The sequence below is a fragment of the Trifolium pratense genome, linkage group LG4 (assembly GCF_020283565.1).
Source record: "Trifolium pratense cultivar HEN17-A07 linkage group LG4, ARS_RC_1.1, whole genome shotgun sequence".
Taxonomy (NCBI): Eukaryota; Viridiplantae; Streptophyta; class Magnoliopsida; order Fabales; family Fabaceae; genus Trifolium; species Trifolium pratense.
The window spans coordinates 54,944,470-55,016,558 of record NC_060062.1 but is presented as its reverse complement, the minus strand read 5'-3'; the positions used below and the strand labels follow the sequence as shown (position 1 = coordinate 55,016,558).

At 33.6% G+C, this 72,089-nt stretch overlaps 4 protein-coding genes and 1 pseudogene across 4 annotated transcripts; 1 reads left to right on the top strand and 4 right to left on the bottom strand.

Annotated features, from left to right (window-relative positions):
• The first annotated feature begins 26,304 nt into the window (after positions 1-26,304).
• LOC123882016 (uncharacterized protein At5g65660-like) lies at positions 26,305-27,770 on the top strand. The gene is made up of 2 exons (XM_045930795.1): positions 26,305-26,689; positions 27,252-27,770. Exons 1-2 carry the CDS (start codon positions 26,471-26,473, stop codon positions 27,432-27,434), a joined length of 402 nt encoding a protein of 133 aa, XP_045786751.1. The 5' UTR covers positions 26,305-26,470; the 3' UTR covers positions 27,435-27,770.
• Positions 27,771-31,652: 3,882 nt separating this feature from the next.
• On the bottom strand, positions 31,653-33,952 carry LOC123922946. Its single transcript, XM_045975603.1, has 3 exons — positions 32,006-33,952; positions 31,715-31,906; positions 31,653-31,682 (listed from the first exon to the last, which is right to left on the bottom strand). Exons 1-3 carry the CDS (start codon positions 33,950-33,952, stop codon positions 31,653-31,655), a joined length of 2,169 nt encoding a protein of 722 aa, XP_045831559.1.
• A 19,677-nt stretch (positions 33,953-53,629) lies between these two features.
• LOC123920349 lies at positions 53,630-54,173 on the bottom strand (annotated as a pseudogene).
• Positions 54,174-60,513: 6,340 nt separating this feature from the next.
• On the bottom strand, positions 60,514-61,498 carry LOC123923704 (DEAD-box ATP-dependent RNA helicase 7-like). The gene is made up of 3 exons (XM_045976422.1): positions 61,148-61,498; positions 60,893-61,054; positions 60,514-60,799 (listed from the first exon to the last, which is right to left on the bottom strand). The coding sequence occupies exons 1-3, from the start codon at positions 61,204-61,206 to the stop codon at positions 60,625-60,627; spliced, it is 396 nt and encodes a 131-aa protein (XP_045832378.1). The 5' UTR covers positions 61,207-61,498; the 3' UTR covers positions 60,514-60,624.
• A 2,658-nt stretch (positions 61,499-64,156) lies between these two features.
• Positions 64,157-65,579, bottom strand: LOC123922945. The gene is made up of 3 exons (XM_045975602.1): positions 65,199-65,579; positions 65,077-65,098; positions 64,157-64,692 (listed from the first exon to the last, which is right to left on the bottom strand). The coding sequence occupies exons 1-3, from the start codon at positions 65,577-65,579 to the stop codon at positions 64,157-64,159; spliced, it is 939 nt and encodes a 312-aa protein (XP_045831558.1).
• Between the last annotated feature and the right edge of the window lie 6,510 nt (positions 65,580-72,089).

The following is a 72,089-nucleotide window of genomic DNA, read 5'->3' as shown; positions in this document are numbered from 1 at the left end:
TGTTTGATGTCAAATTGTGTGTCCGCAAAATATATCAATAGTTGTGTTATTCATAGAGCTAGTTAGGTGTTTTTGAATGGAATTGAGAGATTAAGGTATGTTATTCATATGTGATACAAATGCATACATATGCTCTAGGAAATGTGAAAGTGAGCAAAATAGAGAAATATTGATTTATGAGCATTGTGCAGCTCCGGTTAGCCTTATTTTTCATGTCGATTTATTGGGGATTTTGACTCCAAGATTTAACAGTGCTGTTAGCAGGTCGGGGGTAAAACTTTTAAACTTTAATTAATAATAATAATAATAATAATAATAATAATAATAATTATTATTATTATTATTATTATTATAATTATAATATACACACACATACTGTACTATACAATTTTTCTTCTACTTGTACAAAAAAAAAATACTGTACTATACAATTTGTTCTTTATGGGGTTTCATATTTTGAAATCATTGAATAATCAATTCATTATAAATATTGTCAATCACATTTTTATCAATATAAGTCGCAAGACAATTTAAAATTACAGTAAATGAGAGAGAGAGGTATTTTTTATTTTATTTTATTTTAAATTACAGTAAGTGGGTTCAAATGATCCTCCTAATTTGGCTCAACCTCTATTTTTGGATCGGCTCGTTGTATTCCCAAAATAGTTATAAAAAAAATTCTAGTAGGGTACAAATTATTTTTTATCATAATTTTTATTGACGTCTATAGAAAGTATAATTAGAGATATTTTGATTAAAAAAATTAATTAATTTAACCTCCTTAATTTATACTATATATCTATACTATATCTTCTATACTATATATAAAGAAAATACATGAGTTTTTGGTGTGGAAAATAATAGTAATACTCAATTAAAAATTACTCCCTTAAGTTCCAATATAGTAAACAACATAATCTCAAGTGATATGGCGACGAAAAATATAAAGGAAAATGATATATATCGCGAAAGACGGTTTCACGAAGCTTTCACGAATGAGTGTATTTTCAATAAATCTTCAGTGCATTAACAACACATGCATTTTAATTGGTTTTTCTTCCTCTCTCCAAATAACACATGTCTCATCTCTCGTGTGTAATCTCAAGAAGTGATTGTTTTCCTTTTCCCTATCCTCTTCCAATAAATATTAGTCTTTCCGGTTAGTATTATAGACGAATTCTTTAGTAGACATGTTATATGGATATACACCGATATATTTGTTGAAGTAAATGATTTTGGGTCTGTTTTGGTAAAAATAAGTTATAAGCTAGCTGATAGCTGAAAAGCTAGCTTATAGCTGATAGCTGAAAAGCTAGCTTATTGAAATTAAAGTGTTTGGTAAAATTAGCTTTTAAAGTGGTTATTAAATATAAAATTACATAATTGATAGTGGGTAGTTTATTTTTTAGAGTGGGTAGTTATTAAATTAAAGGGTAAAAATGGAATAAAGTGTAAAAAGCTATAAGCTATAAGCTCAAATGCTACTTGAAATAGCATCTGAAAAAAAGCTATAAGCTAGTACAAAAAGCTTGTTACCAAACACCTCTAATTTTTTGAAACAAGCTTATAAGCTCATATAATAAGCTATAAGTTAGCTTATTTGTTTTACCAAACAGAGCCTTTGACGGGTTTCTAAATAATATTTATTAATTTTTTTATATTAAATATTATTTGTGAACAATCACAATCAACCACATAAGCCGTGTACCAGTACATATCCACATAATATGTGCACTAGAATGTTCATCTCCAAATTTGATTTTTTGGTGTATTAGAAAAATGAGATATTTTGTTTATAATATAGACCATATACATATTTTTTAAATGTATCAAAAAAATCAAATTTACTTATAATAATAATAATAATCAAAGGGAATACCATTTATGTTCAAACAAAAAACATTTATGCATTTTGCTTTTTCTGGAGTTTAGCATAGTAGTTGGGCAAAACAATTAAATAAGTGGAGTTTATCAATTGTGAATGATTTGCCAAAAGTAAGAAGCGAAATGAAAAAAGGCAAACAATTGAAAACATTTAATAAGCCATTCGTGATGTTTGGCGAGGTATTGGTTCGCACTATAACTATAACAATATATAAAAAGGATAGGTGAGTTTGGGATGGATTTTTCAATATACCTATTTTACCCTTGACTTGGTTTCATAACTTCCATTAACTAATGGGTTATTTTTTTAAAAAAAAAATAAATTCAAATCATAAAAATGTGAATAAGTGGCAAATGGGTTGCCTATACATGAACAGTTACCAACTTAATACTACATCTATATTATATAGAGAATACAAATATTTTTGGTGTCGACTTTTCATAATACCAACAATACCCTTATTTTTTTAGTAATAAAAATCTTTCATTAACAAATTCACGATAACATAAAACATGTTTTATTTTTTTACATAAGTTAGACACAGGCAGGCGCGGAACGCGCCTGTCTGGCCCTCTAGTATAGCATAACTCAAATATAAATTGAAGAAGGAAAATGCTAAATTAAAGAAAAATAATTTCAATGGAGGGGATTGGGTGTATTGAATGTGAAAATCAATCTCAGAAGACAATAAAACAGGCAATGAATGAATGGCACTGCAAAGGAGGAAATGATGGCCGCAGGCAATGTTTATATCATGACTCGTCTAATCAAATTATGGAGATACAATTGAAAAGAGACTAAACTAGAGTTAATATGTCTGGTGATTTTGTTGCATAATAGATCCTATATAATATGGGGGAGGTTAGTTTAATCAACACCTTATAGGGCATTTAATTAAATGGGAAGTGGCTTGAAATAAAGTAGTAATTTTTTTTTGAAAATTTAGATTTGTTTTTTGCATGATTAATTTAAAGAATTTTTAAAATGATGATAATTTATGAAATGTTTTGTTCAAATTAAATTTAAGAAATTATAAATATACTTAAAAACTATGAATTTGAAATTCTTTTCTGTCGTATGTTTCAAAAAAATTAAATGAAAATAATGCCTAAATTTTTTCAAAATCTTGAAGAGCATGGGAGACAACGTTGTTAGAAAACCCACAATGCACTCTAAGCCACTGTCGGACACCACACCTTCTTAGAGGTACCACATTGAAAGAAAAGATGTAATAATCTCCACGATAACAAAGACTTTTCCTATTATTTTTATAAAATCACATCGAGATGTTGATGATGGACCGACCATAAATCCAATGCGCTAATTTGACACAATTTTTTATATAGATTAAATGGGTTAAAAAAATGATTTATTTTTAGTTTACATTTTTACCGCTCAACCCATATTAAAATATGGGCTAATAAACCGGCTCATTATTTTCGACCACATTTGACAGTTCTAGCTAAAAATGGTTTCAATTTTCTTAAAATATTACAAATTTTAGTAATTTTTTTAAAGATCTTGATGACTTGTTCTATTTTTTTTTAATCAATGTTAACTTGTGTTTTGTCCCCATGTGAGTATAATACAATTGGTAGGAATATCAAATTTTATATACAAGGTAGGATTTCGAACCCGGAATTCCCATTTATTCATCTCAAGAGGTGAATTTCTAACATTTAGATACTCGATAAATAAAAAAAATTGTGCTCCAAAAAAATTGATTACACCATTTTTTAGGCAAATTACATGCTATAGTTCTTTAATATGTTTTGGTTTTGTGAAGATGTATTGGTTTTGTATAGTTCTTTCTTTAATATTATAATTATAATTATTACATATGAATAAAAGGTAGACGGACAACAAGTTGCGTCGCTAAATCTATTTGGATAGCAAAATCCAATTTTTGAAAAACTACATTCATCGACCTAGGCGACACAACATTACTATGCATGACCTTTTGAATTCTGTTTAAAATGTTTACAACATCTGGTGCTAGAAAGCCAAAAGTGTCAAATGCAAACGGTATAAAAAACATGTTGATTTTCAGAACATGTTTTCTCATGTTTGACCATTTTGCTTGAAACAACTTTGAGGGCTACCTGTCCTACAGTAAAATCTCCGACCCCTAATCATACAAGTGGGGAAACTCCAGTCTAATCCGCACAAACATGTTTTCCACCTACCCATCTAAACACTAGAACATCCGCTGGGCGAAGTGTCGATCTCGTTTCTTTGATATGTGTTCTTAGAATCCATCTTAACATTTTTCATTTTTTAAATCATGCAATGCAATGAATGGCTAATGCTACGGTTGACCATGTAACACCCAAACCCATTATTTATATATTTCTACCTTAGTAAAAATCTTTTTCAAAATACGCAACGGAAAATCACATTTAATTTATTGAATATCGGTTCGAGTATTACACTCCTCTATCAAAACAATACTAATGTAATTAATTAGTAAAAATAGTGTTTATACAAATCTTTGAATCGAATAATGTATTTATTGATTATACAAAACAACCTAGACAATAGACTTTATATACAATATAAAACCCTTTCCCGTGTCACAATCAGAGCAGAGCTTCACCGACGACTCGACATCGAATACCACAAAACCTGTAAATCTGGACCCCCAACGGTCCAGCACATAACACATAAAAGAGAGTTAGACAACATACTCAAAATATAAGTGTAAGTAAATGGTACTTAAACACTTCTTCATAAAAACATGCATAATCATACATTATACATATACATCACTATCATTCATGCATATTCATATATCATGCATATACTTCATTTATCACCTAATCAATCATTCACAAAATACATCAAACATATAGTTTCACGTCGTCTCGGACAATACCAAAACATCAACACATACATTGTTCAGATTATGGTCATGACGGACCCTGCGTTGTTCATTTTATAGTCATGACGGACTCTGCTCCTTACATACAGATTAACAATCAACATTTACCAAGTATGTGTCAAACATCATTTATTATAAAATGCACACATAATCCCTAAATGCAATCTAATGCTTCACATTCATGTTATGTCCTCTAGACACCTCTAATGCATGTGGTACCATCGTCTTTATCAGAGTATCTCACCTCCGATATCCTTCTTTATCAAACAAATATAGTTCGATATCCTTCTTTATTGGACAAGCCAATATCCCTAAATATTCATGATGCATGTACTCAAAACTCATGAATATATCCATCAACAATTATGGCATATAGCCCATCAACAATAACGTGGAACACTATCCAACGTTCGTCTTTATTAAGATAATCAATACCTTAATATCCGTCTTTATCGAATAACATAATTCGATATACTTCTTTATTAGAATAACATACTCTAATATCCTTCTTTATTAAGTTGATTAACACCTTAATATACTTCTTTGACAATTAAACAAATATCATCAACACAATCAACAACAATTATATTCCACACATATAATCAACAACTATCATCACCATACAATTAATCATGGTTATAAACACCTAATTGCATGTTAGGATACCTTAAATCCATGTTACAAGTGCCTAATTGCACTTAAAACAACTATCAAAAAGTTGCTGTCACAGAGCTGTTCGCTGTAGCGAACAGGTAGCGAACACGTAGCGAACACGTTCGCTGTAGCGAACAGGTAGCGAACAGACACAGAGCCAAAATCCAATTAGCGAGCAGGTAGCGAACACGTAGCGAACTATTCGCTAAGCGAACCCGTAGCGAAGGCCTCCTGTCAGGACAGTTCAAACCTTGCGATTTTCATCTCAAATCACCCAAAAATCCCATTTTTCATGTTATAAATCCCAAAAGAGTTCACATACAAGTGCAACAAACATGTTTAAGTATAAAAGGACGGCTAGTTTTCCCGATCTACATCGTTATCATCGAAAAAGTAAGGATTTGTCACTTTTATACAAAACTCTCATAAAACACAAGTTCTTGAGTAAAACACTCACAAATTCGTTTTTACTCATTTAAATTGTTCATACATCATGGTAAAAGCATATACAACATGTTATGAACCTTAGAATCGATTTCCATTAAGAAAATCCATTCACAACTAAAACGAAAATGGGGTGGAGGAAGTTCGGGTGAGGAGAAATCGACATTCTCCCCTTCCTCGAGTCACCCACGAATATGAAATCTACTCTCTTACCTTAGATCGACGAACTCACGAAGATTGCTCCTCGAATCCCTCCTCCAAGCTCTTGCCCTAGCTCCTTGAGCTCTCCCTTCTCTCTAAACTCTCACAAGAACAAGAAAAATGAAATGTTCTCTCTCCCTCTTGGGCTATATGGCGCCCCCTCACAAGTCCACAAGGCCCGTTGGGCCTCAAGCCCAATTGGCTTGGCCCAATAACACGCTAACTCGCTCTACTCGCGCGTTAACTAAAACTCTCGATAAATAACTTAAAGTTACTATCTTACTTAAAAACCACATCACCAAATAATTAAACACTTAAATAGTGAATAATAAATTTGGGTCGTTACAACTCTCCCTCACTTAAAAGATTTTCGCCCTCGAAAATTACGCAACTAAAACAACTCCGGATAACTCCTGTATCCGATCCTCCAACGAAACGCTCAAAACGCTACACATTACCAAGTTTGACAAAATTAGTTTATCCCATCCAACACAATTTTTGTCCATTTATCAACAAGAGATCAAGGACGGCCAGTTCCTCAATTTGTCGATAGATAGTCAACAATCATGATATCGGCATAAACCATTCTTATCAAACCGCTAAAACGTCAACTTCGCACGAAACATCCACAGACTCACATTCTACGGTACTCACAACTCTGCCCCAAAACAGGTACAACCAATCGAACACTCTCCGAAGATACTTCCACAACTCCATAATTCTCATAAATCTTTGATTCCCTCATGAATCACTTAACTGTGCTACACCACCTATTCATATCGTATCTCATTCCAAACATATCACTCGATAATTCAATTCCAACGATCACTTGATGACCCACATTCTCAAACTTCATTGACACATGCTAAAAACTACCGTCTCTAACCGTCAAATTCCTTTTCTCACATTGAGTCGAATCCAATACGACTACTCTGTTTCCAAGTAATCTCTCAACCGATAATTGCATTCCTTAACGCAAACATTTTCCAATACCACTTCTCCTTAATCCCTTAGCAATTCGCTACTTCAAACTTAGGCTACCGCCTAAAATTGGTTCTCCAAACAATCATAACCTCTATCTCGTTGATTCCAAACGACATCTTCAATTTGCCCATAATCCATCTATCGATGTTCCTCATCATCTTGCATTGCAATAAGCATAATCTTCTCCGTTTATTCACTCATCGAATTCTTATTCACTTACGACCTCTGACAATCATCATCTCTCTTTGGATAGCTATCTTTAAACTCCCCCTTAGTACATTCGATACCAAAATCAAACTCTTGAATTAAATCCACAAGGCTTCAAATACTCGTCATACGATCTAATCCCATCCATTAAATTCTAATCAACCCTTGTCTTAGTATTCTTACTCATGACTCCTTGTCTAATCTCAATATGACATCTAGAAAATTTCCAAAATTCTCCGTCCAAAATACATCTTAAGTTTATTCCTCGAATCACTATCATTCCGTCGTCCACGATGAGACCATACTACATCAACATCCACGATGCGTCTAACAAAACTAGTCTCTACCGACTCTTCCATTCCATGAATCCAAATTCGTTAGCAAATACTTACTCACTCTTATCTTGTGGGCACTACCAAATGCTCTCCGATACTTACCTTAGGCATTGCCTTCAACTTCTCACTACATGTGTTCAAACACAACATCTACTTACATGTGCGGTAATCCTTTTCACAAACTCTCACCTAACACAAGTCACTTCCAACATGACCTCCTACTACTCATTCTCAACACGTTCTCCAACGGCTAACTTTCTTATTCTTCATCATTCAAAAATGATACCTCTCTTTTAGCTTCGTCTCAACCTCTAAGACTCTACGTTCTCGTTCAACATGTGACACCAATTGTCCGGTCATTATCCAAATCCAATCACTCTTCGACAAGCCTCTTACAAAATCCTTTGAATCGTTATCCTACTTCCATCTTCGAATAAATTCGACTACTCATACAATCCTTACTTCCAACGATTCAACAAACATACCAATCCTATTATGATATTTCTCAATTCCATCCTCATTTACTTTAAAACCTACTTCCCTTCATCGATTAATTAACACCAACGGTTCACTAATCTCCACATCTCTTTCTCTAAGCTTCTCAAATCTCCTCCGAAAGTCACTTCACACACTAGACTTAGAACTCCAAATTGTTCAACCAATCCAACATACTACCATATGCACGACTTACGTAAAACTTCTTACTCCAACATCCGGTACAACATTTGATCCACTTGGATGACATCTTACTTCAAAATCATCACCTCCTCAAGAATCTTAATCACTACCTCTTCTTCATATTCAACTTCTTCTAATCGAATAGGTACTTCAACTTTGGTCCACAAAACACGCCTCCATACATTTAGTGCAACACACGATCTCCAACCATTCTGAATACTCTTCATTTGACTTAACCAATCTCACTAACGCCCCACGGCGAAACACTTGGTCTGACAACTTCTCTTCTAGTAGTTTCTCACAACTTGTTGCGCCCATTCATTCCACTTCGAACAACGTCGCCAATTCCTGAATATTCCGCTTCAAGAGCATCTCTACTCATCTCATCTTCTCACGTTCGAAACATCTCGGAGGGATATAACCTTCTCCCCCACTTATCTCAAACCCACCTACACTCTTCCACTAGAACTTCCGGTGCTCACACCTAACGGTTCTATCGTCTCTAAACATATTCTTCCCAAAAGAAGAAACTAGTATCGACATCGTTTACACGCATGTCGCATACAAGGGACAAAACCTAACCCACGATACCTAAACACTTACACAAAATCATGCAAGCATTCAAGTAACCTATACTTCCCTCACTTCTCAAAGTTAGGAAATCAAAACAACACAAGAAAAATGAACATTGCATAGCAATAATTCATACTCACATTCAATCAACTCAGAACAAGACATCAACAAAATAAGTTTCTTGTCTGGCTCCCTCGCTTAGCAAAAGCTAGCGAGCTCCCGGCGAGACAAGTCACAAACATTCACAGGACTTAGCAAGACTTAGCGAGACTTAGCGAGGTTCATTCTTCGCCTAGCGAGCACATCCAAAAATCTGGGTGCTCTGCTACGGTTTTGAACTTACGCTCACTAAACTCTCGTTTTCTCGACTCACTAATCCACAAAATCCTAAACATCAAGCATATAACATCATTATAGACTTGAAAGCACAATTTGAATCATGTATCAACAATCACAACATAGAATTATGAGATCTTCATGTTTTTACTCATAAAACGCATGGCAATTCAAATGCCTAGTAATCATCTAGCACATGTTATAAACAAACATATAACAAACACATACCAGGACACATTAATATCCTACTCTTCTCACCATTTTGAAAATTAATTTTCACTTATTCAAAAGAAAATAACTCTTTATTTTCACCAAAATCTTCAAGAAATAATATTAGTTTTTAAAATTATTTCAAATCATTACCACATGCAGTTTTATATCATGCCGGATCGTCACATGCAGTTTTACATCATGCCGGATCATCAACCATTAGCAAATAAGCATCAATCAACCAAGTTTAAACTACACAAAGGTTAAACACTAAGCATATACAACTATTATAAACATAGAAGTATAATACTCACACATCTACTCACAAGAAGAATGGATAATCTAATCCAATTCACATCACTCATAGTCCCTAAACGAACAACATGAATGATTTCACAAAACAAACAACACAAAATTGTTAGACAAACACGACTGACACACTACACTCACTTGGTCTGACTGCACAGACCTGCTCTGATCGACACATAACCCACACAGTCCGAAGACAACGGGGCTCTGATACCAATTGTAACACCTAAACCCATTATTTATATATTTCTACCTTAGTAAAAATCTTTTTCAAAATACGCAACGGAAAATCACATTTAATTTATTGAATATCGGTTCGAGTATTACACTCCTCTATCAAAACAATACTAATGTAATTAATTAGTAAAAATAGTGTTTATACAAATCTTTGAATCGAATAATGTATTTATTGATTATACAAAACAACCTAGACAATAGACTTTATATACAATATAAAACCCTTTCCCGTGTCACAATCAGAGCAGAGCTTCACCGACGACTCGACATCGAATACCACAAAACCTGTAAATCTGGACCCCCAACGGTCCAGCACATAACACATAAAAGAGAGTTAGACAACATACTCAAAATATAAGTGTAAGTAAATGGTACTTAAACACTTCTTCATAAAAACATGCATAATCATACATTATACATATACATCACTATCATTCATGCATATTCATATATCATGCATATACTTCATTTATCACCTAATCAATCATTCACAAAATACATCAAACATATAGTTTCACGTCGTCTCGGACAATACCAAAACATCAACACATACATTGTTCAGATTATGGTCATGACGGACCCTGCGTTGTTCATTTTATAGTCATGACGGACTCTGCTCCTTACATACAGATTAACAATCAACATTTACCAAGTATGTGTCAAACATCATTTATTATAAAATGCACACATAATCCCTAAATGCAATCTAATGCTTCACATTCATGTTATGTCCTCTAGACACCTCTAATGTATGTGGTACCATCGTCTTTATCAGAGTATCTCACCTCCGATATCCTTCTTTATCAAACAAATATAGTTCGATATCCTTCTTTATTGGACAAGCCAATATCCCTAAATATTCATGATGCATGTACTCAAAACTCATGAATATATCCATCAACAATTATGGCATATAGCCCATCAACAATAACGTGGAACACTATCCAACGTTCGTCTTTATTAAGATAATCAATACCTTAATATCCGTCTTTATCGAATAACATAATTCGATATACTTCTTTATTAGAATAACATACTCTAATATCCTTCTTTATTAAGTTGATTAACACCTTAATATACTTCTTTGACAATTAAACAAATATCATCAACACAATCAACAACAATTATATTCCACACATATAATCAACAACTATCATCACCATACAATTAATCATGGTTATAAACACCTAATTGCATGTTAGGATACCTTAAATCCATGTTACAAGTGCCTAATTGCACTTAAAACAACTATCAAAAAGTTGCTGTCACAGAGCTGTTCGCTGTAGCGAACAGGTAGCGAACACGTAGCGAACACGTAGCGAACACGTTCGCTGTAGCGAACAGGTAGCGAACAGACACAGAGCCAAAATCCAATTAGCGAGCAGGTAGCGAACACGTAGCGAACTATTCGCTAAGCGAACCCGTAGCGAAGGCCTCCTGTCAGGACAGTTCAAACCTTGCGATTTTCATCTCAAATCACCCAAAAATCCCATTTTTCATGTTATAAATCCCAAAAGAGTTCACATACAAGTGCAACAAACATGTTTAAGTATAAAAGGACGGCTAGTTTTCCCGATCTACATCGTTATCATCGAAAAAGTAAGGATTTGTCACTTTTATACAAAACTCTCATAAAACACAAGTTCTTGAGTAAAACACTCACAAATTCGTTTTTACTCATTTAAATTGTTCATACATCATGGTAAAAGCATATACAACATGTTATGAACCTTAGAATCGATTTCCATTAAGAAAATCCATTCACAACTAAAACGAAAATGGGGTGGAGGAAGTTCGGGTGAGGAGAAATCGACATTCTCCCCTTCCTCGAGTCACCCACGAATATGAAATCTACTCTCTTACCTTAGATCGACGAACTCACGAAGATTGCTCCTCGAATCCCTCCTCCAAGCTCTTGCCCTAGCTCCTTGAGCTCTCCCTTCTCTCTAAACTCTCACAAGAACAAGAAAAATGAAATGTTCTCTCTCCCTCTTGGGCTATATGGCGCCCCCTCACAAGTCCACAAGGCCCGTTGGGCCTCAAGCCCAATTGGCTTGGCCCAATAACACGCTAACTCGCTCTACTCGCGCGTTAACTAAAACTCTCGATAAATAACTTAAAGTTACTATCTTACTTAAAAACCACATCACCAAATAATTAAACACTTAAATAGTGAATAATAAATTTGGGTCGTTACAGACCACCTTCACAAGTGGTCCACCGTGGAAAAGTGATCTACCGAATATGAATTTTACGAAATTCATTGTTGGATTGAAAGTTTATATCGTATAGATCATCCATAAATTTTTTAAAATTTTTTGAAAATCATTTGATAGGTTATTGAGACCCATCAAGATTTATGTTATTTAATAAACCGTTAATCTTGATGTGTCTCAATAACATATCAAATAATTTTCAATTTTTCTAAATTTTTTTATGGATAATCTATATGATATAAACTTTCAATCCAACGGTGAATTTTGTAAAATTCATATTTATTATAATATTATTCATGACTGGTTCATCGTAGACCACTTGATAAAGTGGTCCATATTAGAATTTACCTAAATATAAAGGTTGATTCTAACAAACGTGAAATTTTTTGACATCAAAATTTAGTGATAAAAAGTACTAGTACTATGCGTTACAACAAATTTTACGTTTGGTAGCTGGTACAGTATATATGATGATTCTTCGTACTGTACTGTTAGGTTAGGAGTATTCAGAAAAATGTATGATTAAGTTAGTCAAACATTATTATATGAAGTTAATGAAATGGGGAGGCAGGGGCGTGAAGGAAAAAAGTGATGTGTGAGAGAGAGAGAGAGAGAGAGAGAGAGAGAGAGAGAGAGAGAGAGAGAGAGAGAGAGAGAGAGAGAGAGAGAGAGAGAGAGAGAGAGAGAGAGAGAGAGAGAGAGAGAGAGAGAGAGAGAGAGAGAGAGAGGAGTGGGTAAGTAAGGAAGGAAGGAATAAATATAAATAGAGAGAAAAAGAGGGAGACAGAGGAAAACAGGGAGAGTAAGTGTGATTGGGGGACAAGAAAGTGCCAATAAAACTGCTTTTGCCGGGTGGTGGCCTATACAAGGGACCTCCTCTCTCCCACTCTCTTTCATTCATTATCTCTATAATCATAATCATTACGTCTTTTTTCTTTTTTATTTTAATAATAACAACCTCCCTTTAATTTCTTTAAAACATTGTCTCTAAAAGACATTATTTATAAATAAAATTCTAATGTTATTATTTTATTAAATTATTTCTTATTTTCTTCGGACATAAATATAAGTAAAAAAATTATTTACACAGTGTTTATGAAATTTAGTTAAATGTAGTTAATTTTTTTGATTTAATGTAAAATATGAGTTAAATTTACTATATTACCCATTTTAAAAAGTGTAAAAGTAAAATAAATTACTAAAATAAAATAGAATTAAATAAGGGTATATTAAGAATAATAATATTAATTAGTTTAAAAATAGTTAACTTTTGCTTATAACAGTGACCAAAATTTAAAGTATTTTTTTGCTTAAATTTATGTTCGGAGGGAGTATAATAACGAATAAGTAGTCATGTCAAAAAATAAAACAATTAATAAGAGTAAATCGGAAAATTTAGAATGTTGAGAATTAGAAAATAAAACAGTCAATAAGAAAGAATGAAAGAAAAAAAAGATTACGACCGACTCATCCAACAAACAACAATTTAGATAAATTTGATTAATCCATTAAACTTGTTAAATTAGCAATCTCTCATCTAAATATAACATTATTCATTAACGGTCAAATATACCATATAGTAGCCAGACATCTTTCTTTTTTTAAATATTGGTATTTGGTCCTAGATTAATCCAAATGGACCAATTCAACACCGTCTACTTGCAAGGGTCTCACTTAAAGCTAGAGTTTTTTTTATTAAATATGGACTATAGTTCACTGAAATTGGCATCAACGAGATTCGAACATGAAATCTTGAGAGGAGCATACTTCAAAGACTCAAGCTAATATCACTAGACCAACCCAAGTGGGTTAGACAAAAACCTTTCTTAAACTTTTTTTTTTGTACAAAAGAGGGTCGATGTAGCTAGACACCTTTCTTTTTTTAAAACTTGGTATTTGGTCCTAGATTAATCCAAATGGATCAATCCAACACCGTCCACTTGCGAGAGCTCACTTAAAGCCAGAGTTTTTTTTATTAAATATGGACTAGCCCACTGAAATTGGCATCAACGGGATTCGAACCTGGAATCTTGAGAGGAACATACTTCAAGGATTCAAGCCAACATCACTAGATCAACCCAAGTGGGTTAGACAAAAACCTTTCTTAAACTTTTTTTTTTTCTGTTACAAAAAAGGGCCGAAGCCCAAAACCTTTCATAAACTTTACTACCTCCGAAAACAAATATAAGCAAAAAAATACTTCAAATTTTGGTCACTATTATAAGCAAAAGTTAACTAATTTTAAACTAATTAATACTACTATTCCTAATATACCCTTATTTAATTCTATTTTATTTTAGGCATTTATTTCACTTTTACACTTTTCAAAATAGGTAATATAGTAAACTTAACTTATGTTTTGCATTAAATCAAGAAAATTAACTACATTTAACAAAATTTCTTAAATACCTCGTAAACAATTTTTTTTGCTTATATTTGTGTCTGGAGTGTTAGAATGTGATATAATTCTCAACTGTTTTGATACTTAGTTAGTTGGAAGTTAGTTTTAGTTTGTTAATAAGTTGGTTACAACAACCCATTAGTTAGTTACAACCAATTGTGAAGTTAGTTACTTTATGTGTAAGTGACTTAGTTCACAAGTTAGTTAGTCTTTAGATAGTATAAATAGTGATCATTTGTACTCTTTGAAAACACACTTTTTAAATAGATTTAATGGTCCATTAGTAGAAGAATAAATTTTTTCTTTTCTCTTCATTAGCAATCTTGAGTATTCTCTCCTTCCTCATTCGAGGTTCACTCAACTCTTTCGAAGCACATTTGCTCGAAACAGAGTTCATGCTCATAGGCTTGCCTTGAGCCTATACAAATTGTGCAGTGTGTGTGTGTTTGATGCTTCTTGCTGCACCAACACAGAGGGAGTATCAAATGGTCAAAGGGGATGAAATGCCTCCAAGACTTATCATATGTAATGAAACTCAACTCCAAGTGAATATACATCTCCACACTTTGTTGGACAAAAACGCAAATGAAGAACAAATGGTGTACATACTCCACTACTCCAGTGCCAAAATATAGGGTGTAAAAAAAATATGAACCAATGAATGCACATCAATATAGTTTGATTTGTACTATTTTTCAGAAGAAAAACCGAATCAAATTAAATTGGATGATTCAGTACGTTAATCAGTACGTCTGAAACATAATTAAGAAAATATCAAAACATTCATATATAACAATCACAATTTTAAATCACGATCACAACAATCTCAATTTTACTATTTGTTTGCCAAGAAGAACCGAAGTAGAAGTTTGTTGTTTTTCCGCATTGGGATTTTAGTGGTATTTTTTTTTTTTTTAATGGAAAATTGTTAGTTGTAAGTATACTATAATATTATGTTAGTTTTTCTCTTTGGCAGGACTTGAACCCTGGACCTCCAACTTTTTTTAGAGTATCCGAGGAATTTAAAAAGAATCCATCGAGTTGTTCAGCAAGTCCCGAATTCCCTTTGGCGCTCAATTTTTGGTCTAATCCATTTGTGGATAAACTGTATTTTCAAAATATTATATTGTTTGTAATTTTTTTTAAAAAAAGAATATCAATAAAATATTTTTGGTGAGAAAGTTTGTAGGTCAACTTTTATTTTGGAGGTCTTTTGTCTTGGGGCTTAAATGAGGATTCTTTATTATTGAAAACTTTTTGGCCCAACAAGTATATAGATTAGAGCCAAATTTTGAGATGCCATATAATTTTTACAGCGATTATCGAACGTAAGAACCACCTTATTAAGAGTGTAATGATATATCGTCTTGGTATTTTTTTTCAATAAATATAACATCCTAGTTAGTGGTAATTCGTTTTTCTCCATAAGTTTTACCTCAACTGATAAAATATTAAAATTGTTAGACTAGACGTCATGATTGGAGTTCGAACCTCGACTTCCCCCACTTATGTGTAAATTTATAATGCTTTTAGCATTTCGTCTATATAAAAAAAAGAAATAATTCATTTTTTATAGTCCTTCTTCACTAATATAAAGATGCCCGTGTAGAATACTAAATATTATTATCTATCTTTTTCCTTGGTCCCTCTTTAATAATTGATAATTGATACTATTATTCTTTTACTTATTTACTTTTTCTTTCTTTTTTTGGTTGATAATCTTTTACTTATTTGCTATGGTTATTATGTTTTTTTTTTAATTGCATACTATTTTTTTCAATCACTATTGACTATAAAATATTATTATATCAAGTTACGTTCTTATAAAAAAAATGTTTTTCTCCTTCAAAAAACAAAATTGTTTTTGTTCTTATAAAAACTTGTTTATCTCATTAAAAAAAAAACTGTTTAAACTTTAAAGGGCTCTGTCTCCAGTGCGCATGACAAATGAGCCTCGCACCGTACGCAGGCAAGAAAAACCGGATATTAATGGTATATTCTCTTCCACGTGTATTTGAAATTTTATTTAATAAATTTAATTATTCCACTATCTGAGGGGCAACATTGGAATTTTATGTAATTAAAATAATTGTATTATTAATTTTTAGTTTCAAGTACACAATCAGATTGCATAAAAAAAAATACAGTCAGATTAGTCTTCACTGGTTCTTCCTTCCTATTCCTAATTCATAACAGATCTGAAGATCTCAAACTCAATGAAATTTGATGAAAACAAAGGAACTGAGATAAACTGAGAGCGGTGGTTACATTTTTTTTTTTACATTAAATTAAATTAAACAGGTGTAGAATTTCACTTGGTCTTATTTTTTATTTTATGTTACTCATTTTGTATTCTTTCGGTTTTATTTCTATTTTATATTTATGGGTTTGTACAAAAAAGAAAGGTAACCGAGAGATTTAAAGTTTTTGGGTTTGATTTTTTGTTTGATTTGATTTGTTATTTTTTGGGTTTAATTTGTGTTTGAAAATGATAAATAAATGTTTAGGACAAGATTTTGGATTTTGGTTTTAATTTAGGGATTTTTTGGGTGGTTTTTGGTTTTCTGATCGGTGGTCCGCCGCCAGTGTACACGATGAACATTCATCATGTTCTTGAACAAGATGAAAAAGCAAGAGAAAGAATGAATGAGAGAATTCAGTGAGAGAGAGTGAAGAGAGGAGAGAGAAGATAATGACAAAAATGAGAGAATTGTGAGTTTGTCGGTATTTCTAGGCTTTTGATCCTGTGTGACGCGAGTCTACCGCGCACCCTCGAACTGTCAATCGTTGGATGCGTTCAACGCCCCAGATGCGTTTTCCAGGATCCAATCAAGGACGTCCGATCAATCAACCAGCCCTGATCGTTCCAGGCTTTTTTTTCTTCTATTTTGCACATGAATGGGCTTGGGTACTGGGCCTTAGTTGTTTTTTTATTTACACCCCTGTCCGTTGTTATTCGGATAGACAAATTGTAATAACACTCACATTAGAAACCTAGTTTTAATGAATTTTGATGTGACTGTTATTACAATGTCCATGTGCATCCGAAGTTCGATCGTAAAAATTCTTATTCCTAATCGTTTGTCGGTCCAATTAGGTGATATTGAACGGTCGGATCGATGAAATTCGAATTCTTCAATCAATGTCGATAGTTTTAGTCGAACTTCACGACACTTTCGTATAAACAATGATTCCTATGAGACTGTTATTGCACTCTGCATGTGCATCCGGAGTCGAATGATCGAGATAATTTTTTTCATTTGTTTGTTTGTCCAATTAGGTGATATTGAACAGTCGGATTGATTAAATTTGCAAGCTACGATCAAAATCGATTGTTTCTGTCAAAGTTCATGGCCCTTTCATGAAAACTAGATTTTCGATATGACTGTTATTACAATCTGTCTATCCATTCGGAGTCCGATCATCAAGATTATTTTTTTCATTTGTTTGTCTGTCCAACTAGGGGATATTGAATGGTCGGATTGATAAAATTCAAAATCTACGATAAAAATTGGTAGTTTCAGTCAAAGTTCATGACTCTTTCATCAAAATTAGGTTTCCGATGTGACTATTATTACAATATGTCTATTCATTTGGATTCCGATCATCGAAATTCTTTTTGTAATTTATTATTTTTAACATTTTTTTTTATTATGATTGAAATAAAATAAATGAAGTAAATAAAATAAAAAGGGTTGCAAAGGGATGCGAATAACAACGGACAGGGGTGTAAATAAAAAAACAACTAAGGCCCAGTACCCGAGCCCATTCATGTGCAAAATAGAAGAAAAAAAAGCCTGGAACGATCAGGGCTGGTTGATTGATCGGACGTCCTTGATTGGATCCTGGAAAACGCATCTGGGGCGTTAAACGCATCCAACGATTGACAGTTCGAGGGTGCACGGTAGACTCGCGTCACACAAGATCAAAAGCCTAGAAATACCGACAACCTCAGAATTCTCTCATTTTTGTCATTATTTTCTCTCTCCTCTCTTCACTCTCTCTCACTGAATTCTCTCATTCATTCTTTCTCTTGCTTTTTCGTCTTGTTCAAGAACATGATGAATGTTCATCGTGTACACTGACGGCGGACCACCGATCAGAAAACCAAAAACCACCCAAAAAATCCCTAAATTAAAACCAAAATCCAAAATCTTGTCCTAAACATTTATTTATCATTTTCAAACACAAATTAAACCCAAAAAATAACAAATCAAAACAAACAAAAAATCAAACCCAAAAACTTTAAATCTCTTGGTTACCTTTCTTTTTTGTACAAACCCATAAATATAAAATAGAAATAAAACCGAAAGAATACAAAATGAGTAACATAAAATAAAAAATAAGACCAAGTGAAATTCTACACCTGTTTAATTTAATTTAATGTAAAAAAAAAAATGTAACCACCGCTCTCAGTTTATCTCAGTTCCTTTGTTTTCATCAAATTTCATTGAGTTTGAGATCTTCAGATCTGTTATGAATTAGGAATAGGAAGGAAGAACCAGTGAAGACGGATCTGACTGTATTTTTTTTTATGCAATCTGATTGTGTACTTGAAACTAAAAATTAATAATACAATTATTTTAATTACATAAAATTCCAATGTTGCCCCTCAGATAGTGGAATAATTAAATTTATTAAATAAAATTTCAAATACACGTGGAAGAGAATATACCATTAATATCCGGTTTTTCTTGCCTGCGTACGGTGCGAGGCTCATTTGTCATGCGCACCGGAGACAGAGCCCTTTAAAGCATTGATATAAAGATTAGATAGCGAACTCAGCAAGTAGGAGATATTGTTGTAGTATAAATAAAGTGGTCTTGAACAAAAAAAAAAAAAATCTCTTCCGACCTCTCGTGTTTCTTTTATACCTCCTGAATTTACAATTTTGCCTTTGCAAAAAGTTTCGGTTTGTAGAATCCGAAGTTTTTTTTTTTGCCTTGAAAACAAATTTCGGTTTCTAAAACGAAATTTACTCTGAATTCGCACTAGAAAAATTCGGTTTTTGCGAACCGAATTTTTTTGCAAAGGTAAAATTGGAATATTGTGGGGTATAAAAGAATCACGGGGGTCGGGAGAGAAAACATCAAAAAATAAAGTAGTGTTTGGTAAGAAAATTATATTTTAGTAATAAGTTGGGTTTAATGCACTGGGCTTTTCTATCTCCAATAAGATTGACTTGTTTCTATTGGACTTTATAAGAGTTTTTTAATTTCAATTTTTTACTCCCACCCTTACATTTAATCATTCACCCCTACAAATCATTTAATATTCCTAACCTGGTTGTTCAAAAATGATTTGTCCTAGCTTTTCGTGATTCAGCTGGAGTGAATACGAACGGTGTTGTTGAGATGTTGGTGAGGTGATTTCTTGGTCTTTGGGGGGAAAGGTACCTGCAAGATTGTTAGCACTTCAACGCTCAAGTCAGTATTTGAATGAGATGATAATGAGTGGGTAAATGGAGGCACAAATATTTCATATTTAGGGATTGATGTATGAATGTTTATATATATAGAGAGAGGAGAATATTAGGGGTTTACAGTATAGTGGGGTCCTCCATGTGTAGAGGATTAGCCAAATATAACACCTGGGTTGTCCTTTGCAAGGGAGCACGTTGGAACGTTGTGGGCGTCTGACCTCTGTCTGTGCTCGTTGCTTTGGTTCCGTGCTCGTTGCGCCACATGATTATTCTTATTCCATTTTGATGGATCTTCATGTCTGTTGGGCTTTTAGCAGATCCGAAACAATTCCTATTTTATCTCTTTTACTGTTTAACTTAATTTTCACACTACTCTATTTGTTTTCACCCTCCATTTCAGCATTTTTGGAAGAGTTGTTCACCCCTCCACTGCAGGTTTTTGGTACGTAAAATGTTTTCAGTTTTGACAAAGTTATTGAATATTTTTTATAAGTGTTCTAGTTTTTACAACTATACAGGAAAACTTTAACAAAGTATCCCGACATGTTAATTTTCCAAAAAATTTAACAATGAATGCTGGAACACTTTGGAAAAGTGCTCTGGTTAGTAACATGTAAAAGTGTTCTGGTTTGTACCGTGTTTCTAGAAAATATGTAAAATTAGGACAGTTTAATCAAGTGTTTCAGTTTGTTTTTGTTTGTTCATCAAACCATTTTTCAAAGCTACTACATTTTTTAACTTTTGCTTTTTGTTTTATATAGATACTGTATGACGAGTTCTCAAACAGGTGATACAGATCCAACATGTGTAGATATATACTACATCTGCATTCACAACTACACAGAAGTTTGATAGACGACAAACTGTAGTAAATTGGGTTCGGGAGTTGGAATTGCAAATAAGGTTATTATTAATATTATCAAATTGGATACAAAGACTGGAAAAAGAGAAAGAAATGAAAAGTTAATTTTCGATTGTTGTTTTAGAGGTGGAAAGTATAATGAAGTTGAAAGTTCAACACAAATTTACTGCTACTAAAAAGTATGGCTATCCATTCTAACGAGATTGGATTCTCTCTATTAGAAAATAAATTGAGGAAATAATGTGTGGATTTTGACATTTGGATCAAAAACATGTGATAATATTTTAATTATAAAAAATGAAGAAAAGTTAATCAATACTTAAGATATAACAGTTGAGAAAAATTGAGAATTTTTTTGAGGATCCTTTCTCTTCAACTGCCTTGAAAGTGCGCAAGATTATCGTTCTAATAAAAAAAAGTATTGATCCATAGAGAGTAAGAAGAAACAAAATAAGAATCCTAAATATATAGATATTATAAAGAAAATAAAAAAATAGAAAAGACATTGTTTGCATTTTTGCAAAATAAACACGTTATATATTTCTAATAAAAATCACCACAGGATCATAGATTTCATCAAAAACACAAAATTCTAACTCAATCTAATAAACTCATGTCATGAGAAAACAATTTATAAATAAGTTAGAGATAATGAGATAGACCACATAGCAAATGTCCCATCTCGCAACAATTAATTGAGCCCTCCACATAAGCATGTTGGAATTTCTCGCATATCCAGAAACACACGGTAAACACATTATGTCCGTTAATAGCCTATAGGTTCTGGACATACATCGACTTCTCAGTTCGGTCATTCTTCTTGTCCTAGAGATGAAACATGAAAGACAATAGAACTATTATAAAACTTGTTAGTAATCTCCATCAATAAAAGCACAAGAGGAAGGATCAAAGAGGATGGTATGAATTACTCTCCATGACCTAAAAATGAAGGTGAACTCCTCACACCTAGCCATGAGCAGCTGCATAAACTAAATAGAAATAGAAAAATAAGCTATACCACAATAGTAAGGTGCTGAGTAATTTACAAGCAAAATACTCGCATGATATGTGTATATTTATGATGGATTATTTGGCAAGTGTACCAAAAGTTGTCAAATAATAATAAAATATTTGTATCCACAATTTTTTTTCTTAATATCGAAATTTATCAGTTACTTAGAGTACTAAAAGATTTAATGCTAATTTCTTATATCACAATAGATAATTCAATATGTCTAAAGTTATTATCTATTGAACAATATCGTAGATCGAGTCACAATAGATAATTCAATATGCTAATTTCTTACATTTACTTGAATTAATGTCAAGACTCTATATGTTACCTTGATTGTTAAGTGAGTGTGAAATGTTTAAGTGTTGCTATTTATTCATTAATTTGTTAGCAGATAGAAAAATGAATATTTGATATCCTATCTTGTTATTTTTTTTATATAATAAAATTTAAAATGATAGGATGGTGTCCCATTTCATACTAGGTAAGACAATTTAATAAGACTCTTAAAGCATTTGCATAAATAAATTATATTTATCTTCCACTCAGAATATTAGTAGGGTGTAAATCCAGGATATTAGTAAGGCTTAAATCCAGGATGTCATATGATAGAGAGCTAGAACTAACCTAAAGAAAATATAAAAAGAAAACAAGTAAAATAAAAGATAAATTCATCGATTGTCCTCAAATGTATTACAAAGGCACCACTTATATTTCTACTAGTTGGTTAATATTCTAATAAAGCCTTATACGACCCAAATGCTTAAAGGCCCAATTAATAATTTAAATAAAAGTCTTACCTAGTAATATAAATAAATTCTACTTCTAACTCTTTAAATTTATAGTATTGTTATAGACCTAGATGCAAGTTGGCATAACCAATAAACTCAACATTCAATTTGAATTTGGCAGTATTTTGCAAAGAGAAATGATATTTGTAGTACATCTAAATTGACACAATTTTTTAGATAACTCTCTCTCATACTCTACTTACGTTGTGTTTTTACTATCTCTTTTCATTTCTCTTTATTATATTTGTCACATAAAAGAAGAAGAAACAAAAAGTTGTCATAAAATTGTCAAATAATGATTGTACATATATCACTACTACTCTTTTGTAAATTGTAAAGCCTCTATTTTCACTTTCAAATTTTAAGATAAATTTGATTTGGAGATGGGCTAAAAATGTTGCTCATTCGATATCTAAAGTATCATTGTCTTTTTCTAGTCACCATGTACTATATACCTAATAGAATTCTGTCACTAATATTTCATTATACAATAATGAGTATTTATATAAGGGTCATGTTAACATGTGCATCAATGACACATGTTAAACTATCTAAAAGTAGAAATATAACATTTAATAATACAAAATATTTAATATTAATATTGAGTATGGCCTAATTGTTTTCTAGCTAAATATAGAAAATATTAATAATAAACATAGAAGATATTAGGTTAGAGACGACCAGACCATTGTCAAAGACGTACTCCTTAGGTTACCTTCTGGTTTAGCCCCTAGAGCTCCTTAGGTTACCTTGAGACGTCCATTGTCCCGTATGTGACATCCATGATTTGCACCTCACTGTCAGAGATGTACTCAACTCTGATAGCCCTCATTCTCAGATTATCTACACCATAGTTTTAAAAACCGGACCGGCCGGTCTGACCGGTCCGGCCGGGAACCGGTAGCATGAGCGGTCCGGATAAGCTGCAGAACAGGTTCTGCAAATGACCCGCGGTAACCCGCATGCAAACCGAACCGGTTTTGGGGAGAGAATAAACATTAATTTCAAAAATATTTCAAATATGTTGCACAAGGGAATCAAACCCAAGCCTTTTACATAGGAAAACATAACTAGAACCACTTGGCCACATGAATTTATGTGATAATTTATATCATTGAATTATATTTAATATTATTTAAGAAACACCATGACATGTATTAATAAATGCATTGATCATTTTTTTCCTTGTTATTTTAAATTTGATTTTCATACATATATATATATTCATCGTTTTATTTTAACCTAATATATTATGTTCTTCTAACAAAATTATGATATAATAATATTTTAATTTAGTCAATAAAATATTTTAATTTATTTAAAATATTATTATAGCATAATCGTGTTTTTTCTTTTAAATACATGAAATTTTATTGAAAACAAGTTTCAAAGGAAATCTTTTTGATTAAATTTTATTTTATGAAATTGAAGTCAATATATTTAAATTTTTATTATAAGCCGAGCCAATAGTCATGCGGTCTGATCAGTGACCCACTGGTCCGATCAGTGAACCAGTGACCCAGTGTCTTGACCGGGTCGATCACCGGTTCGGGTTTTAAAACATTGATCTACACCCATCTTCCTCCGCCAAACTCTGATCTCATCAATAATTTACAGATAAGATTAAACGACTCTATTGAAGACGTTTTTATTTGGCCCAATAACAAGAGTGAGATCTTACACAAGCAAAAGCGGTTATAGTTAGCTCATGTCCCAAAAGGACTTAGCTAGCACCCCATCCCTCTCATACTCTTGGACTTGGATTTAATTTGGAAGCTTCACTTACCCAAGAAGATCAAACTCTTTTTTTGGTTGGTCTGCCACAACTTGTTCCCCACCCACTCGTTAATCCACGTTTGAAGGACGAACCCCTCATTTTCTTGTTCTCGATGTGGTACTCATGAAGAGACTTTTCTCCGGGATTGTGATATCTCTAGACGCATTTGGCACCACTTGGATTTATCACCCCTGGTTTCTTCATCCCTATAGATGCTCACGAGTGGCTCAAACTTGGCTCCACGAGTTCTCAAGCTTTCGCATTCTCCATTGTTGTTTGGTTGGCTTGGAGACACTGAAATATGACGTTTTTACAAAATGATACTTAGTCTATCAATCGTCTCTTTTAATATTCAAAGTATGATTGCCACCTTCACCTCTTATTTCGGTGCTTCCGATCTCGGTTGCTGTATTTTATGTTGTAATAGAACATATAATTATTGACCGCATGAATGTGTCTCTTCATTCACGGCGACAAATATAGATTGAATTCTAATTCTTCTTCAATTGGCAATGAGCAACATGTGCTACAATCGGTTATTCAACAGAACAGACAAATAGTTGCCGCATCAGCTCAGCGATATGCAACATGACTGATCACTGTAATACTAAAGCTTATCTTTATAGTAGTAGTAAGTTCAACGAACCCATACTTTCTAATATTATCTCTTCATTTTTTATACACTACTATTAGTACTAATGTGTGTTTGCTTTTAATGTTAGGTAGGTTAAAGTAAACTAACCCATAACATTTAATCATTAAATCACAAAATTAATGTATACTACTCACCATATCCAATTCTGACAGCACTAAGATAAATAAATGAACAAAAATTAAATAAGAAGCATGTGAGTGAGACTGAGATTTAGGAAGTTGGGAAAGGACAGAAAATGAAGAAAATATTCATAATGCGGCCCAAACCAAAGAAAACAGCTTTTCATGCTTTCCAATAGCCGTATTTGGATTTTTTTCATTCTATCTTCACCGTTCATGTTTCCACTACTTTCTTGCCTGCCACTCCTCTTCAATCTTTCTTTTTTACTTTTGCTTAATTTCAACATAATATTAATATTCTTTGTTACTTATACCACACTAGAATCAAAATCACTTGCACTTCAAGTAAACAATTCTAAAATCAATTTTAACACTGATTTTTTCAAATTGTTTTCTTAAATAATAAGAGTTAAAACATTAGTACGTGTTTACCCTCATAAGTCTTTTTGGTTGCAATTCCAACTTCATAATGTCAAGATTTTATCTTTTTAGTTTTTCATTAAATATATTAACTTATGACTGAATATAAATAATGACATGACATACTTAGCAAAGACGAAAAGGATAACCCAATACAAAAAATTCGGTGTAACAGCTTATATTTATTTGTGCGGAGTGTTCTCGCTGGACTGAACACGTGTTAATTGACCTACATATTTTGCGAGAGATTAAAATATAGACACAGTCTTCACATAAAAAAAACATAATTTTGCTCAATTAAACTCATAAATGACAAAAATACCTGAGCAATAATATCTCAAAATAGACATGAAATAGTACAAGTATTTCATTGAGCTCAACTTCATTGGTACAACTAAAGTCCTAATTTCAATATACATTTGAGCACGTAATTGTGTCAACAACACTAAAGTCCTAATTGCAACAATCAACCGATACAAAATTGAAAATAAAATACCAAAATGGACCCTACAATAATATTTCCTCCGTACTATGGGCAAGACTTCACATGACATAAGAAAGTTAACAACTTAACATTCATCTTTACACGTAACCACTCACTCACTCACTCAATCCCATTTCTATTTATTCTTTTCTTTATTTTTGGTATTAATCTCATTTCTATTCTACCTTCAACATTTCCATTTCCACACTCTATATAAATACCCCACACCACCACAACCCAAGCGCACACACACACACACTATCACCTTCACATTCACATTCCAAAAGTGATTATTTCTTCTTTGTGTTCCTCAAACACATGAGTGTAGGAGGAGCTAGAGAAAACAACATTATTATCAACAACAAAATAATATTACAATGGAGAGCCAAGATCATCTTTCACCATCACACGTGGATGCATCTAGACCGTCCCTTGGTTTCCCTTTGGGCACTGCCCTTCTCTTGATTATAATTTTTAGTTTGAGTGGTATCCTTTCTTGTTGCTATCATTGGGACAAACTCCGTTCTCTTCGTCAATCTTTCTCTGATTCCGACTCTCAAATTCATTCATCAAATAAATCTAAACTTTACTCCACCGTACGTATTTTTTTAAACCCTTTTATTTTTTTATCACACTAATTAACTTTTTTTTTGTTACTTTTACACTTATTTTAATCTTCACTCATTTGCTAGCTGCATTTGTAGAGTATATGTTTAATATTACAGTAAATTTAACAAATTTTCGTTAAGTTACTTTTAATTTTATTTGCAAGAGACATATACATCAATAAAATTTGATATCTCTAATCAGATATATTAACTTTCGTTGATTCATATTTTTTATTTATTGAAACTTAATAAAAATATGAGGAAGTACTGATTATCAAAATATACATAGAATTATTGAATTTCAAAAAATTAATAAATTTATTTTTGAATTTCAAAAAATAAATTTTTTTAAATATAATAACTACATTTATTACAGAGTGTAATATACAGCAGAATTTTAATTTAATTATTCTGCAGTTGTTATTACGCTCTGTAGCTGCTGCAGAGAATCCGAGGAAAGCTTTTGTTACAAATTTGTGACAATTAAATTAAAGTATCGAAGTTTTTTTTTAAGGTATCTAAGTTTTTTTTTTGTCGGTGGAATGAATAGGAATTGAAGCAAAACAGGGGAGAAAGTTTCTCAGTGATGATGCCAGGGGATGATGTGCCAAAGTTTATAGCGATGCCATGTCCGTGTCAACCATCACGGCCAGAGAACATTGTTGTTACTGTCGTGAAGCCGCCTCCGCCACCGCTAAAGCCACCGCAACTAGCAATTCCTTTGTATTTGTAAAAAGTTAGGTAGTCATGTTTTGTTGTTGTGTTGTGTTACAACTCTTTTCATCACATGTTGCCACCGTTTTGTTGTTGTATCAATGTATCTATGGTCTTATGTTTATTATTTACCTAGGACTAGGAAAATTGTTAACGAGTAAAAGGGTGGTAACATGTGATGAGAAATTGAGAATTAGAAGAAAGAAGGTTAATTAGTAGATTTTTATGATTATATATTCTATTTCATTCAATCCTTTGGTGTTTTTTGGTATGTAATTATATTGAAGAGATTTAAATGGTTTATAAATTTTAATTATATCGGAAATAAAAATTCAATTTCTCTTTCTCTTCTTCATCTTGACTTGAAGGGAGTAGCATCTTGATTTTTTATATTGTATTTTTTGTTAGCATATATGGATATTCTTTATATTGTATTTTTAAAAATACAATTTGTATTTTTCTTCTTTATCTTGTCTGTACTATATATAAATTAAAAACACACACATATGTGTGTGTCAGTGTGTGTTTTTTTTAATAAGAAGTGGTCAAAGATAAATTAAAACCATTGATGTTGTATTGAAAACCATGGTTACTAATTGTACTTCAAAGAAAGACATTCATTTTCATATAGAGAGAGCAAGTAATTGAGAAAGTTGAGGGAGTTGAGTGTCTTTCACAAAATAGAAAAAGTTTGTATCATTTAATCATTCCCAGTAGTAGGTGAGTGAAATTATTATTTTTTAAAGATTAGTCAAGTTTATTAACGCTTGCTATTTAAGTTGGGGATATTAAGGTGTTGGATAAATATAATGTATATATAAAAAAACTAAAGAATTTGGCAATGTTTGAGATTATATATATCTCTTTTATAAAAAGCATTGAACTATTTCACGTAACGTAGATTTCTGCCTATCTAATAATTTTTGCAAAATTTAATGTATGAAAATAATTATTTTTTTAATGTATGAAACTGATTTTTGAATTATTTTAATTATTAATTAAAGAAGTATTTTATATCTCAGAGTGGCTAGATATAAAACAAAGTTGTACTTTCACTTTGTCCTTGCAAAACAATAGACAAATCTACCACTATTTCATGGATTTCTTTATTTTGGGGGGGGGTTTGTTTAGATAGAAGCTGGTACTGGAATGGTGGGAGAGAGGTTGGGGAGGGACCGAGAGAAGAATTGGAGAGAGAAGAAACTTATCTTGTTAATTTAGTATTAAATAAACAAGAGAACACAATTTTGATGCGGTCTTTTAATTTATTTTAGAACTTAGTTGTATTTAATCTACTTTTCTTATAATTTTTGTTAGTTAAATTAAAGAGAATAACAGATATCAAATGATCTTTAAGAATATCAGTATAGACATATTCTCATAATAACATAAAGGCTTAATTACTTAATTGGTCCCTTAAAGATATTTATGGTTTCAAATTGGTCCCTTAAAGAAAAAAAGGGTCAAATTGGTCCCTTAAAGACCTTGCCGTTAAACATTTTGGTCCTTTCCATCCAGAAACTGTTAATTTTTACAGGTGGCAAACTGGATGCTTACGTGGCTGCTATGACTAGGCAAAAAATTGATGATTGTGTATTTAACATTCCAATCCTCATCTTCATTTTCATCTTCATAAATTAGGGTTCTTCATTCATCTTCATCCATTCTCTTCTTCTTCTTCTACATTCCAATCCTCTTCTTCTTCTTCTTCTTCTCTTATCGAAACTTGTCTTGTTACCCACAAAAAATGACAAGCACCAGTGATAGCTCGTTTGCACAGCGCAGGAAGGTTGAAACAAGTGGAAGAAGTTCAATTGGGAACACTGGATCTATAAGTTCGGTCATTAGGAGACAACCACAACACTGCAAATGTGATGAAGTTGCTATATTACGAACTGTTAAAGACATTTCAAGTCGTAATTTTGGGAAAAAGTTTTGGGGATGTAGAAATTGGAGACATGATGGTGATGCAGGTTGCAACTTCTTTAAGTGGTTTGATGATGATATTGTTGATGAACGTGATTTGAAGATTGCAAGGCAAAAGAAGAAAAATGGAAAGTTGAAGAATGAAGTTTATGTGCTCAAAAATGAATTGGTCATAACTCAAAAATGGCTAAAGATTTCAACTGGTTTTGGGTGTTTATGTTTTGGAATTATCTTGGTCTTAGTGACCATTATCTTGTTTAGTGGTAGATTCATTTCCAACCCATCTATGTATTCACTTTAGTTTATGTCATTATGTAATGAATGGAGTTTGTGTAATTTATGAAGTAATTTATGCATAATGTAATGAGGTTTATGTATGGAATTCAAATTAAAAAATGGTAGTTTTCAGTATCTTCCTATACTCTTATCCATAGAAGTGCTTAATCTTCAATAAACATTGCTTATATTAAACAAAGTCAGGCCTATGAAAAGCTACTTAATGAAATTTTTCTTTGACAGTTCTACTTAATGAGTGATGTTATGTATGGATTTGTTTTGCTTTATGCACAATTTAATTTGGCATGGTTACTACTTTTGCTTTAAATGAACAAATTTGGGCCTGTAACCAAATGTGCGCAAAATTTTGAGGCCAAAGATTGAGAGCAAAATATTGAGACCAAAGACTTTCAATTACATTAATTTGGTTTCTCAAATACATCATAACAATTAATCAAAAGATTGAGACCATATATATTAAGGTTCTCAGATACATGATAACCATTATACAAAAGATTGAGACCATATATAATAAGGTTCTCAGATACATGATAGCCATTAAACAAAAGATCGAGACCATATATACTAGGTTCTCAATTACATCATATCAGCTGACTAAATATATACTAACATTGAGGGCATATAAACAAAAGATCGAGACCATATATACTAGGTTCTCAATTACATCATATCAGCTAACAAAATATAACAGACACAAAACATCATAAACTTCAAATTCTCCATGTTGGTTGTGTTGAAGTTTGGTCTCTTCTCTTAAAAGGCAATTTCTGTCTGTTGTTGGTTGTGACTTGTGGCTGGGTTGCTGCAGGCCTGGCTTGTTCATTCTTCTTTCTTTTTGTTGAAGAAGGAGCTGCAGGCTTGTCTTGTTGGTTCTTCCTTTTTTTTGAAGCAGTCTTGCCTTGGGCTGATGCAGAAGCTTGTGTTGAGGCAGGTTGTCTTGCAGAAGCAGCAGCAGGCTGTCTTGCAGAAGCAGAAGCAGCAGCAGAAGCAGCAGGTTGTCTTGTTGCAGAAGCAGCAGCAGACTGTCTTGCAGAAGCAGAAGCAGCAGCAGAAGCAGCAGGTTGTCTTGTTGCAGAAGCAGCATCAGCTTGTCTTGTTGCAGAAGCAGCAGCAGCAGTAGGTTGACTTGCAGAAGCAGGAGGTTGTGCAGAAGCAGAAGGTTGTGCAGAAGCAGAAGCAGTAGGTTGTCTTGCAGAAGCAGGAGCTTGTGATGTACTAGGTTGTGTTGAGGCAGGTGGTGCTTGTGGTGGTGGTGGTGGTGGTTGTTTGCAAGTTTGTTTGTTGTGACCAGGTCTTTTACAATTACCACAAACAATTCCATGAAAAGCTCTCTTCATGTTCCCATCATCCTTTTTCAATTCATCAGGTTCCTTGTTCCTCTTTTTTTTAGGTCTGCCAGGTTGCCTTTTTATTGGTGGTGGTTGAAGGTCAGTAAACCGAGTTCTTACCCATAAGTTTTGACCATTTGTTGGGTAGATCATTGGTTGATAGCAAGCTTCATATGTTTCTTTTCTGAAGTAGTCAGGTACATATTGACTTGGATCAATTTCCATTTCTCTCATACAAGCTATTGCATGTCTACAAGGTAATCCTGTCAACATCCATTTTCTGCAAGAGCATTCCTTTGTTCCAAGACTAACAGAAAATTGGTCACCACTAGCTGAAATGTGCCTAACTTCAAACAATTCATAACCAGCAGGCCTAACCAAAAAATGATAAGTAAAATATAAGTCCTCAACAATTATACCTAGTAAACTATAAGAAAATAAGTCATCAACAACTATACCTGACCATCCAATTGTTGCTGAATGATGTCTCTCTTTCAAGCTTCTTTTTTATGTTTGGTAGGATGCTTTCAACATATCTCCCAATTTTTTGTCTATTGGTTTCCCATCTCTCCATCATATACACTCTAATTTCTTCAAGCATTGTCACTATAGGCTTGGCTCTTGCACCAACAATCACTGAGTTGAAAGCTTCAGACATGTTGTTGACCAATGTGTCACATTTTGCCTCAGGTGTGAAATATGATTTGCTCCAATGTCTTGGTGGTATTTTGATTAAGTGCTTGAATGCCTCAATATTTATAGTCTTGATCTCTTGCATCTCCCTATGCCATGCATTAACATAAGTTGCATTTGCAGCCTTCCACATCAATTCCTTTAATTTCTTTCCAGGAAATTTCTTTTTGAAATTGTTGTACAAGTGTCTGACACAAAATCTGTGGGCAACACCTGGAAGTAACTCATCCATTGCTGGAAGTAGTCCCTACAACAAGAAAGCAGTTCAATTGTTTTAAATAGGAATATTATAGTAAATAACATTATAGTAAATAACAGTAAATACAAAAAGTGTTTATGTAATTACCTTTTGTTGGTCACTTATGAAAGTGATTAAAGAACAAGCTCTTGTGCCTCCTAAGTCATTAGTTAACAGCTCCAAAAACCATTTCCAAGTCTCTTTTGTTTCACCCTCAACCACAGCAATTGCAATGGGTAGCATTTGATCATTAGGGTCTCTTCCAATTGCAGCTAGTATCTGACCACCATAATATCCTTTAAGAAATGCCCCATCTAAACCAATTATTGGCCTACAAATTAAAAAACTTTCCTTACATCCCTTGAAACAAATGTAAGCCCTTTGGAAATGTGGACACAAAGGCCTTTCAGGATGTTCCAAGTCAGCCTCATCACCTTGAAATGGTGTAGTAGTGACTATAACTGTTGAACCACGGTTTGATCTTAGTAATTCATGGGAGTAGTCATAAAACCTAGTGTATTGTTCTCTAAATGACCCATCTACTAAATCAAAAGCAATACCCCTGGCTTTAGATGCTTTGCTCTTAGATATCTTTAAATTCCATTTTTGTTGTGTTTTCTCCATAATATTAATCAATTTCAAATTGGGATTCTCTTTAACCTTCTTATGTAATCTTTTTCCCAACCATTTGGCACTAAGCATTTTGACCTTAGGTTCCCTATTACACTTATGCTCATCTTTAACAAACATCAATTGCCAAGTTTCTTGCCCTGGAATATGTGAACAGTAAGCATTCCATACACAACCACTTTTACAAATCAGCCTTATCCTCTTCTTGTCATTCTTCTTATATTTAATAGCTCTTTGAGACTGGATTGCATAACATCTTATTGCTTCTTGAAACTCTTGTTTACAAGCAAAGTACATTCCCGACTCCCACTTATAATCTCTCATTGATGATGGCATCTTAAAGGTTGGCAATTTGTAATTACTAGGCCATTCTGTGTCATGCTCATCTTCATCCTCACTATCCTCAACTTCATTCTCAATGTCACTGTCACTTCCACTATCTAGCTCCTCACTATTATAATCCTCAATATCACTCAATCCTCCAACAAAGGCTTTATATTTACTCTTGTCAATATTCCCAACATCTTCTTCAAATAACTCATCACCTTGTGCAGTTTGTTGTGCACCTTGAACAACAGTATATATATTAGAGTTATTATTCTTCTTTTTTGGTCTTCCCTTCTTGCTTGTTGGTTTGCTAACATTACACTCTTGCCTCACTTTCTTACCTTTCTTTCCCTTTCCCTTGGTCACAGGTTCATCAACAACATTTTCATCCACAACAGTCTCATCCGCAACAGTCTCAAAGTTATCTTCAAGCAAACAATCTTCTTCTGAATCATCAAAGTGTATTCCCAGGGCACTATCTTCACTGTCTTCATCATACTCAACTTCATTTAATAAATCATCAATAACATCATCATCAATTCTCACACCTTTCCCTTTTTCAGCAGTAGGGCCAACCTTATCTCCCTCGGTAGGGCCAGTTGGGCCAGTTTCATTGACTCCCTCACTTGGCCCATTATCATTTAAGTCATCAGTTGGACCATATTCATTTACTCCCTCAACAGGCCTATTTTCTTTTACTCCCTCAGCAGGCCCATTTTCATTTACTCCCTCTGCAGGCCCATTTTCATTTACCCCCTCAATAGGCCCATATTCAATCGCTTCAATGAATTCAGGCTCAGCCATTGGATGCATAAGATACAGGTGGACTCTTCCATCCATTCGTGCTATATTTTTCATTCTATTTGCATCCATATCATCCTCCAACAAAACCAACTCATTTACATCTTGTGGGTCATAAAACCACATTGTGTCTATACTTGGGTATTTCAATTTCTTCTTAATCTCTCCAACAAACTCAAAATACGAAAAATAATCTTCATCAACAAACCAACTTACATCTGCTCCAACATACCCATTGTGATCAAACTCTTCAAACCACCCCCCATGATGTACCACCACCTCCAATCTATCACCCATGAATAATACACACCACACCTAATAAAATAACACCCAAAATAAACGGACGGACCACAACAAGAAAACAACAAAATTCCAAAACATAAGACAACAAAATTCCAAAACATGAGCCAACAAACACAGAACCCTAAATCATAAACAAACACTAAAACCATAAATAAACTAGCAACAAGAAGAAGACAACAAAATTCCAATAACAATCTAAAACAATTCGAAATCTAAAACAGAAAAGAAACAAATACAAAACCCTAAATCGATTCGATTTGTAAACACAGAAACACAAAGTTAAACATAAAAAGGATCGATTTGTAACCTGGTTGTGTAGTGTCTCCTTCGATTCGCCTTCGATTCACCTTCGATTCGTTGTCTCCTTCGATTCGCCTTCGATTCGCCGTTGTTCGTCGTTCGTCGTTCGCACCACAAGGTTCTGAGTTTTCTTTTTTTCTTTGTGTAGTGTCTTTTTTTTTTTATCTCTTTTGTTTTTTTAATTTGCCATTTTTTTTTATTTTAAATTTTAACTTTAAGTTTTTTTTTAAATTAAATGATTTACCTAGTAAGCAGCCATGTAAGCACCCATGTGAGCAGCCACGTAAGCATCCAGTTTGCCACCTGTAAAAATTAACAGTTTCTGGACGGAAAGGACCAAAATGTTTAACGGCAAGGTCTTTAAGGGACCAATTTGGCCCTTTTTTTCTTTAAGGGACCAATTTGAAACCATAAATGTCTTTAAGGGACCAATTAAGTAATTAAGCCTAACATAAAAGTATTCTTTTTGGTGATGTTACAAAGTAAAAAAAAAAAAAACATAATTTAATTTTCAAGTTTATCTTTCAAAATGAGGGATTCCAAGTCAGGGGGTAGGCAATTGTGGGCAGAGCACTTCGAATATGATCCCTCTTTTGTCATATAATCCGCGCATATATTTTATTCCCTAAAAACATACATCAGTGTAGTGCTACTAGTCTCAGGTAGAACATTCCTAAATGAAGGATGTCCCACAAATAATGTTATTATCACATTTGCTGCGACAAAATTCAAGTCCCATCTGGATAGCCCGCACCGCATCACCACCAACTTCATAGTGAGAAAAGCCAACTACCCAATCACCTTCATGATTGCGAATAACCTCAAGAACAAAGAGTGTCTTCTAGAAAACTACCATTCGGATTCAATTTGAGAGTACCTTCCGGATCGAGGAGGGCTCCAATCAGCCAAGAGACATGATGAATGTAAATCTATCCCAACCCTAAGAACATGCATCAATGTAGTGCTACTAGTCTCAGGTAGAGCATTCTTAAATGAAGGATATCTCACAAATAATGTTATTATCACATTTGCTGCGACAAAATTCAAGTCCCATCTGGATAGCCCGCAGCGCATCACCACCAACTTCATAGTGAGAAAAGCCAACTACCCAATCACCTTCATGATTGCAAATAACCCCAAGAACAAAGAGTCTTCTAGAAAACTACCATTCGGATTCAATTTGAGAGTATAGTTTGAGAGTACCTTCTGGATCGAGGAGGGTGAAGTAGCAAAGTTTTTCACAAGAAAGGGGGGTTTGAATTGTGAACCTTTAAAAATTGTCCTTTTAAAAATTAGATATCAAAACATACGTTAGAATGATCTCAGAATAAATAATATAAGTTAGGAGAATGATCTTAGAACGATCTTTGAGCTGCAAACAAAAACAATAAGTAATCTGTGTGTGTTAGTGTTTGCATAAAATTAATATGAGTTTAAGGGAGAGAAGAGACACAATAATTTTATCCTGGTTCACCCCTTAATAGTATGGGCTACTCCAGTCCCCACGCTCCTGTGAGATTGTCCACTAAGAGATTCTACCGATCTCAAGATACACTTCTTCTTTGATCTAATCCAAGATCACAATCTTCCAAGCTTCACTTGCTTGATCTACCTAAGTCTTCCTAGACTTTATGAGGTGTCACTCAATCAATAGTTACGTATTGAATTGAGCCAATCTTTACAATTTTGATAATGGTTTGGATCTAAAGCTTTCTCACTCAAACTAAGTTGAAAAGCTAGTTACAATAAAATCTCTCTTTGTTCACTCAAAATGGATACTGATCCTAGTATGATAATTACAAAATATGGAGTGAAAGAGATCTTTAAAGAAGAGCTTGAAAACTTGTATCACAAAGACAAGTAGATTGATTGTTGTAGATTAAACTCTTGCTCTTCAATGTTGCCAAAGCCTTCCTTTTATAGTTGAACCTTGAGTCTTCAGTTCCTTGGTCCCAAAGGAAGTTTTCCAACGGCTAGTTGATTCAAAATAGACAGCTCATGCTGAATTGTTGAGTGGATAAGATCAGACTGTTCTTTCTCAGAACGTTCTCCCTGCTGTTCTTCATATTTTCAAACAAAAGGGCCATAATGACAGCTTGCAATGGGCTGTAGATAGTTGTTACTTGCTTCCTCACCAAGTATATCCGTTATAGACCATTTAGGCACGTTTTGGCCAGCTGTAGATGAGCTTGCAACTTCAAAAGCAAAGGACAGTCATTCTCAGCATCATTCTGAGAGTGTTCTCCAATCTGGGCGAATTTTACACTTGATCTTCAAATGGAGAATGATGCAGAACTGTGGCCAGCTGTAGTGTGAAGAGAATGCAGCTGTGGTGTCCTTGCATAACTATTCACTTGTCCTTTCCATGTACTTCCTTTTCTTGATTAATAATTAATCTCTTGGAGAATGTTCATTAAATAATGTCTTTGAAGGTACATGACAACTATGAGTTGAATGTGTGTTGTCTCATCCTTATTGGTCTATGTAATCCTTGTCTAAACATTCTTGATCCACATGATGAGATGATGCCTTGAGAATTTTTCATGTTGCACATGCTTGATCATTAACTTTGTCCAAAGAGGAAAGTCACTTTTCTTCCAATTTATTCCTTGCCTTAATTGTTCATGAACTGTTGTGATCTTGTGAGTTAAAGCCAAGATAAAGTGCTTCTTTGTATTGTATATGATTGACTTAATGAAATAAGTGCTTTTGCATTTATTCTTGTTCATGAGGAGAATGTTGCAATTAAACCAGAGATCATTCTCAGACTGATCCTGAAGCTTCTCTTTTTGCCAAAACATAATGAATATCATTGAGATTAGAAGCTTAATTGTTCCTGACTAATTAAAACACTCAAGAACACTTGTTAGATAACAATGAGATCAGAATTACATTTAAAATATAATTAAGATGTTTGTTATCTTTAAAACATCAAATTGGGATTTTGCATTTTGCCTCAACAATCTCCCCCTTTTTGATGATGACAAACTTCTTGAATTATGTTTTAAAAATGGGATTCTGATTTAATCAATTCAGTAAACACAAATAAATTGTTTAGTGTTTTAATTTTCAAGCACCCCCTCAATTCAAGCATTCAATTTTCATAATTGCTTAAGCATAAAGAATTGAGCAAAAACACATAATATGAATCAAAATGGATTTCATTAATCATCAAGCTCACAGAGTGAGAATCCAACATGATTTCTAGTTCATGATTAACACATAATGATTCAAGCAAAAGTTAAAACACAAAACCTAGTTTAGAAAATAACAACATAGTAGGAGAAGTTCTTATAGCAGCAAAAGGAACTTCCCAAAATATCTAATCCTCTAAACAGGTAAATTAAAACATGATTAAGCATTCAAAAAGACAAGTTCAATCTCCCCCTCATTTTCTCAATTCATTCTCCCCCTTTGTCATCATTGAAAAGGGTAGAAAAAGAGGGTTGCAGCAGAAGTTATTCAGGAATGGTGGGGCTGGAATCATCAGAGGATGTGGAGTTTTCAGGTTGTGGGAATGGCTCAACAGGTGGTGGTGGATTTGGAGGTGGTGGAACAATCTGAAGAGGAGTGCAGACACATTCATTTAACCAGTTTCTCATGATCTGAAACTCAAGCATAATGTACATAAGCATGTCATTTTGCATTGACATTCCTCTCATCAGCTGAGTTAGATCCTTTCTCATCTGTGACACTCTCTTTTCAAGCTTGGTACGTTTGGGAGGCCTGGGATCAGTGGAAGTACCAGCCTCATGTTGAAAATTTCCTTCAAAACCAGCAGGCATAGACCAAGTAGCAGCAGCAGCAGCATTTGCAGAGGAGCAAAAGGAGTCCAAAGTTGCAAAAGAATTTGGTAAAGATGGTAGTGTACTAGCAGAAAAGATGGGAACAGGTATTTGTGATGGATTAGGGCTGTTAGAAGTCATTAAATTCCTTACAAAATCAGTACTAAACATGGATTGAAGGCTTCCATGAGAGGATGACATAAGTGGTGAAAACACAGAGGTGTTAAATGGAGCAGTTGTAGAATGAAACCCTTGGAGAATCTTCCCAGCTTGTTGAGATGAAGTTTCTATTTCATGAGAGAAAGTTGGTCCTAAATTCAATGATGTATTCAAATGGATTGGCTGTGTATCAGAGATGGTGTTGTGAATATCCACATTTTCACCAGTTGGGAGAACATTCTCTGATTGTTCTCCAGATGCTTTAGCAAGCATATCCAAGTTGTTATCAAGATCAATTCTCTTCCTTTTGTTTCTAATATCAGTAGAATTGTTTCCAGGAGTAATTTCCTTTTTCATGTGACTCAGATTTTTTGTTCCAAAAGTAAACCATTGATTATCAAAGAGTTGTTTAGACTCATCCACATGGTTATCTCTAAAAATCCTAGTGAGTAACATTCCATAAGGTAAGGCTATCTTTTTGATTCCAGATTTTGCAATTGTCATCATGTGTTGAAGAATCAAATAAGGTAAATCAAGTGGAATACCTTTAGATAGATGATACATGACTAGTAAATCATTATCAGTTACCTTATATTTGCTTCCTGTCCTTGGAAAGAAGGAATGTTGACACATGTTGTGGAAGATTTTAAACTCCTTCTTTAGCATAGATGATGGTGGTTGCTCCTTGTAAGCTCCTTCAGCAGTGAACATTTCAACAATTAAATCATCTTTGCTTATGTTCTGAGCTGCATACCAATCTTTTCCATAAAAAGTTTCTCCATTTCTCTTCACTTCAAGTAAGTTGCTGATTAAGTCTGCTGTAACATGGATTTCAACTCCCTTGATGTTGGAGATGATCAAATCTTTGTCAGGATGTATCTTGGCATTGAAGTAGAAGGCTTGTACTAGCAGAGGCATTATTGTATCTTTCATATGAAAAATTTTTGTCCATCCTAGTGGTTCAACAAATTTGAGCAAGTCTACTCCTCCTTTAGAAATCTCTTCAAAGTCATAAACTCTACCAGAAGCAACAGGTTTGATTTTCCAATATTGATCAAACTTAGCTTCTTCTTCAGGATGAATAAGTGGAACTTCAAGCAGCTCTTCTTGAGGTCTTTTCCTTTTAGGTAAGCTCTTCTTCTTAGGAGCTTTGACAGCAGTAGCAGAACCCTTTTTGATTGAAACAGGTGAATGTTTTGCTGGTACAGATTTTGATGAGGTGAGAGGTTCAAGCATAATTTTTTCAAGTTAAGAATCTGAGATGGTTTTGTCAGAATCTGAATCATGAATGGTGTGTACAGTGTTGTCAACAATAGGTTTCTTTCCTGTACCAATTCAAGACATAATACGAGATGATCTTCTGATTTTTGAAGAATCATAAGATTTGGCTTTCTTAGATTTGAAAATGATTGGTGGAGTTTCAGCTTGACTTGGTACAATAATGGTAGGTTTAGGAGTGGAGGTACCATCAGTTTTAGGGTTAGGTTTCTGGGTAAGTTGGATGGTTTCTTCTTCTGAGGGATCGTTCTCAGAAGGTTCATCAACTGGTTCTGCAGGAGGTTCAACAGCTGATTCTGCAGGAGGTTCAATTAGTTTAGGTGGGAAAATTTGAGAAAGAGGTTGAAGATCTAAGGGTTCAGTTGAATCATAGAAATTTGATTGATCAAAGGTTTGAGAGTTTGAAGAATCAGAAGTTTCTGATGAAGATGAAGAGGTTGATGAGGATAAAGGTAGAGGTGGAAGTGGAACTCTTGTACTTCTTCTTCCTGGATTCTTGGTTCGTGCCATATTTTTGAAGAAGAAGAGAAGATAATTGAATGAAGGTGATGTGATGAAATGATGAGTTTAGGTGAGTATAAAAAGAGGTGGAAGTTTGGGAAGGAGGAAGAGTGTAGTAGGCTAGGTGTACTTGATGGTAGAGATGAATAGTGAGTTATTGTACTTGATTTTCGAAAAGAAAAGGGGAGAAAGAGAAACTGATCGTGGTAAGCCAATGAGGAGAAGGAGAACATATATTCTTTAATGCTTATCATAAATTTAAAAAGCAAAAACCAAGGAAAAAGCCGTTTGAGAGTAAATTCAAAAATTTACTTAAACGCAGATCTGAGAACGTTCTCAGAAGGTTGCAAAAAGACTAAGTAATTTAATATTTCAAGTCTGGTTTGGATTTATGATGATTTTTAACTTTTCCTCGAGAAAAGAATTGAGAGAAGAAACTTATCTTGTTAATTTAGTAGTAAATAAACAAGAGAACACAATTTTGATGCGGTCTTTTAATTTATTTTAGAACTTAGTTGTATTTAATCTACTTTTCTTATAATTTTTGTTAGTTAAGTTAAAGAGAATAACAGATATCAAATGATCTTTAAGAATATCAGTATAGGCATATTCTCATAATAACATAAAAGTATTCTTTTTGGTGACGTTACAAAGTAACAAAAAAAAAACATAATTTAATTTTCAAGTTTATCTTTCAAAATGAGGGATTCCAAGTCAGGGGGTAGGCAATTGTGGGCAGAGCACTTCGAATATGATCCCTCCTTTGTCATATAATCCGCGCATATATTTTATTCCCTAAAAACATACATCAGTGTAGTGCTACTAGCTAGTCTCAGGTAGAACATTCCTAAATGAAGGATGTCCCACAAATAATGTTATTATCACATTTGCTGCGACAAAATTCAAGTCCCATCTGGATAGCCCGCACCGCATCACCACCAACTTCGTAGTGAGAAAAGCCAACTACCCAATCACCTTCATGATTGCAAATAACCCCAAGAACAAAGAGTCTTCTAGAAAACTACCATTCGGATTCAATTTGAGAGTATAGTTTGAGAGTATCTTCTGGATCGAGGAGGGCTCCAAAGAGCCAAGAGACATGATGAATGTAAATCTATCCCATCACTTGGATGGTAAGTGTTGGGTCATCACGAGGGGGCAACCGGGGGATCATTCACATAGGGCTCAAGAACAACTTCACAAGTGAGTTGGACACCACACTTTAACCCAAAACTTTAAGGTGTTAGGTTTATGGGTCCTCTCACTTATAAAGTATTCTACCTCCACTTTTCTAAGCAATATGAGACTTAACTACTCACACTTGCCACAACAATCTTTCCCTCAAGTGTGAGTCCATCCATTCTTGGATATGCTCCCCCTCAAGCGGAAGCTTTCTTCATCCTACACTTATAAGCTTGTTTGAAAAAATAAACGTGTTTGGTAGTAGTATATATATTTTATTTGGCTTCTTGAAGAAAATAAACAAATGATCAAGTTGTGTAAACTTACAAAAAAGAAATAACCAAATTGGCCAATTTTAAAGTTAAAGAGACGAAATTAATCGGTTTAAAATAAGGGACAAAACTAAAATTTAAATTAAAAAACGACGTATTTAATCCTTGATAAATTTGGTTATTACTTTCTTGGAACATTGTCTGTATTTTATAGTACTATTTGACTAGAGGAACATTGTATTTTATGTTTTAAATAAAAATATTACTTGGATGTTTAAATTATTTATGAGAAAACAACTCATTGATAGGGATGTAAGTGCGATCTAAATTTGGAAACTTGCGCGACTATATGAAAGCACGTAAGAGTAAGAAATGGATTCTATAACGATTGATCAAGATGGAACATATTGAGATAACGAGTTTTCAATTTTATCACTAAACTCATGTCTACTAATATAATTGCAAATTGGCAAATGGCAATATGCTCATGCAGACCTGTGTAAAGCATGAAGGAAAATCGTGTTTAAAACAGAGTGTAAAACGCAGCGGAATTTTAAATTTTTCCTTCAATGGATCCTTGCGAATGGTCATGATCAGGGTTAAACGTTATACCTTTTGGTGAACTGAAACAGCAAACTCTTTGCTTCTATTCGTTGATCACAAGCACCACACGACGGCAGCACCTCTAGCTAGTCCACACGAACAGGTCTTCAACTTTCAGTGCTAGCTGCTACAAGATGAAGGCTTAGGAAGTGCGGTTAGGGTTTCAGAGCTTTAAGGTTTCTCTGAAAAACGAATTGTGAAAAAGCAAGCACTCACTGAACTACACAAGCTTCTTATTTATAGAGTTTCTTGTGTGGTCAGTTGGGCCAAACGGTGTTTGGTCTTCTTAAGCCCAAAACCGTTTTTCACTAATCGCACCCTCAAAATAAGTCTTACTCATTTCTTCCATATCGACTGTCCTTATGTGTGTGACCCTGTAGGTTCTTATAACGTTGGCAATAATATTATTCTTAATATTATAAACAGTGAGCGGTATCTAGCAACACATCACTGCTACCCAAGTCACAAGAATGTCATGTGATCTGACAAACCTTTCCGTGATAAAACTCATGTGTATAATTACCCTTTTACCCTTATGTCTATATTGAACACAAGGCATAGTACGTCACCCTTGTTAAGTTCAATATTGGGCCCATAGACATATCTCCTGTTATGTAGGAGGGGTAAATTCCATCTAGGTCACTCATGTCCCTTAGCATGATTCGTGGAATACCCATCAACCAACTTTATAGTCATCCTGTTACGGATAACTTTGAATGGCGACAAAGTACTACACTCCTACATCTAGGGAACATAGTGGTTTCAGGTCGAAGGGTGGAATACACCACTTATCACTATGAGAATATCCTATGACATTTCATAACATACTATGTAGTATTCTCATGGTGGGTCAATCCGATATAAATATTACTCTTAATATTTATATCTATGTGAAGACTTGATAACTCTTTATCTATGATCCGTGAGATGTGATCATCAGTCTACCAACATAATAGTCTCTATGTTTTGATGTTATCCCAATTCACATTAAAGCTCGACTACGGATGTTTTAAGAATAGTGTTCTTATGTGTAATGGACTCTCACGATTAAGTCACACTTAACGTTCCATTCAATGAACTTACTATTCTAGGGACTCTATTATTATTTAACACATAAACATAATAAAGAAAAGCCTTTATTTAATAAGTAAATTATCCAATACAAGTATCATGCAATTATAAATAATTGGCCTCTAGGGCTTACACCAACATTCTCCCACTAGATGAAGGAGACTGTGTCTTTGAAAGACATAGGCCATGTTGCATAGGAATGAATCCTTTCTTGGAATCATGCATATTAAAGTGTCTTAACACTTTATCTATGTATGTACTCTGGCTTAGGCCAAGCAGTTTTTGTGATCTATCTCTATAGATTCTTATTCCTAATATATAGGCTGCTTCACCCAGATCTTTCATAGAAAAGCAATTCCCTAACCAAGCTTTAATTTGTTGCAAGGTAGGGATGTCGTTTCCTATTAGTAATATGTCATCTACATATAATACTAGGAATGCGACTATGCTCCCACTAACCTTCTTGTAAACACAAGGCTCATCTTCATTTTGAATGAATCCGTACTGTTTTACAGTTTCATCAAAACGAAGATTCCAACTTCTGGAAGCTTGCTTCAATCCGTAGATTGATCGCTGTAATTTGCATATCTTTTTGGCTTCTCCTGGAATGCAAAAGCCTTCAGGTTGTGTCATATACACATCCTCAAGGAGACTCCCATTAAGGAAGGCAGTTTTTACATCCATCTGCCAGATTTCATAATCATAGTATGCAGCGATGGCAAGTAAGATCCGAATGGATTTGATCATCACAACTGGTGAAAATGTTTCATCATAGTCTACCCCATGAATTTGTTTGAAACCTTTAGCAACCAATCGCGCTTTGTAGGTTTGTACCTTTCCATCCATGTCAGTCTTCTTCTTGAAGACCCACTTGCATCCTATGGGTTTAATCCCATCAGGAGCTTCCACCAAGTTCCAAACTTGATTTGTGTACATGGAATCCATTTCAGATTTCATGGCTTCAAGCCACTTCTCAGATTCAGGGCCAGTAATGGCCTCTTGGTAAGTCACAGGCTCATCTTGATCCATGAGTAATACATCACCTTGTTCCGATATGAGATATCCATATCTTTCAGGTTCTTGACGTATCCTGTTGGACCTACGTGGTTCTTGTGTTATATGAGCAGGATTCTCTGTCACAACATCTTGTGCATCCCGCTCTTGTTCCTCCATTGGTGTGTCATTACTTTGTGGATCGTGAATTTCTTCAAGATCTACTTTCCTCCCACTGATTCCTTTGGAAACAAAGTCCTTTTCTAGGAATACTCCTGTTCGAGCGACAAACACTTTGCCCTCAGAAGGATTGTAGAAGTGATATCCTTTTGTCTCTTTTGGATATCCCACAAAGAAGCACTTGTCAGATTTAGGTTCAAGTTTAGTAGAAATTTGACGTTTTACATAAACTTCGCAACCCCAAATCTTTAAGTAAGACATATGTGGTTTCTTGCCACTCCACATCTCATATGGTGTCTTTTCAACCGTTTTAGAAGGAACACGGTTAAGTGTATAAGCTGCTGTTAATAGGGCGTGTCCCCAAAAGGAGTTTGGAAGATCAGCGTGACTCATCATAGACCGCACCATGTCCAACAAGGTTCGGTTTCTTCTCTCAGACACACCATTCCATTGTGGTGTTCCAGGAGGAGTGAGTTGGGATAAGATCCCACACTCTTTTAGATGGTCATCAAACTCTAGGCTTAAATACTCACCTCCTCGATCTGATCGAAGGATTTTGATTTTCTTTCCTAGTTGGTTTTGTACTTCATTTTTAAATTCTTTGAACTTTTCAAAGGATTCGGATTTATGCTTCATTAGATACACATATCCATATCTACTGTAATCATCAGTGAATGTGATGAAGTATTGAAAACCTCCTCTAGCATGTGTGTTCAATGGTCCACATACATCAGTATGTATGAGAGCCAAGAGATCACTTGCCCTTTCACCTTTACCAGTGAATGGGGTCTTTGTCATTTTTCCCAATAAGCAAGATCTGCATGTTTCAAAAGATTCATAATCAAATGAATCCAAGAGCCCATCTTTATGGAGCTTGGAAATGCGTTTCTCATTTATATGGCCTAAACGACAGTGCCAAAGGTATGTAGGATTTAACTCATTAGGTTTAATCCTTTTTGTATCAATGTTATATATTGGCATTTCAAGATCAAGAATATATAATCCATTACTCATTTGTGCTGTGGCATAAAATATATCATTTAAATAAATGGAGCAACAATTGTTCTTTATTATAAATGAAAAGCCAAGTTTATCCAAACAAGAAACAGAAATAATATTCCTGCTAATGGCAGGTACATAAAAACAGTTCTCTAACTGTATTATTAAACCAGAAGGTAAAGTCAAATTAAAAACTCCTACAGCTAATGCGGCAACTCTTGCTCCATTTCCCACTCGTAGGTCGACTTCACCTTTAGCCAATCCTCTACTCCTTTGCAGCCCCTGCACATTAGTACAAATGTGAGAACCACATCCGGTATCTAATACCCATGTAGAAGAAGTAGATAAATTAATTTCAATAACAAAGATACCTGCTGAATTGGAGCTCTCTACTCCATTCTTTTTATCTTCCAGGTATTTTGGGCAGTTCCTCTTCCAATGTCCAGTCTTGTTACAGTGGAAGCACCTACCCTCCTTTGCAACTTCCCCAGTGGGCTTCAAAGCTTTAGGGGTAGGTTTGGGTTTGGCAACTTCCTTGCCCTTCCCTTTGCCTCCCTTCCCTTTGTTGCCCTTCCCTTTGTTTCCATTGCCAATTATAAGAACATGGTTGGACTTCCCTTTTGTTTTCATGTTCTGCTCAGCTTGCCTCAACATGCCTAGCAGTTGTGGCAGAGTCTTCTCCATGTCCGACATGGTGAAGTTCAGAACAAACTGATTAAAACTCTCCGGCAACGATTGCAGGATCAGATCAGTTGCAAGCTCATTACCAAGTGGAAATCCTAATTTTTCTAAGTTCCCCACGTACCCAATCATCTTGAGCACATGTGGACTTACTAGAGATCCCTCAGATAGCTTGGCTGAAAACAGGGCTTTGGAAACCTCAAACCTCTCAATCCTGGCTTGCTCTTGGTAGAGCGTCTTCAAGTGTTCGATCATATCGAACGCATTCATGTCCTCATGTTGCTTCTGAAGCTCAGAGGTCATGGTAGCCAGCATGAGGCACTTTGCATCCATGGCATCATCAAGACGCTTCTGATAAGCATCCCTTTGAGCCTTAGGAGCATTGGCCGCAGGTTCATCCTCAGGGTTAGGTTGGGGTTCCTCAATAGCATACAGCTTTTTCTCGTGCATGAGGACTATCCTCAAGTTACGATGCCAATCAAGAAAATTTGTCCCAGACAATTTCTCTTTGTCAAGAATGCTTCGCAAAATGTTGTTTGAAGTATTGGTGTTTGACATGGTGATCTACAATTGTAAAAGTGAAAATATAAGTATTGAACAATTTTAATACACATTTAATTAGGCCTTTAATTAAACATGTGCTCTCACTATTTTACTCAAAACAAATGACCCTCGACATTTGATTCGGAAAATCCCGTTGGAATATTTTCTAGTGAGAATGAGATCCATATATATTTCACTTCGTTTTAAGTCAGCGTTGGGCTGATTACACAAAACTTAGTTATTTAGGTAGGAAACTCCTTTCCAATTGTATCTCATACAACTCTCATATCCTTTCTATTGGGTGAATAACGCTTATTCTAATTCATCACATGGAATAACCCAATACTCGCTTCTAAAGTCATATAATCTTATTATATTTTCTTTAGTTAAGTTAGACCCATTAAATAGCGATCGGATAAATAAATTACCTCACCGCAACTTATCAATATTGACAATGCACTTCGCGTTGGCAAAACCTACATTGATCGATATTGATCTTGAAGGGCGCTATTCGTTGGAAAGCGATAAAACTTAATATTAATTCCTTTGAGGGCTTTTATAATTAATTTGATCTCACCTTACCACGGCTTACATACAATGACGTCACTCCATACATAACATGCATCAACATACATAATACAATAAAATGATATGGTTATGGCCCCTAGCGTGATTGTTCCCTCAAGCCAATGAGAGAACCTATGTTATATCTAAGAACGACCTATACTTCTCCAAGATAGATCTTCATTGCTGTCCTTCCTGTCCTATTTGCTAATCTTATATTACATCACTACAAGAAACTCGTGTTCATACGAGGGAGTGAGATGAGAAAAGAAATTACATCAAGAGAATATAAGAGAGGCACGACACGCAGGCCGTATTTAAAATCCCAAATAAAACGAAAAGAAGAACTAAGGCCATAACCATTCATCATGCAACTTTAATAACAATAAACACACAATTTATTATTATTACATTAGTCCAATTAATAAAATACCATGATTGATCACCTTACGCAGCGGAATTTTAAATTTTTCCTTCAATGGATCCTTGCGAATGGTCATGATCAGGGTTAAACGTTATACCTTTTGGTGAACTGAAACAGCAAACTCTTTGCTTCTATTCGTTGATCACAAGCACCACACGACGGCAGCACCTCTAGCTAGTCCACACGAACAGGTCTTCAACTTTCAGTGCTAGCTGCTACAAGATGAAGGCTTAGGAAGTGCGGTTAGGGTTTCAGAGCTTTAAGGTTTCTCTGAAAAACGAATTGTGAAAAAGCAAGCACTCACTGAACTACACAAGCTTCTTATTTATAGAGTTTCTTGTGTGGTCAGTTGGGCCAAACGGTGTTTGGTCTTCTTAAGCCCAAAACCGTTTTTCACTAATCGCACCCTCAAAATAAGTCTTACTCATTTCTTCCATATCGACTGTCCTTATGTGTGTGACCCTGTAGGTTCTTATAACGTTGGCAATAATATTATTCTTAATATTATAAACAGTGAGCGGTATCTAGCAACACATCACTGCTACCCAAGTCACAAGAATGTCACGTGATCTGACAAACCTTTCCGTGATAAAACTCATGTGTATAATTACCCTTTTACCCTTATGTCTATATTGAACACAAGGCATAGTACGTCACCCTTGTTAAGTTCAATATTGGGCCCATAGACATATCTCCTGTTATGTAGGAGGGGTAAATTCCATCTAGGTCACTCATGTCCCTTAGCATGATTCGTGGAATACCCATCAACCAACTTTATAGTCATCCTGTTACGGATAACTTTGAATGGCGACAAAGTACTACACTCCTACATCTAGGGAACATAGTGGTTTCAGGTCGAAGGGTGGAATACACCACTTATCACTATGAGAATATCCTATGACATTTCATAACATACTATGTAGTATTCTCATGGTGGGTCAATCCGATATAAATATTACTCTTAATATTTATATCTATGTGAAGACTTGATAACTCTTTATCTATGATCCGTGAGATGTGATCATCAGTCTACCAACATAATAGTCTCTATGTTTTGATGTTATCCCAATTCACATTAAAGCTCGACTACGGATGTTTTAAGAATAGTGTTCTTATGTGTAATGGACTCTCACGATTAAGTCACACTTAACGTTCCATTCAATGAACTTACTATTCTAGGGACTCTATTATTATTTAACACATAAACATAATAAAGAAAAGCCTTTATTTAATAAGTAAATTATCCAATACAAGTATCATGCAATTATAAATAATTGGCCTAAATTTTTTTTACTTTGAACGAAAACCTTTGAAAGTCTAAATTAGGTATGTGCATTTTTTACTTTGAACGAAAACCTTTGACATTTAGTTATTTTACACTAGAAATTTATTGAGAATTAGTTAGGTAAATTTTATTAAATGTTTGCTGTGCATCCATTTGCTAATTATTTTTTTTGGGTACAAATGCACCAATTTGCTAATTTACACCCACTTAATTATAAATATATGCAACCTAAATAAATAACCTAGAAAATAAAAAAAAAAACAATTTGATACAATCCAAACATAAAGGTGTTTATAAATAAAGTGAGTGTGTGTCAAAAGAAAATAAATAAAGTGAGTGTAAATTAGTAACGTGAGTGCAAATTAAAGAATATTTTTATGAAAGTTATAAAACTATCTCTCAAGTTACTAGTTTTTTTTTTTATAAGAAAATGTCAAATTACTAGTTTTAAATAATAAATATAAATTGTTTTTTGTCCAAAGTAAAAAGGTGTGCATTGCTAATTTAGACCTTCATATTTTTATGTGGATCTAAATTAGCAAACACACATATATATATATATACAGACCCGCTCAAAAAATAGAAGGTATGTGTTAGCATGGTACTATTGCTATCATGCGACCGAGATTCAAGTTGAAGGTCTAACTATGGAGGTTGAGGCTTAAAACCGACGGGATGAATAGAAAAAAATAAAAGCTCATCAGAAAATTACATAAATAGCCATCACTTTTTAATTGTTTTAAATAGGAGATAAGTGGATATTTTGAGTGAGTGTGTGTTAGCATTACCCGTGTATATATGTATACACACACTAACCTTGTAAAATCAGTGTTGGATCATGCGGGGCAGCTGTGGAATCATTCACATTGGGATCAGAATAACTTTACAAGTGGTTTATACACCACAGTTTTACTCAAAACCTCAAGACATTAGATTTATGGACCATCTCACTTTTAAAGTGTTCAACCTCCACATTTCTAAGTAATGTGGGACTTAACCTCATATTTGCCACAACGGGACTGCCTAACCACCTTTGTTGGGAAAACTTTCGATACAAGGAGTCGTTCGAACACTTCGTCGAATTATCGACTCTGATACCACTGTTTGGGTCACGAGGGTGCAGTAAGTGATCATCCACATTAAATTCAGAGTAACTTCACAAATGAGTTAGATATCACACTTTTGCCCAAATCATAAAACATTAGATTTATAAGTCATCTTACCTATAAAGTGTTCAAACTCCATATTTTTAAGTAATAGCTGACTTAACCTCAAAATTGCCACAACCGTCATCAGTGCATATTCATTCATCAATTGAAAAAGGAACTATGTACCCAGAAAATAAAGGCACTCATTTGCTTCCCCGTATTCAAATTAATTACTTATTTTTCACTCTAAATAGTTATAACCAAATCTCATAATCTATATGGATGATATATAAATATGTTGGCTTAATTAGTAAAATAGTCCCTAAAAATATTTTTGGTTTTATATTGGTCCCTTAAAGAAAAAAAGGTCCGAATAGGTCCCTTAAAGAAAAAAAAGGTTCGAATAGGTCCCTTAAAGATATTTCCGTTAATCAGTTTGGTCCTTTCCATCCATTTTTTCGAGGACCAAACTGATTAAGGGAGATGTCTTTAAGGGACCAAACTGATTAACGGAGATGTCTTTATGGGACTTATTCGGACCTTTTTTTTTTTAAGGGACCTATTCGGTATTTTTTTATATTTAAGAGACCAATATAAAACCAAAAATATCTTTAAGGGACCATCTTACTAATTAAGCCAAATATATTTGGTAAATTAGGATATAGTCCCATCAGGAATAAGATGTGCGCTCAATATGATTATATAGAAAGTTGATTTGATTGGATGCCTACATAGCTAGATCCAACTAGCATATGTGCCACCGTCGAGTTGAAATTATTATTATTGGATCGATTAAACGTGTTAAATTGTAACTAGTTTAATCTCATTCATTCTGTCTAGTACTCTAGTATCAACAAAAATTAGAATTTTACCATTTTAAATTGACTTATTTTTAAGTTTATAAAAAATAATTTAGATAAATAAATACGTTTTGGTGTTTTTGATTTATCTTTTGATAATTTAAAAGTTATCAACCAATAAAAATATATTATACGCATGTAAAATAAAAGCTGAGGATATTTACCCCACAGTCAAGACCGGATAAGTGAAGCGTGACCCGAATAATAAGTGGACAATAACCTGCAGTCCAACAAATATTGGATATACTCTAATATCATCATAAAATTCAAATGACTTCGGCACAACTCAATTCGACAAATCAATATGTAAGATGTGAATTATTTCTACTTATAAACTTTTTTTTTATCTTAATTAAAATTTGGATTTAAATTTAACTCAACCTTATAAAATTGACTTGTAAAGCAAAAATTATCTCACGCATGTAAACATATTGTTCTGCAAAGTTTATATACTGCAATGTACAAAAAAAAAAAAAAAACTATATATACTGCATGACAATAATAATAACGATAATACTATAGACAAATAATTACATAGGGACCTTTTAGTACTTCCACATATAGATATCTAGCTATAGAGTGGTATTCTAGCTTTCTAAAAATGCATGATTATGATCCATTAGAAATCATTCTATAGAGTCTGTTGTCGCCCCCTCCACAGAAATGGATGAAAAATTATTTCTTACTTTAAATAACTCCATCACTCTCTAATTGCAATGTGAATTGAGGTTCATTTTTGGATAGTAATTCAAGTTCTGCTACTAATAATAAAATCCGATATTTAAAAAACTATATTCATAAACTTAAGCGACACAATATTATTTTTATTTTTTTTGTTACAACGACACAATATTACTATGCATGCTTCCTTAAACTCTTTTTAAAATATGTTAATTATCACGCTTTCTCATGATCATTTTGCAAGAAATCCATTATCAATAAAAAATCAGATATAAACTAAGGTATCTCAATTTTTTTAATTAACGAATCAAATGAACTCTAAACTTTTCTATTCACTTAAACATATACTTAAGCACAAGTGGGGAATTGATGTTTGCCACTTACATGGTCACAAATTTTCAAGACACAAAAGAAAGCAGTAGTAAGTTGAAAAATATGATGATGGAGATTAATATGACCCACTAAGAGTCAATTTGCAATTGATACTCCAAATTGGCTTTATCATGACCTAATTTCACTGTTTCAGTGGGTTTCAAAATTAATCAACATCAAGCTATTTTGAATCTTAGGGCTCGTTTGGTGCACAGGATAAGAGACAGGATATGATAACTGTATCATATCCTGCCGCAATCCAGTGTTTGGTGATACAACAAGATATGATAAGTTAATCCTGAAGCTTATCCTATCCTGTCTCTCTAGTTATAATTCTTATCCTGAATTTGAGCTGGGTTACCAGCAGGATAAGATAAGAAAAAAAATTACTGATTTATTTTATAAAATATATTTTAAAATACATAAAATAAAATTAATAAAATATAAATAATAAAATAATTAATTTTTAAATATATATGTGATTTTCTCACAGGGTAATTTTGTAATTTATATATTCTAAAAAATCAAAATTTTACTAAAATTACAATATTTTAAAATGATTATTAAAAAATTGACAAATAGAGATATTAATTTAAATTTTATTAAAAATTAAATATAATTCTTTTGCAATAGTAGTTTTATTATTTACGTATGAGATATATCATATATTTATTTGGCTTATCTAACATATATATATTATTGAGTTATTTATTTGATCATGATTCATATAAAAAATTAAATTTGATTATTTTCTCATGATTTTTATTTGAAATTATATAAAGTTATTTGATTACTTATTTATATTTTTTTATTTGTAAAATTCAAAGTATTATAAAATAATTTTAAAAAAATAACAATTGTTTTACAAGAGTAATTTTGTCATTTAAATATGTTATATATCTTTATCATATTATTGTAAGCTATTAAAAACAAAATATAATAGTTATCATATTTGGTATCCTGTGTGCACCAAACACATGATATGATAACCGAGTATAACTGTTATCCTGCTGTTATCCTATCCTATCCTTATCATGTTTTATATCATATCCTGTCACTATGCTATCATGCGCACCAAACGGGCCCTTAGATTTTATATATTATGTGGTAGTACTATAGTCCTATCATAAATATGTACCTTTCCGTGATTGTTGCCAGTACATAACACTTTTTCTAATCCTCAATCAATATATGAGTATTGAGTAGGGTCCTCAAGACAACATGTCCCTACCCTCCATCAATTGTATATCATCATTACAGATAGATAATGCGCCCATAGAAAATTTAAGTTTGTACCTAAGTTTTGCTTGAAAAAAGGTGAGTGACCTAATTCTATCTTCTTGTTGATTCACGGTTGTTTCTATTTCCATTAGATGCCAAGATTATAGTGGAAGAATAAATAAATAAAATTAAAGAAAGAAACCAAATGAATATTGTTTGGAGTGGTTATATTTTTCCTAATAATGATAATGATAATAGATTAATAATGACCTTCGGCCGCCACTCTAAACAAAACCCTAATCTCTTTTTAGTTTTTTCATCTATTATCTACTAGAATATCGACCCGTGCACGGGTCTGATTAGCTATAAGATATATAATGATTAAATAAGATATGATAATTCCAATAATGTAAGATATATGAAAAAAGTTGAGTAACATTAAACGATAGTTCAACAATAATTTTGGATAAATATTCATACAAAGAAAATTGTGTTATATTACGGAAGACTTCCTTATAGACCACATTCAAAGTCTTAGTCGTATCTTCACCGTTGTCATCGATGATCAATATTTTTAATCATTTTCAAGAAGTAACTCTTGAAATTGCAACATACAACTGACCATGTGAAAACACTGACGACGGAAGATATATCCCAACATGCTTTAAAGATTGTCCCTGACTCTTATTAATAGTCATCGCAAAAGAAATCATTATAGGAAATTGTCTCCGTTGAAATTTAAAAGGAATTCTCACGTCGGATGGTGTCAGAGAAAATCTAGGTATGAAAACTTGATCACTAATATTACTTCATGAAATAATTTTTCCTTCAAGAGCACGTTTTCCCAATCTCGTAATAATAAGTCTTGTTCCATTGCATAATCCTAATTTTTGATTCAAATTCCTTAATAGCATAACTGAAACTCCAACTTTAATTCTCAACTTGTGATTTGGAAGCCCGACGTAGAAATCATGTTCAAAAATTCGGGAGTATGAACATCATCCAGTGTTTGACTGTCTATACATTTTGTGTGAGTGAAGTATCATAACTCAAATATGTTTTTTCTTCACCAGGAATTAAATCCAACATATAATCATTTATTGTGTCGACTATTGAATTTTTAGGAGTTAGTATAGCTCTATTTTGGAAATACGTTATATCGTTCATGTTTTGTAAAAGTTGGGGATAGATACTTTCAACGATAGAAGCAAGAGGATCACCTGAATTTGGAATCAATAAATCTGATGGAATGTCAAGTTCTAAATCATCGCCGTTGTCATCTCCAATTTATCCATCGCCAACACCCAAAACCCATTCAGAAAACAATCTTCTTTGTTCAACGTCTACACTCGAAGCACCACCGAGAAACCTCATGTTTTTACTCAATGTTAAAACTTCACAAAAATTCCAAAGAACCGAAGAATTAATAGTAGCATGAACAACTTCTGGCCTTGTACCTTTGGGTATTACTGGTAGAATTTGTCTAAAATCTCCACAAAAAACAACAACTTTTCCACCGAAGGGAATGCGTTTATTTTTTTCATCAACAGACTTGAGAATCTCTTTTAAAGTTCGATCAACAGCTTCGAAACAGTGTTTGTGCATCATTGGTGCTTCATCTCATATTAATGAGCCAAAGGGCTTTTAGGAACTATGGTACATGTTGAGAACTCGTCAACATTTAGAGGAATAAAAAACCTTGAATGTGCTGTTATACCGCCAGGTATAAGCAATGCAGCGATTCCACTTGAGGCAACTGTTAAAACTATCTCACCTTTTGAGTGTAATGTGGCTGACATGACCCTCCAGATAAATGTCTTCCCTGTACCGCCATAAACATAAAGAAAAAACACATCAGGTTTGTTTTCGTTAACTCTTGTCATGATTGTGTCATATACTTTACGTTGCTCTGAAGTCATAGTTGACATCAATCTAACATGTTCTTCAGCTAATGATTGCCTGTTATAATTTAATTCGTCGTGTATTAAACTATTTTGTATATCAGGAACTAATGATGTGTCTGCTCTAGACATTGGATGATAATCTTTTAAACTCTTCCCACAACTACGTATCATCATCTCAATATCTGCTAGTGCATATTGTATCAATTGATCATCGGTTAATATTAAATCTGCAATGTTAAAATCAAAATAATGAATGTGATTAGTGACTGAAGTAACAAAGTTTTTCACAAGAAAGGGGGGATTGAATTGTGAACCTATTAAAATTTACCTTTTAAGAATATAACTCAACAAAAAGCGTTAGAACGATCTGGTTAGCAGTAAAACAAATTCAAAGTGAATTGTGTGCTTAGTGTTTGCAGAAAATAAAAGATAAGGGAAGAGATAATCAACACACAACAATTATACTGGTTCACCCCCTAATAGTATGGGTTACGTCCAGTCCCTCACGCTCCGTGAGTATCCACTATAATCTTGAGATACTAGTAATCTCAAATTACAAACCTCCTTGATATAAACCAAGATCAATAACCTTAAGCCCTACAAGCTTAATATCTACCTCAGTCCTACAAACTAAGGTGTCACTCAATCAATAGTTACGTATTGACTTGAGACAATCTTTTACAATGAATTGTTCGGATCACAAGCTTTCAAATGAAGAGAAAATCAAGTTGAGAAGCTTATAGAAGAATACACTCAGTTCACTCAATGATATACTGATCCAAGTATGTGATGATAGAGAGCTGGAGTGAGAGTGGAAGAGTTTAATGACTTGGTCGAAAAAGACAAGTGTAGATGTTGAAATTTGTAGTTGAAACTCTTGAATCTTCAAAGCACCCAAGTGTGCTATTTATAGATGTTGTTTGTCCTTTGTTTCGTGGTCTCCAAGCAGGTTGGAGTGTTGCCAAAGACTAGTCGTTAGTCCTTTAAAAATCAGATCAAATATTATTCAAATAATATTTGATGAGACAGAATATGCTTCTTGAGAACATTCTTAGAATGATGATGTCATGAGGAGTGTGAGGTTGAACGTCTTTGAGCTGTATAAACTTGTTCTCCACGAACAAGCACTGTTGAAGCCTTGGAAGATCAATTACAATAGCTGGAGAGAATCTTTCGATCAAGAGAAGAAAGTCTGCTTGATTCTGGAACGTTCTTAGATCGTTCTCCCAGAGTATTTTCTGATTCTTGGCCTAGATCAAATAGAGAGATGTGCATTGCTTGTTTTGATTTTGTGGGCCTCAAGATATTCATGATGATCATATGATGATAGCTGGTCTTCTTATCCTTTTACTATTCATGTGTACTTGTAAAAGTACAAGTAGCTTTCCATCGTAGATCAAGATCATAGTCAAATATATTTTATGAAGTCCTTTGAGAAGTACCATTTCAAACTTGTTCTCTCCTTTTCATTGGTCCATAAATGTCTTCAAATAATCTCTGGATAGAGCATGTGAGCTTGAGAAATAAATTGTCAAAGACATGTTCATGTTTATTCCTTAAACATGACCAAATAGGAAGCTTTCTTTTGCTATCATTTAATCCTTGCTTTAAATGACTTATATCCTGTAGAGATTCTCTTCAATAAAGTCCTTTGCAAAAGTGCTTATTTGTTTCTTGTTCAGATGATATCAATTAAGTGCTTATTGTTGATGTATAGCTTTGCACGTGAGAAAAAGTGCAGATTGGAGAATGTTCTCTGATCATTCTCTTAAACTTGCAGTTTTCAATCAATTTAAGTGTAGTGATATATAATGAATGAGCTTTTGTTCCTGTCTATATTAATCACTCAAGAGCACTTGTTAGATCACAAAAAGATCAGAATTCACTTAAAATATAATTAAGATGTTTGTTATCTTTAAAACATCAAATTAGGATTTTGCCTCAACAGTGACATGACTATGGTTGTGTTTGGTTGTATTGCAAAAAAAAATTATTTAGCAGAATTGAGTTTGATAATAACTTTCCAAATCACACGTGATAATAACTTTCCAAATCTCACATGATAATTATTCTCTAAATTTATGATCCGGTAGAAAAAAAATCATTGATCAGGAAAGACATAAAAATATTTCGTGATGAATAATATAGTCAACAATAATTTTGATATGATATACTTTTAAAATTGATGGTGCTTATCAATTATTGCACTTGTTATCTATAAATTCTAACTTAACTAACATAAATGTCAAAATAGGTAATGACAGAAATATCAATGACTTCTCTTGTCATTTCGTCTATTTAAAAAAAAAATAACGATTAATTAAAGTCAATTTTGATTTGAAATTATTTATTTTGATTATTTTTTATTTAAATATGTCATTTTCACATATTTATAAATTTCATTTGAGTTTTCTTCTTTGTCATTTCTTCATTTGATGTTGTTTTACTCATGTCATAATGTGAAGTTGACTGTTTTGATTTCTTGTCTTGATACGATGTTTATTTTGATTTCCCGTCTTGGTACAATGTTTGTCTTGTTTAGATTTGCATATTTGTTCCGATCCAAAATTTAGTGTTGATTTAAGGACTATAGCACCGTCAATGTTGCAAATTCGGAGGCATGTCTATTTCGGACATTTGAATTTTGTCTTATCAATTGCAAATCTGGTGGCTTGATGGTGGGTTGCTCATCTTGATGATTTTGTGACCGTTTTCTTCTTGGTGGTGGTGAACTGGTGATGGAGATAGCGTGACGCTGATGGAGATGTTCGTTGTTCCGACAACAGTTTTGATGGTAGTTTGCTGCTTCGGTGTCTATTGTTTCTAGTCTTTTGGTGTTTTAGTGGCTGCCGTGTGTGGTTGGTTCTCTAGAGTATTTGATTCTCTGAGGGGTCCAGATCTGTTGAAGTTTGCAGGATTCTCTAATGGTGGTTTGCTGCATGACTGATTTTACTCGGGTCATGTCAGTCTTTGTCTCACGGAACTGTTTATTGGATTTTAATGGGTCGAGCGCTTTTCTAGGTCTTGTCACATTTGTAGACATTAAACTGTTTTAATTTATTAATTCGGATAATGCGAGTTTAATTATAGATTCATTTTTTTAAATATTTAGTGATCGTTGTCTTCAAATAAAAGTTCTGTAGGCAGCTGGGAATGAATGATCAGATGAATATGCATAAAGCTGGCCAAAAACAAGAACGTTCTCACAACGTTTTGCAAAAAATGATAGATATTTGACTTAGATCAAATGAGTTGTTGCTTGTTCAAAAGATAGTTGTGAAGTGCAAAACACATCAGCTCGAACATTTATCCATTACTATTCATGTGTACTTACAAGGTACAAGTTGCTTTGACCTTTGCGAGGAGGACATGGAAGAATGTTCATTTAATTGTCCTTTTTAAAGTACAAACCAACTAATAGTTCAAAGTTGTTGTAAGCTCATTGGTCCATGACATGTCCTCAAGAGTTCATTGTGCGAGCATGACAATTTATGAAATATTGTCTCAAGAAAAAAGTTCAAGTTTATTCTTTAAACATGCTAAAAGATAATATGTTCTCTTGTCACTATCCAATTCTTGCCATAAATGACTTATATGTTGTTGAGATTATGTGAATTAAATCTTTTGAAAAAGTGTTTCTTTGTCATTTACTCAGTTCATTAAATTAAGTGTTTGAGATACGATCTTGGAAGACTCTTAGGCATAAACTGGAGAATATTCTCTAATCATTCTTTAAACCGTCATTTTCATAAAGTTTTTTGTTTCTATCTAGTAAAACACCTCAAGAGCACTTGTTAGATCACAAAAAGATTAGAATTCACTTAAAATATAATTAAGATGTTTGTTATCTCACCTTTCTTGATGATGACAAACTGATATTTTGCCTCAACAATCTCTCCTTTTTTGATGATGACAAACTTCTTGAATTAAATTTTAAATTGAGATTCTAATTAATCAATTTAGTAATAATACTTGTGATATTAATTTAAAAAGTCAAGCGATTCAAAAAGCTCCTTAGTTTAGAAAATAAAATACAAAATAAGAGAAGTTCTTCGAGCATAAAAAAAGACTTCCCAAAATATTTAATCTCCTAAACAAGATATATAAAACACAGTTTTAAGCATAAACATTAAATAACCATTAGCTACTCCCCCTTATTTTCTAAAAAGAAGGAAGGAAGGAACAAGCTACTTAGACATGGTAGGGCTTGAATCATTAGATGAAGTGGAAATCTTGTAGGTGCAAGACAGTTTATGTACCGGTTCAAGCTTTTTTCTGTTTGCAGATGCACCGGTTCAAAAACTGTATGCATCGATTCAAGTGATTCCTGGAAAACTTGTACCGGTTCAAGTTCATGTTCGTAACGGTTCGAGATATCAGATTTTGGTAAAACGAGCTTTGTTCAATGTATTTTTGCAAAAAAAACCTTTAGAAAAACATAACCAAAATTTTGCCTTGATCAAATCAAATTATTTCTACCTTATTTTTGACATCATTCAAAACCAAACGAGAACGTACATATGCATCCACATTTACATTTGGGTCCTTGGAGGTTAGTCTTACCATTCTTGTAAGGTATCTTCTTATGTTGATAAGATAGCCTCTTATAAGATGGTCTCGTATAAGATTTTTTTGCAGATCCTTCCGAGAATGTTCTTGTTTCAAATGAGAAAATTGTTTTCTAGATTTCCTTTTATAACAAAAGGATTCAATATGACAATTTTTATGACAAAATAAACATTTGTATTTTTGAACCTTTTAATCTTTTTGAGGAACACAAAAGTTTTAATATAACTATTGATTTTGATAAGTTCTAAAATCTATTCCAGCTTTATAAAAAAACTACCTGTGATCCCATAATATTTTCAAAGGTTTTGGTATATTTGACAAAACTAGTTATACTATTTTCTAATTTTGAAACATTTTGTTTTAAAGTAATTATATTCTCTTCTTTTACTTTAGAAAATTCTTAAGGTCTCTATTTTCTCTAAGTTCTTTTAATCGTTTAGACAATTTTATATGAGCAATTTGCATTAGAACCTCTTTTAAACTATCATTCTTAGATTTGTACAAATCTCTTTCTTTGGTGATCTTAGGGACTTCATTTCGAAGTCATCCATTTTTTTGAGTTTTATTTGAGAATCATATAAGATATTATTGAAGGGATATTTAGTATTTTGACAAGATGAACAAAATTTAAGTGTTACCTTTTCAAATTCTGAGTTTGTCATGAGACATTCTTCTTCTTTTTCTTCTTCTTCAAACCAAGACTGAATAGTAAATCTAAGAATTAATCTTGGTTTTGAGAGCAGGGAATTTGAACCTATCACTACGACCACATAAACACTTTTTAACAGGAAATGGTGCAGATATTTGATTATGACTTAAAGCATTAATCAATTATAATTTTTTTAAAAGATTAACTTATTACAAATGTTAAACTTAAAAGATCGTAAAATATGTATTTAAACTATAGTGTAAAAGAAGTATAAAGCTTATTGACGCACAACTATGACATATACGGTAACAAATTTATATTTAATTTAAAATTTATCTACTTATTATTTGATTTGTTGTTGTGAATTTGTAATCCATGACATATACGGTAACAAATTTTTTACTTGATTTTATAAGACCTCAACAAGAGGATGCACATGAGTTTATGCATTCTGCCTTGGAGAAACTTCAAGTATACTTCCCAAATGGAGAAGAAAATATAGTTGATCATATATTTGGAACTGATCTTCACCGTGGAGAGCTCTTGCATCAGGCAACAGTCCGGCAATCACATTAGCAGACAACTTTTCCTCTGTAAATATAATTGTTCGGCCTCCTCTGAAAATAAATTCACGCCAAAAATTCAATTTCTATGAGTCTAAACCTGCATCATATTATGTACAAGTCACCAAATGGATTTGTAAACTTCACCTGCTATAACAGCGAATAATATCTGGGATGAGTTGTGCCCTATGATTAGTACTATTACATGGAAGGACAATATGTCGAACATTGGTGCTAGCCTCAATCTTCCTAATCTCAGCTGCAACAAGATGGATATATTTCTGATTGGCTTGAAGAATTTTTAGAAATCTGGCAACAAAAAATTGCTAGATAAGGGAACATGTCCAACCAATACACACGAAAAATGAATTCAGAACAAGAAAGGATCACTTAGTTGCATACTTGCTTAACCCAGCTTGGAAAAGTAGCACTGAAAAGAAGTGTCTGAACTTTAGTAACATTTTGTACCTTACCTGCAAAAATCAAATAAGAGTCCATTGTATTGCAAACTGAAAAATCGATCGAACATAATTTAAGTGATGTGAAATAGACACTAGAAAATAAGATGAATCATTTTGAGGGAATGGACTAGTTAAAAGAACCAAGTTAACAGAACCACATATGTTAAAAAAAAAACGAAGGTTATTGAAACTACACAGACGACAGTAGAAAACATCGCAGATTGATCGGTGCACTTTTTAATCACTCTGTGCTATGACAATTTTACGACTTCTGCTGTTATTTTAGTGTTTTTTCATTGTATGAAAGAGAATTTTTAGTGTTTTTTCACTGTGTATGACAGTTTTTTCACTTTTTAATCACTTTTTAGTGTTTTTTAATCACACTGTGTATGACAGAATTTTACGACTTCTGCTGTTATTTTAGTGTTTTTTCACTGTGTATGACAGAGTTTTTTCACTTTTTAATCACTCTGTGCTATGACAATTTTCCTTTTTTCACTGTATGAATTCGTGTTAGATGATTGCTTAATTATTATATTCGAATTTATACAGTAGTTTTATAAGCGAATTCATTCGATTAAGCATCCAATGCATTCAACCGACCATGAAAAGTGGACAAGCGTCTCAGACCACGGCCAATATCATGACATATTCGATCAACCTATTGCTAAGCGCAATTCTATATCAATTTATGTTCGGTTTAATCTAAACAAGCGATGAATTAAAACGAATAAAACTACTGTATAAACTTGAATATAATACAATGGAAAAAGGAACGAAATTGATGATAGAAAGCATAAACAGAAACGAACTTGCCATTAAAAACAGACCTCAAGAATCATGAATCCAGTTCCTTACACCAACGAATTGAAAGATGAAATTAGTTCTCCATTCAAGTGACGGCTGCTAGGGTTTGTTATTTTTTCGTGAAAGATAGAATGATCTCTGACCTAGGTCAGATTTTCGTTTTTATACAGCGAGCAAAATGGGCCACAAAACAATTGGGCCGAAAAATAAAAGTTATGCTGAAAATAATTAAATCTTTGTAAATCCGAGACATTGACGAGTAAATATGACTCCTTTGTGCTCTGAATTGGCTTTGGACTTCAACACGAAAGTTATAGCTCTTTGTCTTATCTTTCCAATGCAACTGCCCGCGCCTTAATCCGATATTCCTAGCTCCAGTTATAGTCTGCGCAATGAGAAGATGTCAAATTACTGTTTATTACGAAAATAAATAGCAAATCTTAAATAATAACAAAACTAGACTCTAGACACAAAACATGATAAAAACACTAAAATAGCAGGAGAAGTCGTAAAATTGTCATAGCACAGAGTGATTAAAAAGTGCACTGATCAAATTCCCCCACACTTAAGCTTTTGCTCTCCGTGCAAAACTCAAAATGAAAAACTTAAAAATAATTTTTTTTTAAAATCACAACCAATCAACATATTCCAGGCTTCAAGCTTCAAACCTTGGGTTAAGATTCAAAGATTGGCACAATTCTTATCTATCAACTTTCAATGATAATCTTGCGTGTGTGTACTGTCTCCCACTGTCAACCAAAGTAATGTCAAGATCCCTCTCTGAAACTACCATTTTAAATGTTATGCTGTCATTCTTTTCCTATAATTTTGGACATAACCAGGATTTCAGTCTAGGGGGGCTATTTCCTTTCAAGAGATCCAAAACTTTTCAATTTCAATTCAGGGGTAACTTCTTTCAAGCTTCACCACTTATTATTGTTTATTATTATTTATTGTTTTTAAGCTTTAGGTACTACTCCACCTTTTCACCTGACGGGATCTTACTTGTAATAAGTCCAACCTGTTACTCAGAGTAGAGCATCCTACACAGCACTTGTTCATCCAGTTTCGGGCACAAAAACTTATTATCATTATTTTTAGCTCTCAAGCAGTTTCCCTTTTTCTCAATTAATAGCAATGATCGGTCTATCTTTTACTCTAGCCTTACCCCCACACTTAGTTCTAATCATACCCTCCATATGTCAAGTATCAAAACAAAAATTTCCAAAAATTTCACCAACCCTACAGCTATCCGCCCTAGCCTTAGAACATGTGACTACTCATGACAATTTATTGTTTTTTTTTTTAAAACACATGATGTAAAATGTCCCTCCCCCACACTTAAAACAGACAATGTCCGCAATGTAATAATAATAATCATAAAGTGAGAGTAAAGGAAGGAACACACCCTAGGGCTACGATGTAGTTGCTGGGGTGTAGGAAGGCTCGTCCAAGGAGAGCTCTTCAACAGGTGCTTCATCAGGCATCGAACTGTCATGGCACAGCTTCAGCCGCTGTCCATTTACTTTGAAAACTTTTCCAGTACCTGTACTTTTTATTTCTATAGCACCAGAAGGAAAAACATTAGTCACAACAAAAGGGTCAATCCACTTGGATCGAAGTTTCCCAGCCATTATTTTTAAGCGAGAGTTAAACAATAAAACCTGCTGGCCAATAGAGAATTCCTTCCTAGAAATCATCTTATCATGGAAAGTTTTCTCCTTATAGATTCTAGAGCTTTCATAGGCCTCAAGTCTCAGCTCCTCAAGCTGCTGTAATTGGAGTTTTCTTTCTTTACCTGCTTCTTGCATTCCCATATTACAGCCCTTCACCACCCAATAAGCACGATGTTCAATCTCTACAGGAAGGTGACATGCCTTACCAAACACAAGTCGATAAGGAGACATCCCTATGGGTGTCTTGAAAGCTGTTCTTTGAGCCCAAAGTGCGTCTTCTAGACGGCGGCTCCAGTCCTTCCTGTTTGGTTGCACCATTTTCTCTAAAATTTGTTTAATCTCCCTATTTGAGATCTCAGCTTGCCCATTAGTTTGCGGATGATATGCAGTAGAGACTTTGTGCACAACCCCATACTTCCGGAGCAGAGCCTCCATGGTGCGGTTACAGAAATGAGTGCCTTGGTCACTTATGATAGCGCGGGGTATTCACAACCTGCAAAATATGTTGGACCTGACAAAATCTGCAACAACTCTTGAATCATTAGAGTCCTAGTGGGGATAGCCTCAACCCACTTTGAAACATAATCAACAGCAAGTAGGATGTAAAGAAATCCAAATGACATAGGAAAGGGGCCCATAAAGTCAATCCCCGATACATCAAATACCTCACAGAAGAACATAGGCTGCTGAGGCATTTCACTCTTACGAGTGATAGTTGTACCTGCTATTTGGCACTCCTTACAAGTGCGGTAATTCTCATAAGCATCTTTAAAGATGGTGGGCCAATAAAAACCTGAGTCTAGTACTTTCCTCACGGTCCTTTGAGGACCAAAGTGTCCTCCCACTTGAGAGGCATGAGAGTGATGCAAAATGGATTCAATCTCATAGTCGAGGACACATCTCCGAATCACCTGATCATTACCAAACTTCCAAAGATATGGATCGTCCCACACATAATGTTTTGCATCACTCTTTAGTTTATGAATCTGTGTCTGAGATGCACCTGCAGGAAAAACACCAGCAAAAAGATAATTAACAATATTAGCAAACCAAGGAGTTACCCCATGTAAAAGTAACAACTGCTCATCAGGAAAGTCATCCTGAATGGGAGAGGTATCTCCATCACGCTCAATCCTGCTTAAGTGGTCAGCTACTAAATTCTCGGCTCCACTTTTATCCTTAATTTCCACATTGAATTAGTCTACCTCGATACGTCTTGTGCTGGGGAGACTGTTTGTGTTAATATATTCCATTTTGGCTTCTTCAAAAAAAATAATAATTCCACATTGAATTCTTGAAGCAATAACATCAACCGAATCCGACTCGGTTTTGCTTCATGCTTCTTTAACAGGTACTTTAAAGCTGCATGGTCAGTAAAAACAATAACCTTGGAACCTAGAAGATATAATCTGAATTTATCAAGTGCAAAAACAATAGCTAAATGTTCCTTTTCAGTGGTAGTGTAATTAGCCTGTGTAGAATCTAAAGTCTAGAAGCATAATAAATAACATGGGCGGCTTTTTCCACCCTTTGTGCAAGAACTGCTCCCAATGCATAGTTAGATGCATCACACATAATTTCAAAAGGAATGTTCCAGTCAGGAGGCTGGATGATGGGAGCAGAAGTCGATGCTTTTTTCAAGAAATCGAACGCCTTTTTGCATGCATCATCAAAATTAAAAGTCACATCATTTTTCAGCAGGTTTGACAGCGGAAGGGCTATCTTGCTGAAAACCTTTATGAAACGCCTGTAAAAACCACCAAGAAAAGAGTGAATCTCACAAATGCAAGATGGGTAAGGCAGTGTAGAAATCACATCAATTTTTGCAGGGTCAACTGAAATTCCTTTTTCCGAAATTATGTGACCTAAGACAATTCCCTGTTGAACCATAAAATGACATTTTTCAAAATTCAAGACAAGGTTAGTTCAATGCATCTTGACAAAACCAAGTTCAAACTAGTCAAACATGCATCAAAAGAAGCACCATAAACAGTGAAATCATCCATAAACACTTCCATGCAGTTTTCAATGCATAGTTAGATGCATCACACATAATTTCAAAAGGAATGTTCCAGTCAGGAGGCTGGATGATGGGAGCAGAAGTCGATGCTTTTTTCAAGAAATCGAACGCCTTTTTGCATGCATCATCAAAATTAAAAGTCACATCATTTTTCAGCAGGTTTGACAGCGGAAGGGCTATCTTGCTGAAAACCTTTATGAAACGCCTGTAAAAACCACCAAGAAAAGAGTGAATCTCACAAATGCAAGATGGGTAAGGCAGTGTAGAAATCACATCAATTTTTGCAGGGTCAACTGAAATTCCTTTTTCCGAAATTATGTGACCTAAGACAATTCCCTGTTGAACCATAAAATGACATTTTTCAAAATTCAAGACAAGGTTAGTTCAATGCATCTTGACAAAACCAAGTTCAAACTAGTCAAACATGCATCAAAAGAAGCACCATAAACAGTGAAATCATCCATAAACACTTCCATGCAGTTTTCAATAAAATCAGAGAAAATACTAATCATGCATCGTTGGAATGTGCCAGGTGCATTGCAAAGACCAAAAGGCATCCTCCTGTAAGCAAATGTGCCGAAAGGGCACGTGAAAGTGATCTTTTCTTGATCTTCAGGTGCAATATGAATCTGAAAGTAACCTGAAAAACCATCAAGAAAGCAATAATGTGATTTACCTGCCAACCGTTCAAGCATCTGATCAATGAATGGCAAAGGAAAGTGATCCTTTCTAGTTGCCTGGTTCAACCTCCTGTAACCAATACAAATTCTCCAGCTGTTCTGGACTCTAGTGGGTACAAATTCATTTTTTTCATTTTTCACCACAGTGAGTCCATATTTCTTAGGCACAACTTGTACTGGACTTACCCAATTACTGTCAGAGATTTCGGATAAATGATACCTGCTTGTAACAATTTGGTTAGCTCCTTTTTCACAACATCAAGAATCAAAGGGTTGAGTCGCCTTTGGGGCTGTCTCACCACCTTAGCTCCCTCCTCAAGGAGAATCCGATGCATGCACATTGTGGGGCTAATGCCCGGTATGTCAGCTAAGGTCCATCCGATTGCCTTATTATGCTGCTTCAAAACCTGCAAAAGCTTTTCTTCCTGCTCACAATCAAAGTTAGAAGAAATAATCACAAGTAGCTTTTAATTTTTTTTCTAAGTAGGCATATTTCAGATATTCAGGGAGTGGTTTAAGCTCCAAGGACGGTGGTTGTTCTATGGATGGTTTTGTTGGAACAGTCGGAATGTAGGAACTTCAACTGCACAACCTCCTCATTGACAACTTCACCTTCACCTGTATGAAAGTTATTATCCTGCGAGGCAAATTCAATCTCAGAGCAAAGGTTAGTGTTAGTACATGAATCAAATCCATGTAAAACTGGTTGTCGCTTGTATAATTAGTTTTATAAATCAACCAGAGCATAAATAGTTGTAGGAATGATTCTGTGTTACCTATGATAGAATTAAGGTCGAGTTATCCGAAGCCAATGAATTGATCGTTTTATATCAATTGAATTTCACGCTTATTACTTTCTGTTATCGAAACAAAACCCCCCATATTTTACAGTTTTTAATTTGGTTCTAATATTGTTAAACTGATTGTGAGTCCTTGAGAAACGACCAAGGTTAACCACCTTGTAGTACTTTTATTTTAAATTTATTTTGATCACGAAACAACAGTGATCACAGATCGCTAACCGTAACTCTTATGCATAATGCATTACGCATTTACATGGCGACAAAAACAAATGAAATACCTAGAATGAGCTCAACTTCATCAACAAAACCCATTCTCAGCATCTTATCTGCCTCATCGATGACACGAAACTTTAGGCAGCTCATGTCGATGATGTTTCCCCTCTCTATATGATCCTACAATTTTTTTTTATAGTAAGTAAACAAAGTGAAGCTTCTATAGTTTACCTTTCCCTATAACTAATGATCATGTCCATAAAATAAAAAAGTGACGCAGAACAAAACACTCCAATTAAAATAACTAATTACCTTTACACGAGCTGGTGTTCCAATAACTATATCAACACCTCTCCTAAGCTTATTCTCTTGAGGGCCGTATGGAGCTCCACCATATACAGCGTAAGCAGTCAATCCCAAGGGCGAACCATAAACTGCAAAGTCGGCATATACCTAATACAAAACACACCGCAACAGATAAGTACACATAAATGATAAGGCAAACTAAGAAACTGACACACTGGCTCGGGCCGGGGTAGTATACCAGATTGGCTGATTCCCTTGTAGGTAAAATCACAAGGGCACTAGGGGCCCTGCCATAACCGACCTTTCTAACCGGTTCAGCCGGACCATTTGTTAATGAGTCTAATATGGGCAACACATATGCCAGAGATTCATGCTGCATTTTCCAACAAAAGAAAAATATAGAGATAAGTTAAGAAGTTTAGACACAAGTCAAAAGCATAAATTAGCAGTACATTATGAAACACCTCACAAACAAATACCTGCAAACCTTATGACCCTATCACAGAAAGATTCCCCTTCAATTATAGAGTTTGAACAATTAATAATTCATTAGGTCTAACACAATGTACCTAGCTGAATAAATTGCAATGATTGGTTATTATTACAAACAAGAATGATACTTGTATTCCAATTTTGCACCAACATTTCTCAATTCAATAAACCCCGTAGTATCTCACTCCTTCTTCCGGTGCATAAGAGGACTGTTTCTCTTTGTGGGACCTGAACCAAATAAACAAATCCATAAACAAAATTCACATCACATTGAAATTTGAAACTAAACAAATAAGGAATCAATTGATTGAATATTGAATTCACTGTCAATAAAAACGGACCGAACAACACGAACAGGATAACCTTTACGACAACCGAGTCTCAAAGCTTCATTCATCTTCTCAAACTGCTGGTCAAATCACTGATTTTTGTTGGTCTTTTGTTGCCACTAAGATCCTCTCCGGTGTAAAGGAACCACTCACCGTGATCACCTCCGGAAAGAACAACAGACTGAGCACCCTAATTTAGCGATTTTGCAGCATTGATTTTAATCTAACACTCGCCTTCAATTATTAAAAAACGCACCAGTTTAAACCCAAGAATCGAGAAATTCTTAAATTAATTGACAATAAAACTCAAGGTTGTAAAAATCATAACAAGAAAAGAGCCAAATCGGACCTGGATCTATCAATCTTCTCCTTCAGATTCGCAACTTCAAACTATTTCTTGTCCTCATCCTCATGCATGCAACTTGATTCTCTTATAAACATTTGCTTGTTCCTTTGTTGTTGCAAGTTTATGCTTTTTCTCTCTTTGCTGGGATTGCTGGTCAGAGTAATCATGGTGCTCAGTCTGTTGCTCTTTCCGGAGGTTAGATTGACGATAAGGAGCACGGTGAGTGGTTCTTTACACCGTGGAAGGGATCTTAGCGGCAACAAAAGGACCAACAAACAGTTCGATTTTCTATCTTCTTCATCATCTTAGGGTTACTGAGTCTCGGAGCTTCATTCATCTTCTCAAACTACTGGTCAAATGACCGAAAGAACCGAAGAAAAAACAAGAAAATAGGGAAAAAGTGAAAATAAATAAACAAACTAGAACTTTGACGTTGATGTCTACGGGTCTAATCAGCGTAGAGGTCCTTTATCTTATTTTTTTGTAACACTTTGGTCCTTTATCTTTTTTTTTTGTAACACTTTGATCCTTTATCTTTTATTTGTAACACTTTAGTCCTTTATTTTTTTTATTTGTAACACTTTAGTCCTCTTTTTTGTAACAGTTTGGTCTTTTATCTTTTTTTTATTTGTAACACGTTGATCCTTTATTTTTTATAAATAAATAAGATAAGGACCAAAGTGTTACAAAAAAAAAGATAAAGGACCAAATTATTACAAAAAAAAGATAAAGGACCAAACTGTTACAAAAAAATAAGATAAAAGACTTGTAGTGTAATTTTGCCTAATTAATAATATCTTAACTACATATTTGGTCTCTTACGTTTATTTTAGTTTTTGGTTCGTTTAAAAGTATCAGTTTCGTCCCTTACGTTTTTACCGTTTACATTAGTTAGTTCTTTCCGTTAATTTTGTCACATGTGGCACCAGTTTGCATATGTGAAGAGACACGTTGACACTTACACAAACCGACATGTGTATAGTTCAAACGGTATTAGTGACAAAACTGACAAAATTAACGGAATGACTAAATTAAAACTTATTGGTGAAAGAGAAAGAATAGCTTATAAAAACATATATAATAGTATGACAATGAATCTTATTCGTTTCAATATATATTAGTATAATTTTTTTTTACGCGAAAAAACAAAATCATAGTCATTTTTTTAAATTAATACATTTTTTTTATGAAAATTTTGTTTAAATTAATACATTTTTTTACAATTTTTTTTTTACCTGATTATTTTGTTAAAAAAGTTCAGGGTTTGGCGTATTAAAAGACAACTGACGTATTAATTTAAAATACAAATGTGTCGATAATATAAAGATACTAACTGAAATTAAAAGACAACTGACGTATTAATTTAAAATACAAATGTGTCAATAATAGAAAGATACTAATTGAAACGTGACAATAATTGGCGTATCAATTGACTTCTGAAAATAAACGACATTAAATATATTAATTAAATTCCTAGGTAAGAGATATGAAAATATAAATGTGTCAATAATAGAAATATAGTAACCAACATAGTGTGACACAAGTGGTAGATACTTGGGTCATTTGGTCCTGGGTTCGATCCCCGACTGATGCGTATGAAGAAACATTTGTTGGGAGAGGTCAACCCCTTAAATGGATCCCAGTTACCTCAAGGGAATTAGTCTCCGCAGTTGCGCGCGGAGGATACCTTTTGTTTACTAAAAAAAATATAGTAATTGAAACCTGACAAAAATATTTTCGTAGCGAACAATTCAAAAATTAATTGGAATTGTTTAAATTATTTTGAATACAATATTCATTCTATATTATACCTTAACGTATTTGTTTCATAATGTTCATTCCCAATTTTTTGCTAATATTTTGAACAAATTCTTTTTTTGAACAAGATATTTTGAACAATTTTAAATTATTTTGAATTATTTGAACATTGCATCTTCAGCTTGTTGTTCTCGTTCTCCAATGATGCGACAATAATGTGAACATTGCAAATTATTTTATTATATTTTTTTTACTAATGAGACAATAATGTTCATTCTAGATTTTTATTATATATTTTTTAATAATGATGTGTTGTAATCAAATAATAGTAGACGTATCTTATAAAAAAATAAAAAAATAATGGTGGACGTAATAAATTAAAAATATATGGACAAAATTAATTTCATTAAACGGTTATAAAAATAAAAAATTAAACTTAGATAATACCCAAATAATTCATGAAATACCCAAAAAATTAAACTTAGATTTTTATTATATATTTTTGAGCTATTATTTGTTGTACATTAAAAAAAGATAATAAAAGATTTTTATTATATATTTTTTTCATAATGATGTGTTTCGTTAAACGGTTGAGATTAGAATAATATTAAAGGGATCACATAAAAAAGGAATGGAATTAAACAGTTGATATTAGAAGAAGAGTGAGGGGACCACATAGAAAAAAAAAAGGAAAATGAAATTAGGGTAAAGATAGCTTTTTGGAACAAGCTTAGAATATAAGAGATCTACCCTATGTATCAATTTTTCGTTTACCCTGAGCAATATTTTTTTTTTCTGTTTACCCTTTATAATGTGAAGATTCTCTCATTTTACCCTAGATAGACAAGTAGGCATATGACTGTGCATCTTTGCTAATGTGGCATGCACACGTGGAAATATATTAAATTTATATTTGTTTTTAAAAATCCAATTAAGTTAATAAATTATTTTAAAAAAAATTATTTTTTCAAGAGTCATGCAATCAACACGTTTTTATACCGTTTGCATTTGACACTTTTGACTTTCTGGCACCAGAAACTGTAGACCTTTTAAATAGATTTCAAAGAGTCGTGCATAATAAATTAATAATGGTGTGTCGCCTATGTCTATGAATGTAGTTTTTCAAAGATTAGGTTTTGCTATTTAGAAAGGTCTAGCGGCGCAGCTTGTTGTCGTCAGCCTTTTGTTCATGTGTAATTATCTTTTATATATATATATATATAATCATTTTTTTTTCAAAAAAAAATTCTTTAAACTTTATTATTATTATTTTTAATAATTTTTTTGACTGTCAAAAAGAATAAATACTTTTTTTCAATTAATAATAATTTTTTTTTTATAAAAAAAATCTCAAAACTTTATTATTATGTTTTTTTAATAAATATTTTTACTATAAATTTTTTTTAATAAAATAATAATATTTTTTATAAAAAAAAACTCTTAAGACTTTACT

Coding starts and splice junctions, on each gene's coding strand:
- LOC123882016 (XM_045930795.1), top strand. CDS start 26,471: ATGGAGAGCCAAGATCATCTTTCACCATCACACGTGGATGCATCTAGA. Junction 26,690..27,251: donor AATCTAAACTTTACTCCACC/GTACGTATTTTT, acceptor TGGAATGAATAG/GAATTGAAGCAAAACAGGGG.
- LOC123922946 (XM_045975603.1), bottom strand. CDS start 33,952: ATGGGTGATAGATTGGAGGTGGTGGTACATCATGGGGGGTGGTTTGAA. Junction 31,907..32,005: donor TCATAAGTGACCAACAAAAG/GTAATTACATAA, acceptor TTCTTGTTGTAG/GGACTACTTCCAGCAATGGA. Junction 31,683..31,714: donor TCAAGACTATAAATATTGAG/GCATTCAAGCAC, acceptor AATACCACCAAG/ACATTGGAGCAAATCATATT.
- LOC123923704 (XM_045976422.1), bottom strand. CDS start 61,206: ATGTTACTAAAGTTCAGACACTTCTTTTCAGTGCTACTTTTCCAAGCT. Junction 61,055..61,147: donor TTCCAAGCTGGGTTAAGCAA/GTATGCAACTAA, acceptor TTTTGTTGCCAG/ATTTCTAAAAATTCTTCAAG. Junction 60,800..60,892: donor ATTATTCGCTGTTATAGCAG/GTGAAGTTTACA, acceptor ATTTATTTTCAG/AGGAGGCCGAACAATTATAT.
- LOC123922945 (XM_045975602.1), bottom strand. CDS start 65,579: ATGGTTCAACAGGGAATTGTCTTAGGTCACATAATTTCGGAAAAAGGA. Junction 65,099..65,198: donor GGGTGGAAAAAGCCGCCCAT/GTTATTTATTAT, acceptor TGATAAATTCAG/ATTATATCTTCTAGGTTCCA. Junction 64,693..65,076: donor TATATCTTCTAGGTTCCAAG/GTTATTGTTTTT, acceptor TTTTTCCTGCAG/GTGCATCTCAGACACAGATT.